Genomic DNA, 72089 nt, shown 5'->3' with positions numbered 1-72089 from the left:
TTTTTTTATTTGCAGTACTGCTCTTCATTTACTTAAACAAAATTTTAGGAAATTTTCTTGACCTTTCCTCAGTCTGTTCTTAATTGTTGCCTAATAGTCTGAGCTACATGCCACCATAATCATATTTTTATAGACTTTTTAATATTGCATCCTATATTCCCAAAAGTTTTCAACATCCTCTCTTACTATAATAAAATAGACTCTTTACAGCTTGATCAAAGAAGTCCTTCAGAATTGAATCACAACTTTTTACGTCTCACTCACCATGTTTTCAGAATTTGATTATGTTGCTACCGAAAATCAGAATTTTCTGTACTACATGAACTGCCATTTCCTAATGCCCATCTTTTTAATCTTGCTATTCCTTTGCCTTCACCATCATTTCCCTCCTTGGTATTAGCTAACATCTTGCCGGATGTGAAAGTCCCTACCTCATCATCATATACTCCTAACTTTGCCTGATTTGAACATTAAAAGTAACTTATTTCCTTAAGAACATAAAACTATTTGTAGTATTTTTGTAGTGCTTACTATATAATATCTGCATTAGAATTATGTGTGTAAAAGACATTTACCAACTGAATTGTTTCCTACTGTACTTTTACATTTTCTACAGTTCCTAGCATAACTATTAATACTATTGAGTGAATATTATAGAATCATAATATATTATGTAAAAGGAAATTAAAAAGTATTTTCCTAATCTTTATGTTTGATTTTGCATTGTCATAATCATACTGAACTCTTAAAAAACATTTTGTTGAAACTCATGTTGCCAAAACCTTTGGCAACCTTTTAATTGGTATTCCTTTACCTCTATAAATGAATTGTCTTCAGCCTATAAACCTTATAGTTTTCTATGTCAAATTCAATTAAAAGGACTGAATTAACAATGAAAGAAGAAAGCTGTGATCCTCTGGAAATTCTTTCCTTAGCATGAATGGCAGTTTTAGGGAAGTAGTTAGGGAAGCTTGGTCTATCTAGATTTACCACCGCCTTTATTCTTTCTGAATTGTTAAATTTGGGAAGGCTTATTTTCTGTTCTCTGTGGTATTCTAGAATTACTTTAGTTATTATTGTGTATATGCTTTCCATGCAAATTAACCATAGATCAATACTTGTAATCATTTGTAAATTTTTTTTTCTTTTTTTTTTTTTTAATTTTTATTTTTTTATTTAAACACCTTGATTACATACATGATTGTTTTTGGGTTTCAGTCATGTAAAAGAACCACCACCCATCACCAGTGCAACATTCCCATCACCTAATGTCCAAGTCTCCCTCCTACCCACCCCAACCCCCGCCTGTACTCTAAACAGGCTCTCCATTTCCCTCATACATTCTCATTATAAGGAAAATTCAAAAATGTAGTTATTTCTCTAACTAAACTCATCACTCTTTGTGGGTGAGCTTCCTATGGTGAGCTGAACATCCAGCTCTTTTCACTTTTGTGTCTGGAAATTATTATTGCAAGAATGTCTTTCATTTCTCTTAAAACCCATAGATGAGTGAGGACCATTCTGCGTTTTTCTCTCTCTCTCTGACTTATTTCACTCAGCATAATAGATTCCGTATACATCCATGTATAGGAAAATTTCATGACTTCATCTCTCCTGACAGCTGCATAATATTCCATTGTGTATATGTACCACAGTTTCTTTAGCCATTCATCTGTTGAAGGGGCATCTTGGTTGTTTCCAGAGTCTTGCTATGGTAAATAGTGCTGCAATGAATAAAGGTGTAAGGAAGGGGTTTTTGTACTGTATTTTTGTGTTCCTAGGGTATATTCCTAGGAGTGGTATAGCTGGATCATATGGGAGCTCGATTTCCAGTTTTTGAAGGAATCTCCATATCGCTTTCCATAAAGGTTGAACTAGACGGCATTTCCCCACCAGCAGTGATAAGAGTTCCTTTCTCTCCACATCCCCGCCAACACTGTTTGTTCTCATTCTTTGTGATGTGTGCCATTCTCTGTGGGTGTGAGGTGTATCTCATCGTTGTTTTGATTTGCATCTCCCTGATGATTAGTGATGTGAGCATTTTTTCATGTGTCTCTTGGCCATTTGTATTTCTTCTTTGTCAAAGTGTCTGTTCATTTCTTCTCCCCATTTTTTGATGGATTAAGATGTTTTTTTCTTGTAAAGTTCTGTCAGTGCCTTGTATATTTTGGAGATTAGCCCCTTAATCTGATGTGTATTGGGTGAATAGTTTCTCCCACTCAGTGGTGGCTCTTGTATCCTGGGCACTATTTCCTTTGAGGTGCAGAAACTTCTCGACTTATATATTCCCATCTGTTAATCTCTGCTTTCACTTGCTTGGATAGTGCAGTTTCCTCCTTGAAGATGCCTGTAATGTCCTGGAGTGTCTTGCCTATGTGCTGTTCTATATATCTTATGGTTTTGGGGCTGATATCTGAGGTCTTTAATCCATTTGGATTTTACTTCGTGCATGATGATAGCTGGGGGTCTACGTTCAATTTTTTGCAAGGCGGCTATCCAATTGTGCCAACACCCACTTGTTGAAGAGGCTTTCCCCTGCTCATTTAGGGTTTCCTGCTCCTTTATCGAAAAATTAGGTGGTTGTATGTCTGGGGAACATTTTCTGAGTATTCAAGTCTATTCCACTGGTCTGAGGCCTGTCCTTATTCCAATACCATGCTGTTTTGATAACTATTGGCTTTGTAGTACAGTTTAAAGTTGGGGAAAGTAATTCCTCCCCATATTCTTTTTCCCAATGATTGCTTTAGCTATTCGAGGGTGTTTATTGTTCCAAATGAATTTCAAAAGTGCCTGATCCACTTCTTTGAAGAATGTCATGGGTATCTTTAGAGGGATAGCATTAAATCTGTATAATGCCTTGGGGAGTATTGCCATTTTGATGCGTTAATCCTGCCAATCCACGAACAGGGTTATGCGTTTCCATTTCCGCGTGGTCCTCTCTTATTCTTGGAGCAGGAGTATTATAGTTTTCTTGTATAGGTTCCTTCACATTTTTAGTCAAGTTGATTCCAAGATATTTGAGTTTGTGTGGCACTATTGTGAATGGGGATTGTTTTCTTAACGTCCATTTCTTCCTTATTGCTATTGGTGTATAGAAAGGGCCATTGATTTTTGTGTGTTAATTTTTGTAGCCTGCCACCTTGCTATATGAGTCTATTGTTTCTAGAAGCTTTTTGGTGGTGTCTTTTGGGGTTTTCTAAGTAGAGTATCAGTCATCTGGCAAACAGTGAGAGCTTGACTTCTTCCTTGCCTATCTGAATTCCCTTGATATCTTTTTCTTGCCTAATCGCTATAGCAAGTACTTCCAGTGCTATGTTGAATAGGGAGTGGTTGTAGAGAGGACAGCCTTGTCTTGTACCAGAATTTAGAGGGAAGGCTTTTAGTTTTTCTCCGTTGAGGATAATATTTGCCATTGGCTTGTGGTAGATGGCTTCAACTAGATTGAGAAAGGTTCCTTCGATTCCCATCTTGCTGAGAGTTTTGATCAAGAATGGGTGTTGGACCTTATCAAATGCTTTCTCTGCATCTATTGATATGATCATGTGGTTTTTATTTTTCTTGTTATTGATGTTGTGTATGATGTTTGATGGATTTACGGATGTTAAACCAGCCTTGCATTCCTGGATGAAACCTACTTGATCGTAGTGGATGATCTTCTTAATGAGGCATTGAATCCTATTTGCCAGGATTTGGTTGAAGATCTTTGCGATCGGCATTCATCAGCGATATTGGTCTGTAATTTTCTTTTTTTGTAGCATCTCTGTCTGGTTTAGGTATCAAGGTGATGTTGGCTTCATAAAAGTCTATTTGGAAGTGGTTTCCGTGTTGTTCAATTTCATGAAAGAGTCTTGCCAGGATTGGTAGTAGTTCCTCTTGGAAAGTTTGAAAGAATTCATTAGTGAATCCATCTGGGCCTGGGGCTTTTGTTTTTCGGCAGACCTTTGATTACCGTTTTGATATCATCAATGGTGATGGGGGGGGAGGGTGTTTAGATATGCTACATCCTCTTCCTTCAACCGTGGTAAGATTATAAGAGTCCAAGAATTTATCCATTCTTCCAGGTTCTCATTTTTTAGGTGGCGTAGAGTTTTCTCAAAAGTAGTTTCTGATTACCCTTTGAATCTCTGTCATATCAGTAGTGATCTCTCCTTTTTCATTCCTAATACGAGTTATCAAGTTTCTCTCTCTCTCTTTCTTTGTTAGGTTTGCCAGTGGGTCTATCAATCTTGTTTATTTTTTTCAAAGAACCAACTTCTGCTTTCGTTGATCTTTCGGATTGTTTATTTGGGTTTCCACTTCATTGATTTCTGCTCTCAGCTTTGTTATTTCCTTCTGTCTTCCTATTTTTGGGTCCTTTTGTTGAGCACTTTCTAGTTCTATTAGGCTGTGTCATTAAGCTACTCAGGTAAGCTCCTTCTTCCTTCCTGATGTGTGCTTGCAAAGCTATAAATTTTCCTCTCAGTACTGCTTTTGCTGTGTCCATAAGTTCTGATAGTTTGTGTCTTTATTGTCATTTGTTTCCAGGAACCCTTTGATTTCCTCCTTGATTTCATCTCGGACCCCACTGGTTATTGAGTATGAGGCTGTTTAACTTCCAGGTGTTAATGTTTTTCTTCTGAGTCCCTTTGGAAATTCACAAATAATTTCAGAGCCTTGTGGTCAGCAAAGGTAGTCTGCAAAATTTGTATCCTCTTGATATTATGGAGATATGTTTTATGTGCCAGCATGTAGTCTATCCTGGAGAATGTCCCATGTACATTGAGAAGAATGTGTATCCAGGTTTCTGGGGGTGGAGTGTCCTATATATACTCCTCTAGGCCTCTTTCTTCCATTTCTCTCACTCAGGTCTAGTATATTCTTGTTGGGTTTCAGTCTGGTTGACCTGTCCAGTGTTGACAAAGCCGTGTTAAGGGTCCCCACAATTATTGTGTGTTATTGATATTATTTTCAGATATTTGTCAACAGTTGTATTAAATATTTTGCTGGCCCCTCATTTGGTGCATATAGGTTTAGGAGAGTGAATTCTTCCTGCTCTATATACCCCTATGATTAATATAAAATGTCCATCTTTGTCCCTTACATCACCTTCCTGAGTATAAAGTTTGCATTATCTGATATTAGTATGGCCACTCCAGCTTTTTTATGGGTGTTGTTTGCTTGGATGATTTTTCTCCAGGCCTTTTATTTTGAGTCCAGTTTTGTTCTGACTATTCAGGTGTGTTTCTTGTAGGCAGCAGAAGGTTGGATTGAGTTTTTGATCCATTTAGCCACTCTGTGTCCTCTTGACTGGTGCAGGTTTAGACCATTGACGTTGAGAGAGAAGAATTGTCCCTGGGATTTAATGCCATCTTTATATCGAAATTTGGTGTCTTTTGGTTAGTCTTGTCTTAAATTAGGTCTTTCAGTTTTTCTCTTAAGACTGGTTTTGTGTCTGTAAAGTTTCTGAGCTGCTTTTTGTCAGTGAAACCATGTATTCTTCCGTCAAACCGGAAAAGTGAGTTTTGCGTGTGGTATAGTATTCTGGGTGAAGCATTCATTTCATTCAGTTCCTTGTCACAATATCCCACCACTGCTTTCTGGCATTGAGTGTTTCATGGTGACAGGTCTGCTGTAAATCTCAAGGATGCTTGCTTGAATGTAATTTCCTCCCCCTTTTGATCTTGCTGTTTTCAGAATTCTGGTCTCTATCTGTGGGATTGTCATTGTGACTAGGATGGTGTCTTGGGGTGGTTTTTCTGGGGTCTCTTTTGGTTTGGTACTCTTCGAGCATGCAGGATTTGATCACCTATATTCTTTAGCTCTGGAAGTTTCTCTTTTAATGATGTTCTTGGACCATTGATTCTTCCTGGGAATTTTCTTCCTGGTCTCTGGGACGCCAATGATTCTTAAGTTGTTTCTGTTGATCTTATCATAGACTTCTATTTTCATCTGTTCCCCATTCTTTGACTAATTTTTCCATTGTCTGCTCATTTGCTTTAAGTTTTTTGTCCAATCTCTCCTGCTGATTGGAATTGTTATGTATCTCATCTTCCACACAGCACCAAGTCTATTCTCAGCTTCTGATACCCTGCTCCAGAGCTTATCCATTTTGTCATTCACTTCGTTTACCTGACTTTTTCAGTCCTGTTAGTTGACATGTTATTTCAGTTTGGAGTTTTGTCATTTCTGCCTTCATATTTTCTTGGTTCTTAATTAGTGTTCTGTTCAACTCGATCCATGGTTTTCTTGGAGTCTGTTGAGCACCTTCCATATTGCTAGTCTAAAGTCCTTATCTGAGAGGTTGATTAGTTGGTTGGTCATTATCTGGTCCTCAGAATTGTCATCTTCATTCTCTATGTCTGATGCTGGCCTGCGTTGTTTCCCCATTGTCACACTTGTATTGTGGGTTTTTCTACGTGTTGTGGTGGTATTCATTGTCTATATGATGTAGGCAGCACACTCTTCTGGCTCCTCCCTTTCTGGATGGGCTGGCTTGCCTCTAAGGGAGGGGAGTCCTCCGTGGATGAAGCCTCACACTGGGTCAAATCTTAGGCCCGAGCATGCAACAGAGAAGACAGTCCAGAGAGAAATGCTTGCTTCTCTGATATAGCACAGTTCTTATTGTGATTTTTTTCTTATTGTTGCAATGGTGTTCTTTTCTTAGAAGGAGCGCACGGCCGCGTAGCGAAGCGGAGCTGCCGTGCTCTGATGGAGCCTCTTTTGCTCCAATCCCAAGAGTTTCACACAAGAGGACAGTAGACAGATATTTACAGTTCACACTCACAGTTGGGCCCCTCTGCGCAGGCTTAGATTCGTGTCTTTTCCCCGCCTGATGTCCCAAGCAGGGAATCCAGCTTCTGCAGCAGTCTGCAGGCCGGTTTTTATGTTCTGAATCCCGCCCTGGAAATGGCCTCCGGGATTGGGAGAGCAGATTTCTGGAGCCTCTTTTGCTCCACTCCCAAGAGTTTCACACAAGAGGACAGTAGACAGATATTTACAGTTCACACTCACAGTTGGGCCCCTCTGCGCAGGCTTAGATTCGTGTCTTTTCCCCGCCTGATGTCCCAAGCAGGGAATCCAGCTTCTGCAGCAGTCTGCCGGCCGGTTTTTATGTTCTGAATCCCGCCCTGGAAATGGCCTCCGGGATTGGGAGAGCAGATTTCTGGAGCCTCTTTTGCTCCACTCCCAAGAGTTTCACACAAGAGGACAGTAGACAGATATTTACAGTTCACACTCACAGTTGGGCCCCTCTGCGCAGGCTTAGATTCGTGTCTTTTCCCCGCCTGATGTCCCAAGCAGGGAATCCAGCTTCTGCAGCAGTCTGCAGGCCGGTTTTTATGTTCTGAATCCCGCCCTGGAAATGGCCTCCGGGATTGGGAGAGCAGATTTCTGGAGCCTCTTTTGCTCCACTCCCAAGAGTTTCACACAAGAGGACAGTAGACAGATATTTACAGTTCACACTCACAGTTGGGCCCCTCTGCGCAGGCTTAGATTCGTGTCTTTTCCCCGCCTGATGTCCCAAGCAGGGAATCCAGCTTCTGCAGCAGTCTGCAGGCCGGTTTTTATGTTCTGAATCCCGCCCTGGAAATGGCCTCCGGGATTGGGAGAGCAGATTTCTGGAGCCTCTTTTGCTCCACTCCCAAGAGTTTCACACAAGAGGACAGTAGACAGATATTTACAGTTCACACTCACAGTTGGGCCCCTCTGCGCAGGCTTAGATTCGTGTCTTTTCCCCGCCTGATGTCCCAAGCAGGGAATCCAGCTTCTGCAGCAGTCTGCAGGCCGGTTTTTATGTTCTGAATCCCGCCCTGGAAAATCTCATTTGTAAATTTTTAGTAGCTCTTATCTATCTAAATATTTTGAAAAGGAAGCCTTGATTGAATTTGTCCATATGACTTAATAAATAGTATTAGCTTAAATAAGAGTCATATTTAACATTTAATATTGTTTTCTCTTACATTCAAACTTTATGCTGCATAGGGTTCTGACCTAGATAATACTGACTTGTAAAATTTTAATATTGATAATAAATTTTATTTTATTTTTTATTTCGAGGGACACATCAGGCACTGCTCAGGGGTTACTCCTGACTCTGGCTCAGAAATTCACTCCTGGCAGGCTTGGAGGACCATATGGGATGCCAGGGATTGAACCCAGGTTGACCATGTGCAAGGCTAATGTCCTACCTACTGACATCACTCCAGTCCTTGTAAAATGTGTTTTAAATCTAAAGAAATTATTGTTGTATATAGAAAGTAATATAACATTTTCTTTGTGAATCATTAAATATAGGTAATATGGATACTTTTATGTATTTTAAAATATAAAGTGTAATAGATAGTAATAGGAGGAGGAAGAGGAATAGGAGGAGGAGGAGTAGAGGCAAAACATTTACATATACAAAAACTATGCAGAAATAAAAACTAATATTCAAAAGTTAGAAGTGAATGGTAAGATACAATATAGAGAAAAGCAAGAAGACAAAGTCTAGAGTTGGGAAATAAAAATATAATACTTTAAGATTTAAAATAAATAATATATTTAGTAATAATGTATTTCCTTTGTTATAGCTTTCCATTGAAATAGGCCATGAAGTTAAAAGTCAAAATAAATTACTAGCTGATATGGTAAGTGTAATAATTTACTTTTACCTTTCTGAAGTCTATCTAGAGATCATTAGTCTGAGATTTCCAACCAACTATATATAGCTAGTTTGAAATAACTTTGAAGCATATTTTTGCTATTTTAACATTTTTAGCTAGCCTTAATACTTCACCTATTCCTAATAAAAAAGAGGAGATAAAAGCTATGTGTCTTTAATGTTCGATATTTAGGACAAGTAATTATTTTGAATATTAGAAGACAGTGAATAAGACTAAAAATAATCAAGGAAACATCTTATATCCAATCAGCTAAGTGCTTTTCACTATTACTATATTTCTTTTGCAGTCTCTCATAGATATCATTTCTGAGGTTTGCACATAATAACATCTAAGAACCTATCTTTATACAAAGCTTAATAACATATCTTTCCTGCTAGCCTTCCTTTTATTCTCTTCAGTTCTCTAAACTTCTCCTACTTGCTTCACTTAATTGAAAAAATGTACAACTTGAAAATGACAGTGGCATTGAAAATACCCTTTGTTTTAAATGTTTTTCTTAGGATTACCTGGTGACTTTCTGAGAGAATACCTGGTTCTGACTCCAAAAATAATAATTTTTAATTTTTGAAAAGAAAACTAGGCACATGAATTTTAATAACACACCTCATGTGATCCTAGTAAATAAACTCTGTTAACTTGGAAATATAGTGATTTTATGGGAGTACAACATCTTTAATCCATACTAGGACATTCCTAGTCCTTTTAATTGAAAGACCTTTTAGCTGTATTTTAATATTGTTTTACATATCCATATTTTTTCTTACCATATTTACTATTTAAACATGATGTTCTCTTAACTTTATTTATTTATTTATTTGATTTTTGGGCCACACCAGATGATGCTCAGGGGTTACTCAAGGCTATTTGCTCATAAATCACTACTGGCTTGGGAGACCACATGGGATACAAGGGGATTGAACCATGGTCCATCCTAGGCTAGCGTGTGCAAGGCAGACGTCTTACCGCTTGCACCACCACTCCGGCCCCTCTTTTAACTTTTAATAGGCTCTGCTTCCAAACCTTTAAAAGTCTTTAATAACTGAGAGATAGCACAGCGGCGTTTGCCTTGCAAGCAGCCGACTCAGGACCAAAGGTGGTTGGTTCGAATCCCGGTGACCCATATGGTCCCCTGTGCCTGCCAGGAGCTATTTCTGAGCAGATAGCCAGGAGTAACCCCTGAGCACTGCCGGGTGTGGCCCAAAAACCAAAAAAAAAAAAAAAAAAAGTCTTTAATAAACTAATATCAGTCTTTTTTTCTAAAAAAAAAAAAAAAGACCTTAGACATACAGATATATTTAACTGTACCATATATTAAATTTTAGCTGAACTGTTTTATTGTGGTACAATCTTTCAGTTTTGTTAAGCAATGCCTCAGCAAAACGTACAGAAAAACTCTTAGTGATAGGCAAGCCATTTACTTTTTTTGTTAATTTTTAATCTGCTTAACATAAATAATACTTACAATGGTTTGAGTTCTTGAATTATACTAGGACTAAAATAAATGCTTTTATGATAATGAAGTTTGTATTCACTGAAAGAATATTCTGTTTTGCATTGAAGAGCTTTATTACTTCAGTTAAGAATGGACTCCAGAATTGACTAAACATCACATGTCAATGAAAAAAATAAATGTTCATATATAGAAGATTAGAATAAGATTATATATATTTTTTTCTTTTCTTTATGAAGGATTCACAATTTGATTCTACAACTGGATTTCTAGGGAAAACTATGGGAAAACTGAAGATTTTATCCAGAGGAAGCCAAACAAAGCTGCTGTGTTATATGATGCTGTTTTCATTATTTGTCTTTTTTGTCATTTATTGGATTATTAAACTAAGGTGATAGAAGTAAGTGAGAGTTTGGAATTTGTTCCATCTTCCAGGTTTTGAGTACTACTTTGGTTAAAAAGAAATTACCATAAAACATTCCTAATTTTCAAATACTGTGACATTTTTCCATTAAAGATCATTGAATTTTATCTGTTTTACATACTGTATTAGATAACACAAGGTTCTTCCAATGCATTGTCAACAAAAAAAAATTTTTTTGAGGGGGCCTCCATTTTCAGGGGTTTTGAGATGGCCTGAGGTTAGTCTGGCTCTCATAATTTTCTATTGTTTGTTAATTGCCCGATAAATGAATAAATATTTTGTTCTTAAATACCATAAATGTTTAACACAGTCTATGTAAAGATAATGGAAAAGTAGCATCCTGCCTGAAGACTCTTAATACTGAACTTCGTAAACGTATTTTCTCAAAGTGTCATCAACTGTAACAATGAACTCCATCCTTCTTTATTTGATTAAAATCATAGACCAATTTCATCTTACCTAAGATTTTCTACCATTTTTGAACGATATAATTCCTCCCTCTACCCAATGCTATGATTCTTCAATAAAGCTTGCTTTTTATTTATTTCTAGTACAGATCAATATAAATGTGTACTGGGATTTCTGTTATTTCATATCAACTTTATATTTGCTACTTACCTGACTTAAAATTTTTTATATTATTCTAAGTATAATGACAAGTGACCATTTGGTTATCATCTATGACAGCATAATCTGAAGTTAGAGTGATTGCTGACCTTTGGGTGGAAAATAAATTGTTTAAGAAAGTTAATTACTTCGACTTTACAATATATTTTAAGTTGGACAGATAAGTAGAAATATTAAAATGTGATTAATTACTATATGTTGTTCCTTTTGAGGAATGTACCCATTATAGGTGCCAAAAATAAATTTTTGTAAAAAAATACCTTTATTGCTTTATTGACATTTTTGTGTTCAAGCTTCTTTTTTCCCCACATAGTTCCTAAAACATATTCATAAAAAACGTTGATTTTGGAATAAATCAGAAAAACATAATTTGTATTATTTCAGAACTAGGAAGTCATCTTAAAATCCTTTTTTCTTCTGAATGATAAATTCATTGTCTCTTGTTTGCTGTTTTTGCAGTTCTTTTTTGTTTAACCAAGGTTATCTGACCATTTAGGCACTATTTTTTCTGGCAGCATTTGTTGTCATTTGGGCTTCTACTTTTTAATCCAAGGTGACAGTGCCAAAAGTGAGGAATTCAGAAAGTTAAACTTCTTGAAAGAGGTAGGCCTTGGATTGAAAAGGAGGGACAGTGATTTGAGTCAGGTAGCCTGGGTTTTTGTGTCCCTTCCTGCTCAGTATTTGAAGCATTAATTTCACTTATTCCATAGTATTGTTATGTAAAGTAAATAATGTGTTGGAAATTGTCCAATCTGTGATGGTGACTCACTGCTTTCTATGATGCACAGAAGTGACAGAAATGTTACTCATTTTTAAGGGCTTTGCACTTTGAGGTGATGCTGTGACTTCTAAGTAAGAAGTTTTTATCAATAATTAGAGGATGACTTGTTTATTTCTGGTTTAACTGTGTACTCATTGCTAGTAATGTGGCATCTGAGCTCAAGAATAACTCATAAATATTAAGTACTGTTAAGAAAAAGGGGAAAACTGGAAGGTCAAAGAAAAAGACTTTAAAGATGTCAACAAAAGTGAATGGCAAATGAAAGTAGATGAGGTAAAAGTTTTAGGAGAACCAGAGAAGGCTAGATTTCAAGACTTTTGGCTGCTTTAGGAAAGATAAAAACTCATTTAAAGTATTAAATATTATATTTTTCTCATTATAAAGGTAAAGAACTCCCCCTCCCCCCAAAAAAGAGGTTTGGACAACTGAGCAGAACATTTCCTGGCACCATAAAAAGATCTCGATGTTCGATAATGAACAGGCTGGAGCTTGTAATTGATCCCATAACAATGCTTCAAGGGTGGGGAAATCCTGTAACTCTTGGGCCAAGGGAATTTCCTTTCTAATTTCCCAATACTTACTGTTCCTATGCAAAAAAAAAAAAAAAAATCTTGCTGCACCAGTCCCCCCTCCCTTTTTTATTTTGTTTTGTTTCTTTCTCTTTCTTCTTTTGAACTTATATTCATAGTTCTTAGACAGGGGCTCCTCCCCGCTTATTTATTTTCAGCAGAACAATAGAAATGAACCAACTTGTTCTGGCTCATAAAATGAAAAAATAAAAAGTGAATGGTACTAGGGACAAGCAGTCTCACGAACATTGAATGGAAATAAAAAATGATCAGACCTCTCATCCATTTCTGGTGGGAATGCAGCCTAGTCCAGCCCTTATGGAAAGCAATATGGAGATTCCTCAAAAAACTGGAAGTTGTGCTCCCATATGATTCAGCTATACCACTCCTAGGGATATGCCCTAGGAACACAAAAACAAAATACAAAAATCTCTTCCTCACAACTATATTCATTGCAGCACTATTGACAATAGCCAGACTCTGGAAATACACCAAGATGCCCTTCAACAGATGAATGGCTAATGAAACTGTGGTACATATACACAATGGAATATTATGCAACCGCCAGGAGAGATGAAGTCATGAAATTCTCCGATACATGGATGGGCATGGAAACTATTATGTTGAGTGAAATAAGTCAGAGGGATAGAGACACACACAGAATAGTATCACTTATCTATGGGTTTTTAGAAAAATAAAAGACATTATTTTAATAATGCCCAGAGATGAGGGCCAGAAGAATTGGCTCACGATATGAATCTCACCTCAAGGAGGGGTGAGTGCAGTTAGAACACTAACAACTACCATGACAATGTTAATGAGTGAGAGAAGTAGAATGCCTGTGTTGAATACAGGCTGGGTGTGTGTGTGGAGGGATATGGGGCAAATTGGTAATGGGAATGTTGCATTGGTCAAGGGTGGGGGGAGTGTTCTTTTTGTGACCAAAACCCAACTACAGTCATATTAGTAATAATGGTGTTTAGATAAAAAAAAAATGATCAGACCTAAATACCTAACCCAAAGTCAACAACAATAGTATCAACAGACTTAAACTACAGCCAGTAATACCTGTTACACTAGCAGTCTAGGGGACTAAGGCTAGAGATATATATGGGAGACATGCTGGGACCTATAAAGGAGGGAGGTCTCTACTGGTGGTGGGAATGGCCCTCACTGTCACTGTCCCCTAAATATTATTGTGAAAGACTTAATTTAAAAAAAAATTGTGTCCTCTAAGAAAAAATAAAAAAAAATAACATAGCTAATAAGAAAAAAAGAGAATTGGGTAATGATTTTTATTACTGAGGATTTCTTATGCTACAATTCATATCATCCCCTTGATGACTGCCTTTGTAGTAACTTGGTAAGGATAATCTGGGAGGGATTTTCCCTGCTCTAACAGGAAAACATCCTTGAGCATCTTTTATTTATATTTGGGAAACCTTAGGGAAAAGTATTATGTAGGACAAAATGTGAGCATAGCATTAATATAATGCAAAAATTTACACCACTATAAGCTCTTATTAAATAAGGAAAGGACTTTGCTCTTATAGTTTTCTGGGAGTCTCTTGACTGTTATTTATATGAACATCCTTTTAAGTGCAGATTTGAGTTTGGTAAATGAAACAATATCCAATATTTTAAGTGGTAAAGTATATTCAGAATTCATAAAAATTGTACAAATTTTTTTTAGAGTCACTGCATCACTTGAAGTTGGTTCTTGGAAGTATGCTAATACATTTACATAATAGAAAATGACTTCTCTCTATCATCCTTTAGGATATCTGGCATAGTTCTCCACACTAAAGAAAGGGAGAATTATCTCCACTATTGATAGAATTTAAATTAGCTTGCAGATTAGTTCTTAGATGTTATTTGAGTCGAGAATAGAGGACAACTCTAAAACAAATACATGATGTTGCAGTATGAAAATTTTGGAGCACAAAACCCTAACACCTGCACACATAAAAAGCTTCTGGTTCTGTAAAATCAACTACTTATCCTAATTTTTCAATACTCTTAAATTTCAAATTAATATGTATTGAATTTGTTTCTTTGTAGAGGAGGTAGAAAAAGTATTTGATGATTTGGTTTCATTCAACCAGTAAATAACTTAATCAGTCCATACTGATGAATAATCTTTAACCAAATATTTACTAGGAAGCAAAGAGAAGCATAGCTATTACTGAAAGCTATGAAATTACATTACCAAATAAATCATAACTGTGCCATACAAACATAACTTTGAACTTATAACCTCTCCATGTCACAGGAATAAAAATCATATGTAGATCACAGTAACACAATCTCTAGATTATTTTGTTAAATAAAACACTACTTATAAAAATAATATTAGTACTAGTATTCAGTGGTGGTGGTTTCCTTTATGGTTCTGTGGTCAGGTTCCTGGGCTGTCACTCTAAGCCACTTGCTACTGTGTACATTTGTTCTGTTTTCCTCCTATTACCTTGCAGGAGTGAAAAAACGATGTTCCTCATTTTTAGGATGGTTAAAATGTTCAGGAATTCAGTATTTTGCTTCTTGTTTGTATGTTTTTGTTTTCATCCTCAGCTATCTGATAGGTTTTAAGGAAAAACACTATCTTTGGAGGAAGCACCTGATTTGTTTAAATTAGAGTGAAAGCAATAGAATTTCTAAAATTTGGAAGCAAAAATTTGAAGGGAGAGAAAATTTAGAAAGTTTTCTACCTGCAGAAATTTGATAAAAACTGTATTGCTCTTCTATATCCTCGAGATCTCTAAAATTAATGTTTAGCATTATTTCCCTTTGAAATTTCTAATGGTCATGAAGGGTCACAATGATTTTAATTTACAAATTTCCAACTGTGTTATTCTCCAATACATATTGAATAACACCTTCCCTTTCCCTCTATCATTCTTTTATGATATTTTTTGAATAGTGCTATAATGAAAAAGGTGCATTTCTTTCATAAGCATTTTGTACCTCCTTAGTCCACCCCCTCAATTCTAGACATTGAACACATATACACAAGATAACTGCTCTCCTACTGAGTGAAAACCCCAACTTCATCCAATATTTTACCCTTCCAGAAGTGCCACATTATTTCAATTATTTAATAGATAATACTTTCTCTTTTTAAAACTTCATACAGACACTCATACTTTAATGATGCGCAGAGTGGAATTTGATAAGAACACAATCATTTTATCTTTGAGAAAAAACATACACCCAAACCTTGAATTGTTAAGTTTTAAGGCATGTTTTTTTCTTGGCAGAAGGATGAGCAACAATCAGTGGTACTCAGGCTTGTTCACCTCTCATTTTGGCAGGGCTCAGGGATAGGATACCCTATCAGCAGTCTTACTGCTCTCTACTCTGCTGTTTAAAACTTGTCCTATTACACTTGATTGCAGATCAGCAGCAACAGCTTTGGAAGCACAGTCATAAATATATATGGTGTGTGTGTGTGTGTGTGTGTGTGTGTGTGTGTGTGTGTGTGTGTATGTAAGAGAGAAAAGAGAAAAAGAGATCGTGTGCAGGGGTTAAGGTAGTTTTGTTGCATTATAGTCATTCCCAATTTAATCCCATATGATCTTCAACCACCACTAGAGTGTTCTCAAACCAGAAGTAACCTCTAAGCATGACTGGAAGGGGCTAAATCCTACCCCACACCCCCAAAATATACATGTATGGTCAAAAGCCTTGTAAGCTGGAAAAAGTTGTAGAAGTTATTTGCTTCCTAAACGTTCACATAATTTTAAAAAGGGGCATATTAATTTATTAAATTTTCAGTAGAAATAGACACAAATGGGCATTTGACACAAAATGTCAAAATTTTCTATATTATTTCATCCTTTTGATAATTCAAACATTATGCGACTATCCTAAAATATGATATTGCTTTTTTCCTTGCTTTTCCTTCCCATTAAATGTCCAGAGTGCCGGAATTCTGTATATTTTATGTGAAGCTTCTTTGCTCCTTATAGACATTCTAGCTTTTAAAGTTTATCTTAGCCTAAGAATTTAGTTGGCTAGGTTTCATCTGTCTGCCCTTTAAGGAATGTTTTACTTTTTTCACAAGCAATAAATTACTCTTGACTAAACTGAGATTTGCAAAGTGCAACATTCAATTCTTAAAATAGTCTTTCTAATCTTCAATATGAACAGAAATATTGAAATATACATAGTCTTCTAAATCCACTTTGCTAACTTCAACAAGAGTTTGCGTAGATTGTATACAAAGTTGTACAAAATATTGCTCCTTTTCTTCTTATTCAAGATTCACAGACATGGTATGACTCACATTAAATTTTACTTAATCAGTCTATATGATTTCTTTTTTCCTATAACTTTGGAAAAGATTTAAATCATAGAATACTGAAAAGTCCAAATAAAAGAAATATTAATATAAAGAGGTAGCAGAAAACGTGCAGTTGTGAAGGTTATATATTGTAAGTCAGTAATTCAATTATGAACAACTTCATATGTGGGGGGAAAACTGTATTATGAACAAATTTGTAACCATGGTGTTTAAATAAAAAATTATAAAAAATATAATAACCATTTTGTTAGGTCATCATTATGTACTTTAAAATAATATGTATAATTATTCCTTTCTCAACTTTTTTATTCTGAATTTGTGGTTCTACATATTGATGTTAATTATTTAATAATACACTTATGTTAAGATAAAAAATATATGAAATGTAAATTATGTGTTAGAACCTGTATTTCAGAGAGGTCATCAAAGTACGACCTTTTTACAAATGTTTTGCTTAGTGGCTTTAGAAAGTTGAAAAATTATTCATCACACTGTAATATGTCTAACTTGAGAATTGTTTAAGAAATTTAAATATGCACACAGCAGTTTCATAAACAGAATGTATTGTGAGTTTTAGAACTATTCATGCCATTTAATTAAATTAATTATCTTCTAGGTTACTGCTTGAAAGCACATTTCTGAGTGGTATTTGTTAATCTGCCACCTTGAATTACCATTTTGTATTTACTTCCTTGGTTACATAGCTTCAATTTAATTTTAAGCTTTTCTTAAATAGAATTTAGAATTAATACAGAATTTTAAAGTGAGGCCAGTGGAGATATACAACATTTTTATGGGGGCCAGAGTGGTGACGCAAGAGGTAGGACATTTGCCTTGCACACACTAACCGAGGACAGACAGCGATTTGATCCCCCGGTGTCCCAGATGATCTCCCAAGCCAGGAGCAATTTCTGAGAGTGCATAGCAAAAGGTAACCTCTGAACATCACCAGTGTGGCCAAAAAAAAAAAAAACATACCTTTTTTATAGATTATGCACCATTTTATCTTCAAAATTGCCACAAAACGATCTGTTTTTCTGAAACTGATCAACAACAAGGAAAATACATACTTACAACTCTAATAGAAGACTAAACAAATATAGACACTGCACACACAACCAGGATCACATAAGGCATATGACAGTATCAGGATTCTTACTATTAAATAGCTTATAGGTTAAATCAAAGTTTTATTTAACACATAAAAAATATCTTTATCTACCTATAACACCTAACTAGCAACATAAAAGTTTTATGACTTTTCACATTTTCATTATTTTTAAAGTGTAAACTATAAGACTATTTGCAAAGCAATTATATTCTTAGCATTCAAATTTATAGATCATCAAAATTTTAATATTCTTTGCTATGTTCTTCATCTTTATATGTTCCCACAATAAAGCACTTAAGATTTAGTTCTCATGAATCTCGGTGCCTCAATTAAAAAAAAAAATCCAGGACCAGAGCGATAGCACAGCAGTAAGGTGTTTGCTTTGCATGTGGTAAACACAGGACAGACCCCAGTTTGAATCCCAGCATCCCATATGGTCCCTCGAGCCTGCTAGGAGCAGCTCCTGAGTGCCGCCGAATGTGACCCAAAACAAAAAACAAAAACAAAAACAAAAACAAAAAACAACAACAACAACAACAAAACAACAAACCTCCAAAATAAAAATAAAAACCAACCAAAATAATAAAAGCAACAAATTGAAAAAAGTTCTCATAGATAAGGTTTAATATAAGTTATATGTAATAATATATGTTTCTCACAAGTATTTGTGAGAAAAAGTAAAAAGAAGTTGCATAATAAATGTATCTTACCTATTCTATAGAAATATATATTACATATATCTCAGGAGGAAATGAACATAAAACAAGAAAGAAGCTGTATATCCATATATTTTTAAAAAACATTTTTATAACTAGGTATTTGGGCATTTAGATTTTGAGTCACTAATTTTAGTTGGGATGGCAGAAAAGAGCTTTCTAAGTAGCTGACACTGGAAAATGAGATGAGCCAGGGTGCAAGACCCCTGGGCAGAGAAAATTGCAATTGAAATAGTTGGAGACTGATTTCATGAGATGGCACATAAAAGCATTTAAAGAGCAGCCTTGACATCATACCCCCATCTACTCACACTCAGGTTAAGCTTTTCAGACAAACATTTCATTGCATATAACAGTTTTGGTGTGTTTTAATGTCACAAAAATCTAGGTAGTAAAATGGTAATCAATAGAGCCTTTGGAGAATTCATTAAGTTTCATTCATTCATAGCAGTTTAAGTCTAATTGTTTGAAATCATTTCAAAGAAAAAGAAAAACCTTGATTAGAATAGTTAGCTAAGAGTGTGGTTTTTAGTTTTTTTCTTCTCTGGCTCTGGCTCTCTGGCTCTGTTGCTTTGGTTCTGTCTGTCTATCTGTCTGTCTTTCTCTTTCTTAGCTTATGAGCCACATCTGCTGTATTCAGGGCTTTCTTTTGACTCTGCTCAGGACTCCACTCTTGTTGGGAAACAGGGTTCAGGGGCCCAGGGAATGAACCTAAGTCAGTCATATACAAAGCAAATTCCCTGCCCATTTTATTATTTTTCAAGCCCCCAAATATATACTTTTATAATAAATCATAAATAATAAAATATTTAGATAAAAATTAGTTTAATATGTGCTCTTCAAAAATAGTTCCATTGTTTATATTAATATTTCACTAAAATAGTTTTTTTTCTGTTTTTTGTCCACACCCGGTGATGCTCAGTAGTTACTCCTGGATATGTGCTCAGAATCACTCCTGGCTTGTGAGACTGTATGGAACGCCGGGAGAATCAAACCGCAGTCAATCTTAGGTCAGCGCAAGGCAAATGCCCTACTGCTTGCGCCACCGCTCTGGCCTCTAATATAGAATTTTTATAAAAGATTTCTTTTAGTCTAAACAATACCACTCTTCCTTTCAAATTTTTATTTTATCCAGGTATATATGAACAAGTACTGTTAATAAAAAGTTTTTAATTGATGCTCTTGAGATGTTTCTGCATTTTACATGTCTTATTAATGTTGCGTGCAAATTGTTTCGTGGAAAACAAGTGATTATAGATTATTCAAACAAGATCACATTTAAATGATGCAAAAGCGAAGCTCAATTTCTAAATTCCATGTAGGTTATTTTTTTTAATCAATTACTTCAGTCAAATAAAGTAGTCTCCTCAATATGTATAAAATTCAAACGTAGGAAGACAAATATGTATCAAAGCAAGAAACATTACACTTGTAAACTTAGTTAACTGGCCAAAGTATATACTAAGTTTTAAGAATTCCACCACCCCCTTTGATGCTGAAAACGGAACTGTGGACCAAACCCCTCCCATGCTGATTCCTTCACAAAGGAGATCTACAGAAGAAGTAGTCCAGAAGTCAATCACTGAAAAATGACTCTATACACACCTCAAATTATTGAAATGAGGTTAATAAAAACAAGAAAAAAGACAGAGTTATGTTACCTAATTTTCTATTTTATTTTATTTTGGTTTTTTTGGTCAGACCCCGCAGCGCTCAGGAGTTACTCCTGGCTCTATGCTCAGAAATCGCTCCTGGCAGGCTCAGGGGGACCATATGGGATGCCGGGATTCGAACCACTCTCCTTCTGCATGAAAGGCAAACTCCTTACCTCCATGCTATCTCTCTGGCCCTTAATTTTCTATTTTTAATAAACATTGAATTTTTTATTTCATAGTTACCCATAAAATTATATTTCAGTGATCCTGCTTACTTTAAACTTAATTAGTAGGTAAAATTCATACCGTTAAATCATTCTTGTGTTGATATTGTCATGAAATGGCTTACGTTGACTATTGTATCTTTATATATCTTTCTATATAATATATGAATACATATACACAGATATTAGAATAAAAGGAAACATTTTGTTTTTATATAGATATACGACATGTATGCATATATAAGATATATGCAAAGGTACATTCTTTCAAACATATTCTGTTTTCTAAAGTTCTCAGATCTGGTCACAGCTACTTTGTTGCACTTTGGGGGATTTTTTTTGTTGTTGTTTTCTCAAATATTGTTACAAAGTACCCATGCCTGCACTTGTGAGGGCTTGAAGATAAACTGGTCTTGAGTCATCTAGTGTTGGGGATTACCTGGGTCACTAGCAGTTCATGATGGTGGAGTGAGTGATCTTTAGAGCTACACTAATTTGATGTTCAAGGAACTCTGTGTTGCCAAATATCAAACTGGGTTGACCACATGCAAAGCATGTCTTTTAATACCTTTCCTATCTCTTGAACCCTTTTTTTAAAAAAATTTTAAGTCAGTAATTAATATCTTCCCCTTCACAACTGGATAAAGATATAAAAGGCACGGGTACAAAAAAGATAAACTATTTTATTTTATATAATTAATTCATACCATTTATGCATTAATTTCATACTCAGATTTACTTCTACTCTCCCCCAGTTATATGTATTTGGACTTAAGGCACACTTTTTAAAATTAAAATCTAAGAGATAGATTTTATCATAATGAATCTTGTCGATTCCAAGAAAAGCTCCCAATGGAAGCCTGCTTCTGCTAATTTCAGCTATTTCTTGACATTCATCCAGACCCTGAGAGAAAACAGGCTTCCTTTCGTTCCATCTATCACAACCACAGAATTATATAATAACATGTCAAAATAATGGCTCAGAGGCACTGTGAAATCCTACAGTGCCTTCCAAATCTTCCAAGAAAGATATTTGTTGTTAGGAAGTGGATTTTGTAGACTTTAATACTTTAAAATTTTTAAATCAAAATATGGCATTATGGTTAAGAATAATGTTAAGGGGCCGGGCGGTGGCGCTAAAGGTAAGGTGCCTGCCTTGCCTGCGCTAGCCTTGGACGGACCGACCGCAGTTCGATCCCCCGGTGTCCCATATGGTCCCCCGTGCCTGCCAGGAGCAACTTCTGAGCACATAGCCAGGAGTAACCCCTGAGCGTTACCGGGTGTGGCCCAAAAACCAAAAAAAAAAAAAAAAAAGAATAATGTTAAAAGACATCCTTCAAGGACTTGAGAAGGCAACATATCCCACATATTTCAGTTTTTAAAAATGATAAAACATCTATCTCTAATTAGCACATAGAACATAGCTTGAGGATAATTTACATAAATCTATATAGAAATACCATTAACAGACAAGAAATTTTTCTTCTAAAAGGCCAAATATTATTTTTTGTTTAAAGACCCCATACAATTTTTGGGGGGAGGGACACACCCGGTGACACTCATGGGTTACCCTGGCTATACACTAAGAAATCGCCCTGGCTTGGTGGACCATGAGATGTCAGGAGATCGAACCGCTGTCTGTCCTAGGCTTGTGCAAGGCAGACACCTTACGCCCTGTGCCACCACTCCAGCCCCCAAAGTCCCCATACTTTTTAACATGATATGAGAACATTGCTAATTTGGGAGCCACAGAAATAATACTGTGGGCAAGACACTTCCTTTGCATATGACTGACCTGGGTTTGGTCCCTGGTATCGAATATGATCATGAAATTCCATGTGTGATTCCCTTAGTGCAGAAACAGAAGTAAACCTTGAGCAATGCCAGATATGGTCCAAAAAATAAAAAAAAATATTTTTTCCATAAAACAACACACATATAGGAAAGTTTCTGAACAACTGCAAGGAAGTAATAGCAAGGTTTTTTTTTCTCCTAACTATACAAAACAGTAAATTATGAAAGATAAAATGAAAGCTTTTTCCAAAGGAAATGCTCCTAACAAATTGGTAGTGTTTATTCAAGCTTTAGAAAACATTTTATCTATAAATGACTTTTTGGTTCTAAAAAAGTAAAAATAGAATAGAGTGTTGCCTTGCATCTCTCACACCGTCTCTCAATGTTAATAGCCCTTCATAATCATCATGCAATTATACAGACTATAAAATCAACAGAACTTAATATAGTACAATTAATTCAACTACAGATTTTATTCCCATTTCTCTGACTTTTGTTAATATTTTTTCTGTTCCAGGGTCTTTAAGGTGTCATAATACATTTGTTATTGTGTGTCTTGTCCTCTCTAATCTGCAATCTGGCACTTAGGAAGAGTAAGTTATATTTAGAATATCATTTTGATGTATATAAAATTTCATTTTTTTGTAAGTAATACTAAAAATGGATCCTCTTAGCTTATCTCTTCAGGGAGTACCCGATGTCAGTATGTCTTATATTAACTTTGATTATTTTAAAAATATAGTGCCTGTAAGGTATCTCCAACTAATATTACTTTTTCCCCCTTTGTTATTACTATGTCTTTTGTAAGAGATATATTCACAAACAAATATTCTATTTCTGCTCATGCTTTAACCATTAATTTCAACAATCATCAGTGGATAATGCCTACAATAATTTAATATTAGTATAATATTATTAGAATATATACAATGAAAATTTCCTATTTCTCTTATTCTTATTTACTATTTGGGATTCTTTTCCGGGGAACAGCTGACTCTTCATTTTTCTCATATATTCATATCAATGGACATTATAGGTATTTATTTTCTAGGCTATATCCTAATTCTGTTTTTTCCTTTTACAAATTGTCCTAGCTTTTTCATTGAGGCCTTTTTCAATTTTGCTCTTAAACACCATTTTGACTTGTCCCTGCAAATTGTAGAACATTGCATTACCTCTGCCAGTGCAATAGGAAAAGCATTTTATCTTGTTTATTTTTGTCCTTGTCCTGAAATCAAACATATTCTCAAAGTCTGCGTGGCAATTCTGAACATTGTAGTGGAAGCCTCATGCCCAGTCCTGGGGGTATTGGGCAACGCAGGTCTGGATGCAACTCTGACACATAAAATAACCCACACAAGGGTAGGAAGATAAAACAGGTTCAAGAACTTCCATCACAATCTATCTGCTAGCAGACAAAGATACCAGAAGGCAGATATGCCAGCTCTGAAACCAAAACCGGAAGACGTCTCTCTGACCCGAGGTCTTTTTTAGGAAGAGTAGGACCACCCACATGGGTGGAGAACAGGGAAGGGTAGGGGGCCAATCTAGAGTTTCTTTCTGTCCAGGAGGGACAAACACAAGCAAAGAATTATCCTGAATAATGTAAGAACCAGTTACTCCAACAGTTAATTTCTCTTGGGGTGTTACTTCTAGTTCTTCTCAATGGACAGACCTTAGAATATCCGTATGACAATGAATGACTATGCAGCTTTAAAATGAAATCTTGCTGCAGAATGGATGGAACCAGAGGATAGCATATTAATCAAATTAAATTAGAGGGAGAAGTACAAATAAGATTATTTCACTCATCTACCGTATACACAGAGACAAGGGAATCACAACTATTGAATGATGACATTTCCTTAACTTTTGATTACAAAACTGATATTAGGAAAGGGATGAGAGAAATAAAAATGTGGGTTAAAAAAATACAAGTGGTGAGGTTCTTGGGCACTTTGGTGATGATGAGATGTGATAACATTTTACAATTGTAAATATGTAAACATTAACATTTATGTAACTACTATATCTCTATAATATATATTTATGATATAATAATATAGGTAGTATATAGGAATATCTATTATTAATAATCCGTACATGAAACACATCTGAAATTAACCTCCATATCTATTTGTATTTATAATAAAAGCATTAAGCACATTCAGATTATTACAATTCCAATCCATTCCTATAGAATTCATTATAACCTTTTCTTTATATTTAACTTATTTTTCCTATATATTGTGAAAAAATAATTACCATTGTCCAGAGTACATGAATATATTTGTCCAAACTCAGTTTATACAGAAAATTATTTTCAAATAATGTATTTAAAGTAATTCACTAAGAACTATGAAGCTTCAAGTGGGCAGTTAAGCAGACTGGTAAATGGGTTTGAGGAGTTAGGGTCCTAGAAACTCAGGAAGAGATTGTAATGCTTGTCAAACAACAAGCAGGTTCTTTAACTTTTCCTTACTCCAGAAATCCTTCTAATTTATAGGGTTAAAAAGAAGAGACAAATTTAAGGAAAAAGCATTGACAATATATCATTTATGTACACTTATATTCATTGTTAGCCATTTGCCATTCACTCAAAATACTGTTTTTCATGTAACTTTCATTCCTTTTTCTTCCACTTCCTGTAGTTTTGTAACTCATTCATATTTCAAGTAGTTTCATTTGCTAACTTCTGTTCCTTGGAACTTTTCCAATTGGTTAATTAAAACATCACTTTAATGTCTAATTTATTCTTAGGGACTTGAAAAATATTGTCTCATATACACAGTCATGGTATATAGAACATACATGAACTATCATATCCCAGACTCCAGAAAATGTTGAGATTGGGACATTCCAGAGTCCTTCTGCTTAAAACATTTTTTTCAGCCTCCTTATGACAGGTCTTGAAGACAAGTATTGAGGTTTGTCTAGGAGGAAGTCTATAGCATGTTTATCCTCTCCCTACCCTAGCTATTGAATTCCCCGTGATCAATTCACCACCTCTTTAAAAAAAAAAAAAAAAAAGGAGGGTTTAGATGCATATGAAACTATGATTCCCTCTCCCCATTCCATCATAGGAATTCTGACAATTAACACAGAAAATGCATTTTGTTAAATGCATAAAACAGGGGCCAACCGATAGCACAGTGGTAAGGCATCTTTCTTGGATTTGGCCAACACAGGACAGACCCAGTTTGAATATCAGCATCCCATATGTCCTCGGAGCCTACCAGGAGCAACTTCTGAGTGCAAAGTCAGGAGTACAGGGTGTGACCCAAAAGCCAACAAAACAAACAACAAAAAAGCATAAAATAGAATTTGCTTCCCAGGAGTGGCTGGTATAATAGAAATGACTTGCTCCTTTGCTAATCAAACAGGAAACTAATACTTCTCTAAAACTCCCAGAGGCAACCATTTGTAGATATCATCTAAAACATGAGTGCTCTAGCTTTTTGACCTTCTGAAATGGCAAACATAGAGAGTTACATAATTTAACTTACAGCCTTTGTTAGTTTGTTTATTTATTGTTTTGGGGCTATGCCTTGCAGAGCTCAGGGTTTACTCCTGGCTCTGCATGAGGAATCACTCCAGATGAGATGCTAGAAATAGAATCTGAATCTAGGTCATTTGTGAGCAAAGTGACCTCCCTATCCACTTTACTATCTGTACTTTACTCTGGCCCCAAATTGAAGACTTTTAAGACTATAAAGTCATTAAAGGGCCGGGACTCTCCAGTTCCACAGTAAGAACAAACTTTCATCATATAAAGTAGTTGTCAGCTATGACTACAAGTAGCTGTAGGTGTTTTTGATATCTAAACTTCAAATATCTCTATAACCAAATTATTGACTTATTGATACTGAAGAGATTCTGATTTCCGTACTCTTTGGATTCCGGATATTCTAATTTTGAAACAAAACTTTAGTTTGGAAATTTAAAATTACTAAAGAACATTAGCAAGTTTAGTGTCAAAAATGAAAACAACAGTTTCAGGAGAGGTAGTATAATGATGAGAGAACTTATCTTGCATGGTTTCAGGTCTGATATCGAGGTATTTAATTAATTTGGATTTTACCTTCGTACATGATGTTAACTGGAGGTCTAAGTTCAACTTTTTGTAAGTGGCTAGCCAGTGGTGCCAACACCACTTGTTGAAGAGGCTTTCTTTGCTCCATTTAGGATTTTGAATGTGCATGGAAAATATACAAGTTGGTCAGAAAGAAAAAGACTCAAAATAATTTCATTATCTGAAGTTTAGTAGAAGTCATTAAAATTTCTAGATTTATTTGTAATGTTAAAACCAGTGAATCAGTAAATACTGTTTTACTTCAGTATATGTTTTTCAAACACACATTAAAATAATATTGTGAAAAAATTTTTAAAAATTATTGAAATCTTTGTTTTCCCGAAACACACATTTCTCTTGCTTCTATCTTTTCATGCTCTTTCCACTCTGGAGATAAACATGTTCTCTTTTTGAACATTTACATCCTTTATCTCTCCCATTACAACTTTCTAAGGCAGTTTAGTAAAAAATAAAAAACAAAAAAACAAAAAAAAAAAACAAAAAAAACTATCTTGCTTCATTAAAAAATAATCTTATACAGTGAATGAAATATTTTCCTTACAAATAACATAGCATATGCTTGCTGAATGTGGTGCCAAATCTACTTCCACCAGTGAATTCCTCTTTCCAGTAATTAGTAGTTATTATTCTCATTTATTTATTTGGTTTGTTGGTTGGTTGACATTTGGGTCACAACTAGTGAAGCTCAAGAGCTACTCCTAGCTTTGATGCTCAGGAGACCATATATAATACCAAGGATTGTTCACATTCAAGGCAAGTGCCTTATCCACTGTACTGTCTCTCCACCCCTTCAGTTATTTTTCTTAAATGGGAAATCCCATTACCATTATTTTATTACCTTGACAGAAATATTTTTCTAATATTGCTAATTACAATGGAATAATTTCAACCTGGCTTTGTATACTGTGGCTTATAGCCAGATGCTATCGTCCTTGTAAGTACATCTCATATCTGTGTTTCTCAGGACATTTGCCCTTTGCTCTTTTTGAATTCAGACCAATTCATAATAAAATTCAACAGTCTAGTTTATACAACTTGAATTGGTAGACAAAAATATGACTTATAAAATAAACTTAAAATCTGGAGTTATCTCTTTCTCCAACTTCAAACTATATTATAATGTTGTAGTAATGGTATTATAATAAATGATAAAGAATAAATGTGGTACTAAAACAAGGATAGAATCAAACAGTGGGATAGAATTGAAAGTCCAGAAACAGATTCCGAGGTATATATGAATGATTAATCTTTGATAAAAGGGATAAAAGTATGAAATGAAGCAAGAAAATCTTCAACATAGGATGTTAGTAAAACTTGTTAGTCACATGAAAAATATAAAATAAGACTCCTTCTACATTATGTACAAAAGTCAAATGAAATAGATCAATACTTAAATATCAGATGTAAGTTCATAAATTATACTGAAGAAAATGTAAGTAGATCATTCCATAACAGTGAAGGGAGAGGTATTTTCAATGATTCAATGTCATTGGCAAACCATATAGAAATAAACATAAACTAACTGGACTTCATAAAACTAACATGCTTTTACACTGAAAACAAAAAAAGGACCAGAATAAAAAACCCAGGAGATGATATTTGTCCACCAGTCATATAATCAGTTAAGATCCAAGATATATAGAGAACTGATAGAACAACTTTAAAAATATAAGACTTTATAAAAAATAACTATATAAAAATGGGACTGTGAGTGGTGGGAAATGAACAGAAATAGTTTCAAAGAAGACATACAGAAAAATTGCATTGCTTATTATCAGGAAAATAAAATCAAAACAATGAGATATTATTTCAGATTTGTGTGACTGTTACACATTAGGAAAGAATAACAACTAGGTTTGTCATGGAAATTGGGGAAAGGATCCTCAATCAAGACTTATGGGAATGTTGACTGATCAAATGTTTTGGGGAAAAATATGGACTGTTCCCCAAAATCTAGGAGTTGAGCACCATATGACCCAGAAATTTCACTTTGGGCTTCTACTCCAATGGCCAAAAAATTCTTCAGCAAAAGCATTTGCACTATTATGTTCATTGAAACTCTATTCATAGTTGCCAAAATATGGAATAACTAAAGTGTCCAAGAACAGAATCCTAGAGATATATGCACACAATGGAATGCCACTCCATTTTAAGAAGAGATAAAGTTATAAGATTTGCTGCTACATAGCTGTATTTGGAGAGTATCATGGTAAGTAAAGTTAGTCAGAAGGAGAGAGTCAGACAGAATCAGAATTGCCTCTCTAATATGAGGGATATACATAAACAAAACGGTATAGCAAATACGGCAAATTCCAAAAGCAACAGAAACATAAGTTGTCTTCAGAAGGAAGCTCATGCGTCAGTAGGGGAACCCTGCAGAATTAAGATCGGGAAACTGGAATGATGGGAGAGGTGCTGGATAGTATTAGACATAAAACTGGCTAATTCATGAGTGGGTCCTTGAGTTAGTGTATGTAAAATTAATATGATAAACTCTAAATATTTATGAAGTTATTTATTTAACAGCTTTAGTAGTTGTTTGTTTTTTGTGCCTAGATATCCTATATTCATGCCTCAAGTTGTTTTCTCACTGACACTAGTGGAATGTAAAAACATGGAGACTCCTAAATATGTGAATTTAAAAACACTTAAGATTCAAGTCCAAGAAAACAGCCAGTTACTTTTCATGTTGTATCTGAGATGGTCTATATGACTATTAAAATTTAACAGATGTGATATCATGTTATTTTCAAGATGAAAGAATAAACTATTAGCTCATGAAAGGGACTCTACAGTCACACAATTCAAGCTGAGAAAAACAACCATTTACTTTTCACATTGTATCAAAGATGATCTTTGTGATTATTAAAAATTTAACAGGATATGCCATGTTATTTCCAAAATTAGGTTATAAAAGATACATGATTTTTTTTATCTCTTTCTCTTCAACACTGCCTCAGTCTTTCTTCCCACCACACCATTCTGATCATTTTACTCATCAGTTACAAGAGAATCTAATATCCATCTCTTAGAACAGTACACCCTATGGGAAAAAAGTATATTTGGTGAGAAATAGTTTCTTGTCAATCTCAGTAAGGAAGAGATCTGGAATTTTTCTAGGGAAATGTGAAATCTAACTCTGCTTATAAAATACATAATTTATGTTGTAATATACATTAGAAAAAATAGGAAAAATATATTAAATAACCAAAATGGTATTAGGATAAATTAGAATTTATTCCTAATTGCTTTAGAAAACTTGGAGGAGTTAATTGGGCACCAAGTAAAGTTTCAGAATCAGTGTCTAAATTTTTAATGACTCATATCCACTCCTTCACTTAGAGGGTAATTTGGCAACTGGATTGGTATTGAAGAATTTAATGTCTTAGGTGGTTTTGACTATACAATTAGACCAATTGGATTAGACCAAATGGATTGTTTCTTCAATGTGGCAAAATTAGTGAAGATTCTCCCCTCCCACTATTTCTTTAATCTCTCTGTGTCTCTCTATGTCTCTGTTTTTCTCTCTCATATGTATGTACTTGTACACACACACACACACACACACACACACACACACACACCACATATACACATTTTTCTTTGGAAATTGCTGTTCATTGTGAATCATTGTGGAAAATGTCAGAGAATATTGAAAGATGAATAGAAACAAGTGGAAACAGCAAAAAAGAGAAAACTATGGATGAGACTAGAGAATATGTTAGTTCTTGGTCCTTATCTAACAGTGGGTATATTTAATAATTTTTATTATGAAAAAGCTATTTGAAGTTGCTTTCTCTCATTTAGTAATTAAGTGTTCACTAGTAGAATCTATTAAATATGCTCTTGATATTAAGAAAGTATGGGCTAATAGCTAGTATTTTGCTTTTATTCTGAGACTGTTAAGACTGTAGTTTTCCTAAACAACCAGAGGTTCTATCTTTGTGAGTAAATGAGCTAAATGTGGATTGTTGCTCTTTTTCTAGCCCTCCTTCAATTTTCTTTTTGCTGTTGCCACAGGACTAGATACTTAGGGAATGCTCTGTTTTGCTGTCAGTTCAGACTTTGGCTCATTTGTCAAAGGTCTCTGTTTTTATGTCATGGTCAAAGTTGTTTTAAGTACTCTAGCTAGTGGAAGGTGGAGAAAAATTGATAGAAAGAAAATCATAAGAAGTTTAAAAGTGGAGAATGAAAAATGTAAGAAAAAGCACATGTTAAAAGTGACATTCAGAACAGAGTGATATGAAAGCAGGTAAGGTTCTTGCTGTGCTTTTGACCTATCGAAGTTTGATCTCCCAGCACCAGATATGGTTCCCTGAACACTATCAGGAGTGATACCTGAGCTTAGAGCCAGGAGTAATACCTGTGCATTATAAGTATGTTCCAAAAAAACAAACAAATAAGGTACAAGCCCTACCTTGTTTAATGTTCTATAATAGAAAAATATATGTTTTCCAAGGTGTAATATACAATATCTAGAATTTTAAATATATAAGTAATTAATTATAAAGGACTATTTTAGTAGGGTTGCATGCAAATTCTATTTTCTATATAAGGAAAGCTCTGAAGGAAGAGATATTTTAAAAGTGCATGAGATAGTAAAGTACCAGAGATACCAGTGATAGGAAGTAGATGAAAAAGGATGTGAAACAAGATTGGATGAGGGATGAAGGGGATCATGCAAAAGACTCTATGTTGAATAAATATTAAATTACATTTTAGAGCCAGAAAGATAGTATAGAGGTTAAATACTTTCCTTGCAACTAGCTGACCTTGCTTCCGTTTCCCACAATACAAATGATCCCCCAAGCAGCACCTGAGCACAGTGTCTGCAATGGCACTGAGCATTTCTAGGTGTACAACCTCACACAGCTCCATCCCTTTGCTCCCCTCAAAAAATATATATTCTTTGCTCTTCCAATTCCACTTTTTCCTGATTTTTTAGTCAAATGATGTTATTGTCTCTCTAATCTCATCAGATGCTTATAATACCACTAGCTTTTTTTCTCCAGCCCATTGTTGGACAGTGAAATCACTTGGAATACATTTTCAAATATTTATACTGGAATCTACATTAAAATACACATGAGTAACAATCTAAGTGTAATCCCGATGAATATTATAAAAGTTGTACATTTTATTTGAAACAGATAAATTTCTATTTCTTATAATCAGATCACTTGATGAAATTATCCCAGTATTATTATAAGAACTCAACTTTCTTCATCTCTTGTCTCTTATATTTACTTTTTCTTTTGATTTATAATAAAATGCTCCAGTTTGTACTCCTAATTCTACTACCTACTTCTCATTGGGTTAACTTGCTTTGCTGCCACTTCTCTTTTCATAGCAATTTCTTCTTTTTCAAAACCCAAAAAATTCCCCAAAAGCTTCTTCCCCAAACTTCCTTATCCAAATTTGTCTGTTAGTCTCACTTCTGTATTAACTATACCGTCATATTTCTAATATTTTTCTACACCAATGTTCCTCTAATTTGTTTAATGATTTTTGTCCCTTTTAAACTTTGTTTCATTACTATTTTTGAAGTTCTACTTGTTCCCCCACCCACAGTCCAAGCTGTGGTCTCCCACTTATGCAATTTTCACCAGTTTACCACCTGCCTCCCTTAGGGTACCCTAAAGGCCTACAGGAGATCAGATGTTCTCAGGTTAAAAAAAATGCTTCCCTAGATGTCCATTTATATCTCGTTTCTTTGATAAACATGTTCCAGCTCTCATCCGCTTTTAAAACATCTCTTCATTCAGAGCTTTCCTTACACAGAAAATAGAATTTGCTTTCAACACTACTAAAACAGTCCTTTATAATGAATTACTTTGATACTTAAAATTCTAGATATTGTATAGTATACCTTGATAAAATATATTTTTCTATTGTAGAACATAAAACAGTTTTTTATAAAGACCAGTAAGTTTGTGGTGCATCTTCGGATGTAAGATGTCAGTCAAGTTGGTTCCTAGGTGCCTACCTTGAACAACTGTCCTTGACAAGGAATGTATTAAAGATATGAGAGAAAAAGGTATTTAATTTTAGAACATACTTCATGTAAGATATCTGTAGAAATCAGAATGAACTCATAAGTGAGACAAACCATTTTATGATGGGGCTAAATAAATATTGGGTTCTCTCTTGAAAACATTAAAAGTGAGAGAACAATAGAGACTGCAGACTTCAATATTTGAGAATCAGACCAAGAAACAGATTTCAGCTTTCTATTTAGAGAAAACACATCCAAAGGACAAAATGAGACACTTTGAAATAGCTAATGATACCATGTTGATAGATATTGTATTCATTGTATTTATCTTGTGTATATAACAGGGAATTGTATCATAAAAGGCAATTTAATCAATCTAGCAGGAGATTCATTTCTTTGCAGTCTAGATTTTAATCTCATCTAGCCCTTTCTTGTGGCTCTGTCAAAGAGACTTGAAAACTTTTATGTCTTCAAATAGATTCTGGTACTCAAAATATTTGGTTCTTTCTTTTTGAATAATTCCAGACTCATGGGAACCTCAAATGGTATTGCATAGTACTGGTAATCCTTGTTAAAAGGATGATTACATTTTTGCTAGAGAATTTTTGCAAACAAATACCACTGCCATTACTACCACTTTCTTCTTCCTGTTCCATTCCCCAATAATTATAAAAAAGATTTGGGGAATAAAATAACTTAAGAATAATTTTATAGTCTAAGTTTTTTTGAAGCCTTCTCTGCTATTTAATAATCATTATTTTCTTTTTTTTTACAGGTAATAAAATTCACTTATTTTAAGCAACTAAATCAGTCATTTATAAAAATTGTAGACATGTAACATATTATAGTCAGGTTATCAAACAATTATATTTATTTCAAAGTTTTCATGTACATTACTTGTTGGCCAAGGCAATGACTAATTTACTTTCTATCACCATAGCTTTGACCTTTTTTTTTTAAGATCCAGGACAAACCTTTATGAAGACAGGCAAAACTTCAGAGAAGTCTCAAATAACTAGTTAAGTTCATCGTGGAAAGAGGAAAGATACAAAAAGGCATCTACAAACTCAAACACAAATGATTACGGAGATACATGTATCAATATAAACAAACAAAAGGTAGGATACTGGGGACTGAAGATAATAGTTTATTAGTACAGAGGGCATGGTACTTTATTTTCTTAATATTGTTTTTGAAACACATTGTGTGTCAGGCTTTGTGCTAAGTGCTTTACTCTTGTTTCATATGAATTTCAGAAGTGTTTGATATTTTACCTCCTTATTCTGCAAGCAACACTAGCAGTTCACTAAAAGCTCTTGACACTGGAAATAACTGATATTTACCATTTTCTCAATATCATGAGCTAATTAGCATCAGAGACATACTGCACAATAGTTAGTACTGCCCTGTGTTTCCACTCCCATCAGCTAAAGCTATAGACATACTCAGTAAATTTGTATTTGTTTTTAAACCTGTAAATGGCATTTTTGCACAAATTCCATATTAATAATGGATATAATTAAATAACATGTAAATCAATGGTAGAATGTTTTATGAAAACAATATTGAATAATTGTAAATGTAATATCCTTATTGTCATTGACTTAGAACTTGTCAAGATATTAATACAAGTTCCAAAATTATATTTACATTCAAATTTACTTTCAAGTTGCTTTAATCTTGCTTCACCTTTTTTAATCTTAGGATAGGACAGTAGGATTTACATTATGGTTGTTTTTGAGAAAAATGTGGACATTCTAACAAGCATGTGTATACTCAAACAGTACTCAAATGAATGTCTATACATTTTAAATGTCTGTATACAATACATTAAATACATTTAAATATTTGTAGTATGTATGTAACTTTTGTACATATATACATGTATCCAAGTTATAATAATAAAATAATATGTATGCTATTATTACTCACAACTCTACAATTTTCTTATACATACAAATGGTCCCACATAGATCTAATAGGAGTTTCTGAACATCTTAAAATGCATTTTTACTGTTATTAATACATTTATATAACTTGTGACCATCTTTATTACAGCATCACTTAGCTTCAATTTATTATACTGAACTTTGAATCATAACTTAAAACTAATTATTTTAATTAAAATATATCTTAAAATCTAGTAGCCTTCTAAAGGCCAAAACTATAAAATCAATTATTTAAGTATTGATCTCAGGAAAACTTAAAACCCAATGCTACATTCTGTATCACCATTCCAAGGACACTCGTGTTGTATCTAAAATAGCTGCTTTCTACTTTTTAGATAACATTTATCATATATCTTCAAAAATTAAATGTTTTCATCTAAAACACCCCAATTAATCATTTTTCTTAGATATCTAAGGAAGGAATCTTATTTTTTGTTATATAACACAGTAGAAGTGGGTGAAGGGGTTAAGTTTTTGTATTACATTAAATTGTAATAGTATCACTCATGGTAATTGGCTGTTACTGCATTAATCTTGTAGATGAGGAAAATTCTAAAGAGGGAAATAGCTGTACAGCATTACACAGGAAATAATTTAAATACAAGTTTATCTAACTTGAGATTCCACAAATGTTCTTGTGCAACATGCAAAAATAACTTCTTTTATTTACACAGGACTTAAACTATTTATAGTGGCATTTTCTATTCCAGAAAAGCCTGTTCTCTCTCTAGAACATTTATCACTCCCTCTTTCTCCCCCTTTTAATGAACTATTTTAAAAAATAACATAAAAAATAAAAATAAGTTCTTTTCTTTAGTAGTCCATTATTTAACATCATCTTCGTTTTATTTTTGCTGTTGTTGTGTTGTTATTTTGGAGGGCATATACAGCAATGCTCAGGGTTTACTCCTAGCTTTATGCTCAGGGATAACTCCTGGCAGAGTTCATAAAACTGTAAGGGATAGCAGGTATTGAAACTATTGACCACATGCAATCATGCACCCTTCTATCTCTTAAACTCCATAATCTTTTTGATTCTCTTTATGTGATTCTGATTGGTCATTATGCATGCAACAAACAGTAGATTTCTGGTTCCATGTTTGAATGCATGTAGAAGGTAGAGAATATTCAGGCATAGAATATTTTGTCCCTTTCATCTTTTTAGAAGTAACAATAGGCATGATTCACCAAACTTTATTTCTTAAACAATGAGGGTGCAGAACAGGATATTTCTTCCTTCTCATTATAAAAGTTCTAATTAGAGAAGGACTCCATTGAGGATACAGTGAAATATTAGCAGCCCTATTTTTGACTTCTCTAATATACATATTTTAATAGTAACTGAAAACAAAAATATGTTTTAGAATGGTAAAGTTACAAACCTTTGGAGAAGAAATGACTTACAGAACGAAAATGCTACCAGGCACTTAACTTCAGCAGATCTAGCTGAGTCAATTATAATATAATTTGTCATCAAAGAGCACACTAAGTTTCAGAATACATAATCAAAGATGATTTTCAGTAACCTGAAAGCAGTGGCAAGATGAATTTAAAATGAAAATTATATATATATATGTATAGAACTTTCAAGAAAATGATCTAGTGTCATGTAATCAGTTAAATTGCTAAAACTTTTTCAAGCATATACTTAATTTTTGGACTGATAATTGTAGCTTTATAAAAGCTTAAAATGTATTGCCAGATATATAATAAAATGACTTTGAAGATTTATATATATCCACATGTATACTTTAATTTCACACTTTATTTTCTTTAAAGAATAATATATTTATGTATGATAACAGAAAATGAAATTGTTTCCATTTGTTGGAAGACTGAAATAATGTGTCCAGCACTAAGCTCACAATGTTTAGGTTTTATTCTGAAAAATTTCTGATGCTATTTGATTGATTTAAGTTTTACTATTTTTATTTTGATTTATTTGTTTCCTTCGTGTGAATCAAGGTAGTTTTTATTGAATGGAACTTACTTAAAAAGACATGAGAAGCATGAAAGAGGGATATATTCGTGAGAGAACAAGGACCTCTCCAGAGTTGACAAAGTAAGTGAAAGAATAAGCAAGCAAGATATGTGTTCAAGCTGAACAGAGCTTGAAGAACAAGTCTTTATATCATTTTTAAATTGATTTTAGGCACTGTTGTTTACAAAACTATTCAATGATAGAGTTTCCTGCATAAAATATTCAGCTGCACAACTCCCACCAGGGTGTCTGCTTATCTCCAGTATCTGCCTTATCCTGTTTTTCTCCCAACACCATCCTAACACCCCACATCTCAGTAAGATCTTTAGGGATGGAAAATTTATTTCAGTCACAGTCCTGTCAGAGGGTACTCTGGTCTGAATGCTATTTTGTCTGAAAACTAGGATGTGAACTAAATATAAAGAGTCCAGAGAGATAGTAAGGGGTTAAGGTTCATGCATTTTTGCATATGTCTGAACCTGAACCTGGTCAGAGCCCCATGCCACATAGTACCCTGAGCATAAAGAGAGAGATTGGGGAGAGGATGCCAGACTGGCCCTAGAATCCTGGTACTCAGCAGTGCCATAGTGGCCAAAGAACAGCATTACATCCTCAGAACCTCATATTGAACTGCCAATGCCATGCCAAAAGAACCCCTAGCCTTTCTGAATATCACTTTGGAGTACCACCCCTGGTCCCCACAATTTAGAAAAACAAACAAACAAAACCATTTTGCCTTAGTGAGAAATCTTGTATACTTGAAAGGCCACTTTTCCTCAATATCATCCTTCATCTTTCTAGATAATTTTCAATTTCTCCCCTATGAGATACCTAAGAGAAACATTAGTAAATTAGTAAAAAACTTTATTTATCTGAGAGTAATGAATTTTGCATTGCACTGGTGTCAGTTTTATGTGTAACCCTCTAAAGGTATTTCTCCCCTGGTTAAGTTTCTGAGTTCTAGGGTGGAACTATGATTCAGTAGATTTGCTTCTGGGGCCTTTGACATCAGTAGCTTTGTCTAGAGCGACACACACTCCCAAGAGCACTGCCAAGTGGTTTCTTCTTCCCAAATAAATTTCTTAATATTATTCATGACAAAAGCTTTCTTTCTCCTCTCCTTGTCTTTCTGTAAAAGCCATATTCTTATAAAATGAGTGTAGTTTCTCAATACTTCAGTATGTCACATAAAAATAATCGTAGGCATTTCTCCATTTGCTTTGGCCTGTTCCCATGAAGAAAGGTAGACACATTTATTTCCAAGTAAATCAACAGTCAGTGAAAACCACAGTCAGTGAAAAGTCTCATGAAGAATATGATGGGGCCAGAGCAATCGCAAAGCAGCTAGGGCATTTGCTTTGCATGTGGTTGAACCAGGTTCGATCCCAGCATCACATATGGTCCTTTGAGCCTATCAGGAGTAATTTCTGAGCACAGATCCAGGAGTAATTCCTGAGAGACATGTACCTCAATACTGGGGTGTTAATCCCAGAACTGAATAGCAGAACCATACAACTTTTATATAATATGGGTTTTACACCAAGCACTAGGCTGTAATAGTTTACCTCTTCTTTTAGAAAGGGAGGTAAGGAAGTTAAGAGCTATCTATATTGTGCAGGTAAACTAAATTCCAATTGAGTATGAAAAAGAATGAGCATTAACAAAATTTTACTTTTGTTTTGGGGCTATACCCAGCTAGACTTAAGGTTTATTCTTGGCACTGTGCCCAGGGATAACTACTGGTGGTGATCAGAGGCTATATGAGATGCCAGGGATTGAACCTGAGTCAGCTGCATGCAAGGTAAGTGCCCTCCCTCCCACTGTACAACCATTCCAGCCCCACAAACCATGCTTGAGTATTCCTTAGACTCAGTGTAATGACCAGCCTTCTGGAAAAAACATTAATATTATACCTGAAAAAGGCAGAAAAAATTTCATTAGGAGTAAATTGTGAAGAAATGAAAATCAAGTATGGAACAAATGAGGAAATGATCAGACATTAAGGGAGTTACATTTTAAATTAAAGCAGAAGCAGAGTATCTAAAACTTTCTGTCTATTCAAGCAAGCAATGTGGGCTGGAAATTTGTCTTTTTGCTTTGAGAGCTGTTTGGCAGCTGGTTTGGGTGAGGAAATGTTCCAGTTCCTGAGGAATTATGAACTGAGGCAAAAAAGGATTAGTTAGGGAGAAATAACAAATTGGAGGTGAAAGAGTGAAGGGTTAGAAAAGGATTTGCAAAGTGGTAAGGGGGTGGGTGAGAGCTATATATAACAGGGGAAGTACAATTTACAACATTAAGAACACTGAGATTTATCATAGAAATGCAAGTTATATTAATAATAGAAAATCAAACAAGCAATATATAATATTAAAATATCTTATTATTTATTATGTAAATATAGAACAAAACATTCTAAGGAGTTTTTAATATTCAGTCTGCCTTTAGAGTCCAGGTGATATAGTATAGGTAATAAAGCATTTGCTTCTACAAAATTGATCCCAGTTCTATACCCAGCATTGCATATGTTCCATAGAGTTCTTTCAGGAGTAAGTTCTGAGTACCACTGGTTATTCCCTTCTCTCCCAAAAATTTCCCATCAACAAAAAACCAATGAGATTTCATGTCACACCAGTAATAATGGCTTATTTTAGAGATTCTCAATTTTTTTTTTGCTCATTTCCCTTTTCACAGAAAGAAAATGACTCAATGCTCTCACTATAAACCTTTCTTAAGTAAACAGTGCTCCGGTTTAATTTAAGGCTATTATTGCTATTTACTTCACTCATCCTTTGTCCCCAATTTGATCCAGTATGTTTGCATGGCAGTATCATCCACTTTGGGAAACACTAGCCTATATCAAAAAGACTTGGAACAACTAAAGTTGGTGGAAGTGCTAAAAAAGGGAAACTTTCTTCAATACTCATGGGAATTATGTTTTCTTCATACTTTAAGTTAAACAATAAGGAAATTCTCAAAAGAATTAAAATCAGAATTTCCATATGATTCAAGTATTCCATCCCTTGCCATCAGTCCAAAGAACAAATGCTTTGATTCAAAAAGGCATATGAACATCTATATTTATTATAGCACCGTGTATAGTTACTAAGATATGGAAACAACCTTAATGTTCTGGTGATAAAAATAAATTGTATAATAATGTAGAGGAGTTATTTTTTATTTGTTTTAGTTGTTGTTGAGCCATGCTGGCAATGCTCAAGATATTCCTGGTCATGCTTTCAGGAACACTCCTGACAGGCTCAGGGAATCTGTGTCCCCAAAATGCAAGGAAACACCCTACCCACTGTAATAATGGGTTTGTCCTCCCGTATAAACAAATGGTTTCAATTTATACATAACTGAATACTACTCATCTACAAGAAAAAAATGAAACCTTGCCTTTTGTCAAAAGTGGAGCTAAATGGTGTCATGTAATGTGAAATGAGCTAGATGGAAGTCACATACTTGATAATCTCACTCATGGATGGTTTATAAAGAAAAAAAACACTGGAATAGACCATATGTAATGATTTCAGAAACCGTTGGAATTTGACTACAAAGCTACCAAACTTACAGAGAAGTGAACTAGGGCAGTAGGAAGGGGAAAGTAAAACAAGAAAAGGCACTGGGATAGTGATGGAAGCCTATGCCAATTGGGTGATGATGACGGTGTGGGAACTTTTGTACATAAAAAGCATAAGCATGCACCATTATTGTAACAATGTACCTTAACTATTAAAAAAACTCCCACCAAAATAAAAGTGGATAAGAAATCCCATTTAAACAAGTGTACTATATCTCTATTTCTATTTTGTTTCTGAATAATCTTTTGCTATAAGTTTATAAACTATTTCTAGCTTCTGATTTCAAACTTTAAGAATATTACTTATCCTTTTTTTCAGAAAGGAATAAAACTATTTATCCCATGCTAGTTCATTTAATACTCAATTCAGTTTATGATATAATACTAAAATTAGCACCATTTTATATAAGAGGAGGAAACTAAATCAATGTCAGATGAGGCCATTTAAAGTGTTGTAGCTACAGACAAGTGATCATGTAGATATGGTACATATATACAATGTAATACTACATATCTGTAAGAAATGGAGCAACCATGTCATTTAAGGCAATATAGATGGATCTGGAAGGTATTATGTTAAATGAAGTAAGCCAAGAAAAAGGGTAAATACAGAATAATATCACATATGTGGTATATAGATTAACTGCATGAAGAAACACAATAGACTAAATGGTAGTTGTCTCGAACACCCTAGACCCAGAATATAGTGAGGAGATGGAAAGAAACTGGAGTGGAGGAGGTCAAACACAAATATAAAAGGATGGGATGCATTGGCCAAGCAGTCTCAGGAGGTGGATGTAAAAAAAAAAAAAAAAAAAAAGACAGAGCTAAATATCCAAGCCAAAGTCAACAACAATGAAATCAAGGATCCAAGATCTAACAATCTAAACTTTAAATGGGCCTGTTATACTGGCACGCTTGGTGTTAAAAGGGGGTGATATGGGATGCACTAGGGGAATACTGGTGGATAGTTGGTGGATACTGGTAATTGTATTGTCCCTGATTTACTGTATGTTTAAAACACAACTATGAAGGACTTTTTTGATCACAATGGTTTTAATAAAATTAAGTTAAATTAAAAAATGTAAATGTTGTAGCTCATATAAGTGGCAAAGCTAAGTACTGAATCTGGGTAAATTGAAACCAGAGCTCCAGTAGTTAAACACTGAATAAAATGTATACCACTCAAATTTAAATCTTCCGCTGAATATTTTCATTAAACTTATATTTCACAAAATCTGAGAATCATTCACCTTATTCACAAGACATCTCAGAAAAACGTACTATATTAATGAACTTAGTTTGGAAACTAGTCATAAACTTGATAAAAATGAGGACACTAAGATAAACAAAACAAAGCAAAACAATTCACTGAAATCAAATAAATCAAAATGCTAATATATCAAAGGTTTGAACCTGAACCACAGTGACTTCCATTTATTCTTACCCATCCTTTTTATAACACAGTGCACTAACATTTTTATCAGACATTTAGAAACCTAATTGGGGGTTGAAAGGCAGGACTGTAAAGGTGGACTGTAAGTAATACATGGAAATTGGTGGAGGAGCAGTAACTGTGTACGTTAGTACATACATGTTAAAAATGTATGGCCCAAACGATAATAATTAGATTTTACAAATTAAGACTAAATAAGGAAACACAGAAACTCCTCCAAGAACTTTATGGAGAGTATTTAAGCACTAAAAAAAGTCTTTTGAAGAACTGGATTTTAAATAACTTCAAAAGCCCTAAAAATGAAGTCCTCAACATCACCTACTGTTTTATTTTCCTGGTAATGATGATAATAATCAGAACTAACCTTATTGCCAGGAATAAAAGGCAATTAAAGTTCTGCTCATAAGACATAATATTGTTCAGTTTATATGCATCGAGTATGTAAATTTTGATGTGTTCTGTAATAAAGATCTATTATTTTATATTTAGGAACTGATTTCCAGCCTTCAGTAATAGAGTTTCAGTGGTACAATATTCAGGTCAACATCTAAGCAAGTAAAAATTTTTGCTCAATGCATCATAAAACATTTGGTATTGGTTTGCTGCTACCAATAAAACATCAATTCACAATTTAGTTCACAGCCATTTATTTGAGTGTTTAGTACTTTTTACTTTATAACTATTTGACAGAGTTTGAAATACTTGTAAACCAAGAGTAAAATTAATTTAGATTGAGGAAGGTTGGGCTAAAACACATCAGTAAAATCATAATAAAATGACAGGTAAGTAAATGAGATTTACTTGTATTCTTCACATATTTAGAGCTAAGTAGGAGAAAAATTTTATCTTAGTAGATATCTAATTATAGAGCTAAATGGAGCACCTTTCATGTCACCAGCAACAAAGTCAGAAAGTTATTATCTTAAAGATTATGGTCAGTGCTATTTCCTCCTGCTAAATCCAATTGTTCTTCTTAAAGAAGAAAACTGAAAAAGAATTGGAAAAACAGTCATTCACTATCACTTACAAGAATTGCCACAGGGTCTAGCCACTAAATAATGGTGTGTTGCTGTCCAGACATACTGGTGACTCATTCCCAGGATGCCCATCTGGACAGAATTGTAATTATTTGAAAATTTCACAACTTTCAACCTCATGTGAAAAGTTAGAAGCAGGGACAATAATAAGAATAAATGTAAACTTAATGAACAAAGAAAACATTTGCTTTCTTTTTTGAGTAACCTAATCTAATGATTCAATCTTTTGATCAATAAAATGTCCTCTATCAACTCTTAGAGGAACAAGAAAGGAAATGGATTCAGTAAGATATGTTAACAACAACTTGTGAGCAAAGGCAAAAAATATAGTATGCCATCCTGACATTTATCCCATTTTTCTTTCCTTCTCTTATTTATTTAAAAAATATTTTGATGACGTTGGTTTTGCAAAATACCAGCCTTGGCTAAACCTGCCTATTTATTCTTCCTTTGTTTGTATTTCCTGGCATGACATGATTTTTTTTAAATATTGCTATGCAGTGATTCAGAACTTAGCAATGGACTACTTTACACCTTTGATATTCTCCTGAAACTCCCATTATGCTGCTTTCAATTTCTTCCTCAATGTTAGCACTAGGCATAATCTTTTCTAGAAGAAAAATAGATGCCATCAGTTGGATATTTTCTGTTTCTATATCATCAAACATGCATTCCATCTCTTCTAATCAACTCCATTCTCATTTTGCAAGAAAACTGACTTCTTTATAACACATTCAAATCAACTGTGCTTTGATCCTCTATTTTTTTAACCTTCTTAGAAATCTGATATAATTACACTTCACTCTTACTCTCTTTCTCCCTCACCACCCTCTGTGTATGTGTCTCTATCTCTCTCAAATTTATGCTTTCTAAGTCTCTTGGGGAGAGATGGAAACTCTGACCTAACGCTCTGGTCCTCTTCATCTGTAATAACCTTGGCAAAATCATTGTGCATATTGTTGTATCCAATTTCTTGTTCTCTGATCATTACTGAACATTTAACCAAGGCTTGAAACATGACTATTCCATTCAAACAACTTCAGAAAATTTCCTAGTGACCTCACTAATAATTAAGAACAATTAAGTTTTTAAAGTTTTCCTATTTTTCTGTAGCACTTTAGAATGTAGAACGTGTTCTCATTCTTGATACACTTTCTTCTTTTGACTTGTGTGATGTTAGAGTTTCTTTGACTTCTATTTTAAGCCATAACTTCATTTTTTTTAGAGTCATTTACTATTCTTGCTCTTCTTCTTCCCAGGAAGGTACAGTTGCTTTCTTTTTGGGGGCAAGGGGACATATCTGGCCATGCTCAGGGGTCACTCTTGGCTCTGCTTTCAGAAATCACTCATGGCAGGCTGGGATGCCGGAGATGGAACCTGGGTCTGCTGTGTGCAAGCAAATGCCCTACCCACTGTGCTATCACTCTGTCCCAAAAGTTGTTTTCTAGAATTTTACAAAATACAATATTAAAATTAAGAATTATTTCAAATACCGAAGTGCAAGACAATGGTAGAAATTCACAAAAATTAAAAATATTAAGGTGAATTTTTTAAATTAGGAAATTACTGGACATAAACACAATTTTCAAATATAGGATGAGAGGTTGAATAGTTGGAACAGCAGTTAAGGCACTTTCTTTACATGCTGCTGATTCAGGTTCAATCTTTAGCACTAAAAATAATCCCCCAAGTACTACCAGGAATGATCCAAAGCACAAAGCCAGGAGTAAGTCCTGAGCATCTTTGGGTATGGCCCAAACCCACCCTTCCCTTATAAAAATGTGTTTGGTCCAAGAAGGCATTTGGTTGTCAGCAGGGCCCAGTGTCACTCAACATGTAAAAGTAATCTTCTGATGGTTTTCCATAATGGCCCTTTAATAGAAAAATAGGGGTTTAAAATGAAAAACCTCAGGGGAAAATACAAGTTTGTTTCATGGATCGAGATTATAACAGCTAGAACACAAAGTTGGAATATAGCTATTTTACCTGTTTGGGATGATATAGTCAAGAAAAGTTGACAATCAAGATGATAAAAAAAATCAAGATGATATAAACAGGAAAAATTAATGGACCCAGAAAAAACATGTTATAAAGATAGAAACTAAACTTGATATTAAGGATGTTCAGTAGAAAAAATATTAGGCTAAAATTAAGATGAAAAGTAAATGGAAAAGGGTCAGTAATGTTCTGAATATGTGAAACTGTGTATTTGCATCCAAGTAAGTACTGTGTTCATATTGATTTCAAAGTTTATGTTCTAGTGCTGTAGCACAGTGGGTAAAGCACTTGCCTTGCATGCTGCATCTTGATTATATCTGCATCCCATATACTCCCTTGGGCACTGCACATAGTGATTCTTGAAATAACCTTGTGTACAACCAGGTGTGGCCCCAAACAAAACAAAACAAAATTAAAAGTTTACCCAAGCAACTTATAGCTGAAGTTTTCAAAGTTGAATTTCTCAAAGGTGTTGAAAAAGGGTAAAGAAGATCAAGGAAGAGCCTTTAGAAGGTTTGTAATATGTTAAGAAAGGAATTAGAAACAATATAGAATGCTTCATGAATTTGCATGTAATCCTTGCTGCAGGGGCCATGATAATTTTCTCTGTATTTTAGTATATGTGCTGCTGAAGCTAGCACAGAAACAATGTAAATATAAAAGAAATTTAATTCGGGTAGGATTTGGAAGTTGTGGAAAGTTGTGAAAGAGTGTCTGAGAGGCCAAGGGAAATGGAAAACATTCGGCAAATTATGCGGATTTATAAATCTTTGCAAGGGGTTCAGAAGAGATAGATGAAATGTTTCAGTCTGAACAAATGCTGAAGATAAGGTAGAAAATAGTTAGTTCACAGAATAAGTATAATTGCTGAAGTCTTTGCTTTTCCTTATATGCACAAGGTGAAGTAAAACCTGAAAGTATATTTATATGATGTGGAGGGGCCATTATTGGAGAGATGAAACAGCATACTAAGTGACAAAATTTTGAAGAATATAAAATTACTAAAGGATATTAAGGATCAGGGAAAAACTTAGACAAAAAAGGGAAGGAATTCTATCCTTTTAAGCTTTTCTGAAAATATATCATTTGCAAGAATGTGAGAATGATATACTTCGAAGTCTATTCAAAGTGGATAAGATAAAGTTTTAGGGCAATGTTGGAAAAGAGAGATAAGGGAGGAATCAGATCACCTGCAGTTATTCATCTCCCCAAATGGTTATGTACAAGATAGAATAGAGGGGTTGCTAAGTTTTTCAGTGTTCTTTTGAAAAATGATTAATGGTAAGTTTTGTCCAAATGATTATCTTATCTGTTATATTTAGAAACCACTAAACTCGAAAAAGGAAAACAGGTTTAATCTGTCATGTCAACTCCACTTGATTATGAAAAAGGATTGTGAAACCTGTTCTAGCTCAGCAAGAGAGCAACCTATGATTAATTAGCCATGTCTACTTTGGACCCAGCACAAGGTGTTGATATATCTACTAACTCTGGAACCATAACTAAAAGTGATTTGGTTCAATTTTCTTATATACAGATCAGAAATAGGACAGCATTCATCACAGGTTTATGTGAGAGAAGAAATGTCAACAAAGTCATCCTACTTAATTAAGAATGCCTAGTTAAAGCTTTGGAACTTGGAGGCTGGATTTTAAAATCTGCAGAGTTCAAACAGAGCTCTCAAATATCAATCATTTCTGTAGACTCTTCAGATATTATGTCCTCTTCTTCCTTCAAAGTTTATTTGATAGTCTTGAACAACATTTAAACTTTGCATTTAAAAAGTATAATCAAGGCTCATATAACTATATAATATTGCTTTTATGTTATTCTTTTCAGCATTTAGTAAAAATGTTGAAACATTTTACTAAATTCATTTCAACATTTTCCAAATGTTGAAAAGGAACATTTTATTCTAAGCCTAAGCCAAGCAGATGTGCCCTTTTCAGTAGAATGAAGCAGACGATGGTAGGTAGGTAGAAAAGCAATAGTATCTTTACCTGTAGGAAAGTCTCTTCAAGAGGAGGGCTAGAAGTTCCAGCTCAGGACATGAAGCTCACCACAAAGAGTTGTGAGTGCAGGTAGAGAAATAACTACACTGAGAACTATCCTAACAATGTGAATGAATGAGGAAAGTAGAAAGCCTGGCTAGAGTACAGATGGGGGTGGGGTGGGGAGGAGGGAGATTTGGGACATTGTTGATAGGAACGTTGCACTGGTGAAGGGGGATGTTCTTTTTTTTCTTTCTTTTTTTAATTTTTATTGTGACTAAAATGCATTACAAATCTTTCACTGCATCATTTATGGTACATAGTGACAATGAATGAGGGGCATTCCCACCACCAGTGCTGTCCTCCCTCTGCCCCTGTTCCCAGTATGCATCCCATATCTCCCTCCTCTACCCCCCAGCATGCTAGTGCAACTGGTCTCCACTTTACAGCTTGTTGTAGATTGAGCATCTATTCCACCGTCATTGGAGATAAAAAGGATAAGTAAAAAGGGAGAAAAATTTGGTGACAACTACCAAAAAAAGAAAGAAGAGAGAGAAAAAAAAGAAAAGAAAAATGGAAGAAAAAAGAAAAAAAAGTGGACCTGGCAAATAAAAATAAATCTCTAAATAATAACCACAGAGTTAAAAAGAAAGAGAAAAGTGGAAGAAAAAAGAGAAGTAAAATAAAGTAAAAAACTAACAAATCAAAACAAAACAAGAAAAAGTATGGGTGCTGGAGTGGTAGCGTTTGGTGTTCCCCCCATTTTTTTTTTGCATAGGCACAGTAAGCATTGGGGAAGAAAGGGAATTCCCATGGCATAAGAGATTCAGGGTTTCTCCATCCTTGAAGCATACCATCATGGGATCAATCCCTGGATCCATACATACTCATTACCCCATCCCAAAGGCTTTTTTGTGATGCCAGGAAAGTTTCCTCTCAGTTGTGTGTGAGAAAATCAAGCCACTGTAGGGGGGTGATCTTTACATGACTGAAACCCAACTACAATCATATTTGTAATCAAGGTGTTTAAATAAAGATATTAATTAAAAAGCAATCATAGAATAAAAGTCAAAGGTTGGAGGGCAATAAAAAAAAAAGAAAAAGAAAAGACATTTTTGCAATAATTCTCAGAGACAAAGAATTAAAAAAGAAAAGTCGTCTCAGATGAAGCAGGATAGCTAGTTGGTTGGATTACCAGAGAAAAATACCTCTAGCAAAGTGGATGACACATGCTGGGAGGCTATAGAGAGTGGTGGGTGTAGAGAAAGATGGAGAGTGAGGCAATAGTAATATCAGGAGCAACTAAAGAGAACCTACTGTTTGTTCATTTAAAGTGGGAAATTTTTAGGGTTTACATCGAATATATTTTTTCCTGAAAAGGGAGTGGTTGGAAAAATAAATATGAGAACGTTTGTAAATATCATGTCTAGTCAGTGATGGTTAAGAGTGGTCAGTAAGTCAGGGAAGTGGGCAGACAGTGGTTAGTGGTGTCATTCATTTCAAAATCTCTATTAATGAACCAATGTTAGTTCAAATATTGGAGAATGGAACAAAAGATATGGAGAAAGGGTGAAGAGGAGCGAGGGGAAAAAGTAAACCATAGATAGAAATTTAAAAAAAAATTAAGGATAAATTCAAAAGGTCCATAATTTCACTATGAATATTCTGCTACAAATATAAATACTGACATTTATCTCAAGTATGATGAACTTTTGACTAATTGCTGAAATTGATTTCTCTATTAAAAAGCTGCATTTCTAGCTTCCATACTCATGTTATAAAAATCCTCTTATTATGTAGTGCATTGTTCATGCGAAGCTGTTTTTAAAGGAAACAGTTTTGTCTTGATAAATATCAGGAAACTACCAGATGTTTCCTACTGTCAGAGCCAAGCTAGTCAATAGTATGATCATGCTTCCACTGACATCATCAGTGAAAATATATACCATCTACAGCTTCCCCTACAACTCAGAATGACACACAGTAAAGTGCATTATTTTAATAGGTTGAAACAAAGCAAAAATAAATAACATTTTTGTTTCATCTTACCTTTCTGAGCTAAAAAATATAGTAATCAGAATAAGATTCTTAGGTCAAAAAAGGATCTTTTTCAATTTTATCCCACACTTCTATAAATAGAATTTAAATTTTTCTTCTAAAAATGGAGAACTATTTAAGAGATTAGAGAGAGAAAATTTTATTGGTGTTGTTTATGAATGCACATTGAGGAAGTATAGTTGCTAAGCATATTTCTTAGATGAAATACTCAAAAGTATTTTGTGGTGTGTGGTGCGCTTGTATAGCTGGCATTCTCATCTCAGAATCACTAATAAAAGGAGTAAAGACTGAGTTTTGTGGTAATTGGAATACAGAATAGTTGAGCAGAATTGATCAAGGTTTACTTGATCAACAGTCCTTAGGTAGATATATGTAGAAGAGTGGGAGAAAAAAGATGACACAGTAAATTCTAGAGTGAAATCTTAAAGAGAAACAGTAATTTGCTCTTACATCTGTAATGGGGCAAAAATAGAACATTGTGTGTTTCTGAAGTAAAGTTTATTATTCATCCACAATGAGATTCTACCTGGAGAGGGGTAAAAAGAAAAGTTTGAAAAGAATGTATCCTTGATTATCTTTGTAAAGAGTCTGGGAAGATTTAACGCTTCATTTTTAGAAAAGCCCTGCAAATTTTGATGGGGAAAGATTTTGAGGTCTATGGAGAATTAAAGGATATTGAGCGGAAAAACAACTTTCACTGGAAGACATAGAAGACTGAAATGTCCTGGAAACAGATACAATTTGAGAATATATCACAAGAGAAATGATCAATTTATGTTGGAGAAACTGATATAGAATATCAATATTTTATACTCTCAAATTATACATGATTAATAGTATTCAAAATGCACCCCTCTTTTTTACCTGTAGACTGACATTTTTCTGGATCAGGCTTACTTTATTTATTTATTTATATTTTTGGAGGGTCACACCTGGCAGTGCTCAGTGGTTAACTCCTGGCTCTGTGCTCAAAAAGTCGCTCCTGGCAAGCTTGGGGGACCATATGGGATGCCGGGATTCAAAAAACTGTCTGTCCTGGGTTGGCCTCCTGCAAGGCAAATGCCCTACCACTGTGCTATCTCTTGGGCCCCAAGGCTTACTTTATTTTGGGAATGCATCCATCTGACTAATCTCAATTTTATGACACTAGGTTTCACTGTGTCTACCTATAAAAGTACAATTGATAATACTTGGTACAAAAGTGATTATAGGAGAAGCAATAAACCAATTTATACAAGTAGTTTTGTGGGAAGAAAGGGATTTTTGTTCCCCCAATCTGAATGAAGAAGAATCTTTTGGGATATAAACCATGTTAACAAAGTTGTGTTGCAAAGAAGAGACCAAAACTTCAAAGGTATGTTTTCAGGGTTGCAGAGATAATATAGCTGGTAAGGCATTTGTCTTCCATGTGGCTGACATGGATTGGATCCCTAGATCCTATATGGTACCTTGAGCCTACTAGAAATTGATCCCTGAGTACAGAGACAAAAATAAGCTCTAGTTATATCAGGCTGGACCACCCAAAAAAATTAAAAGAGAGAGAAAATATGAAAGTTAGGGGCTTAAAAGCACTAAAGCATAGTGGACTTTGTTAACAGTTAAGTGGAATTTGGAGTTGAACTGAGCTGAAAATTTAGGATAGGACAAGGAAGTGTGGAAGGAGAACTAGATGGTGTGGATTGAAGAGAAGGATGACAGAAAGTCTGCCATGGACTGAATTGTTCTACTTGAGGATGTTTCCTCTTTCAGGACATAACTGACTCTTTACATAAGGCAGTAATATTATTTGTTATATATATATATGTATATATATATATGCCTTGGGTATAATATAGTTTTAGAGAAATGAGATCTAGAAGTGAGAAGAGTTTCAGGAAATGAAATGGAAGTGAGGAGGAGGGATGAGTTGGGTAAAAATTCTCAACATGACCCTGAGAAAGATAAGTTTTTAGGAAAGCATCAACATGTGTTTGACATCCCACAGGCCATTCAAAAGTAAAGCTATGCAGTGAGTTTTTTTCAGACTCATAAAGAAAATTATAAAAATTAACTGACTTTGAAGTGATAGTAATACAATGTTAAAATGACTAACTGATCCAGGCTAGGTTGCAACAAATAAAAAAAACAGAACATGAGAGACATTACAAAAATATAAAAAAGAGTATAAAAAATGATGTGGAAAAGCGTAGTATCTACATAGGAGAAAGGAAGAAACTAAGGCATAAATAATACATTTACATAAGAAGAAAGTATTTTAAGATATGTCAGTAATTGCAGAGGTAAAGAGGATAAGGAAATTAGGTAGAAATTGCAATGATGAAGCCAAAAATTCTCATATTCACATATATATGCAATTACATAATTTATCATAAAGCAGGAGGCAGTTATCAACTTTCTATGTTCTGCTTGAGATGCTGCTCCCCCACTTAAAGAGGGTCCAAGTCCAGTCCTGAGAGCCTTTGACCTTTTGGCTCAAATGTTTGAGGGGAAAAGCCATGGTTTAATTAAATCATCTACGCACACTAAGATTGGATACTTGACAATTTACTGGGCTTAGAATAAGAAGAGAAGGAAAATAAAGTGCATTAGTAATCAGCCTGTGAGAGGATGTGGGAATTAAACAAGGAAATGACCTCCAACTCTTTATACTTTTTTCTACTCAGAGGATCCTCTAACAAAAACTCTCCTATTCATTTTTAATTCCCCTCACTCTGCAGTTTTTAAGATAATTTTTATGATGTAGGATTTAGGACATGTGGGACAAACTGAATTTGGAAGAAATACATGAAAATACCTCATTAGTTAAGTGGGAAATTAAAATTAAAAGAAGAATATTATATTTTAGATAGCTTCAAAAGGAATGAAGGAAGCCCAAATACTTGGTAAATGTTTTCATTGGTGGTATAGTGTTGAGCATAGCTGCCTTCCAAATTTTGTGATAGTAAAAACATGTATATATCATAAAACTACATAAATACCCCCAAGTTTAGAAAGTAAACAAACTTTGTAACTAGGAACCTAATCCAACACTAAATATTATTGGTACTCCAATAATTTTCTGTTCCCTTTCTAATTGTTCCCTTTCTAATTGTATATATGTCTGAGAATGATTACTATTTTCATTCTAGAACCATAGATTAATCTTGCCCTTAAAGTTTACCTTAATTTTGCTTATCTTTTAACACTTTCTGGGCATAATTTAAGATAAAAAATTATTGGCATAATGAATCTAATAAAATACTAACAAAAATACTGGTACTTGACTATTTTAAAGTGCATAGTACTGTAATGATATAATGGTACATACAAGACTAATATTCTAATCACTTCAACTAAGGAAATTGAATCATTCTAAGTGGTAAGAATTAAAAGGTTACTACCCCAAAATTGTCAGGAGATTGTGGTATGGATTGAATGAGCTTCTAAACTTAGTCTGTTATTATTTTGAGGCTTTCAGAAAAGAAGAAGCTTAGCAGTTGACTGAATTCAAGGAGAAAAGATGAAAAAAATCAAGTAGCATAAACTTCAAATCTTGACAAGTGAAGGCAGTAAAGTGGTAGTCAGGATATGGAAGTAAGAGTGGAACACTCCTCAGTTCAAGAAGAAAAATTGGAGGAAGTAACCTCTGACTTAGTAGCAATCCAAGAATATCTTGTGATTGCTGATTGTGATAACAGGGAGAGTTAATGGAAGGAAAAATTTAGGAAAAAATGTCAGTTTAGAAGGTAGAAAGAGTAAAGTGATGATATCCTATGCCCTAAGTTCTCAATACAGTGAAACAGGAACATGGTCGAAATTAAAGACCCATAGTAATACTTTTCATATAGATAAGCTCCTTCTTAATGTCAAGAATTTCAAATATCTTTGCTTCATTAAAACTTTGACATGAAAATGGTAGATATTTTAATAATGAAGCCAGGTTAGATAGGAACACTTAGCATTTTAAGTTAATTTCAGGTTACTTATCTGAAACTTACTTAGATACCCACATGTATCTTTTTGTTTGTTTGGGGCCTGATAATGTTCAGATGTTACTCCTTGTTCTACACTCAGAAATTATCTTGGAGAAACTTGGGATACAGGATAATAGGAATTGAACCAGGATTGACTGTGTGCAAGGCAAGTGCCCTAATCTATGTACTATCTCTCCAGCTCTTAAGTAAGAGTGACTTAAGTAAGAAGTATATTTTGAATAATTAATATGCCAATTGAGTAAACAGAGTAAAAGACAATTTGTAGTAGGGGAAAGCATTGGACTTGGACTTAAAATAATTAATCCTGACTAGTATATGTTCTTGGAAAATCCCATTACCCCTGTTATTTAACATTTTTAAATAAAACCCAAAATAAATCAAATAAAAACCCAAAGATAATAAATAAAAATAGAAATCAAGGGGTGTGGCACAGAGATTGAATAGCAGGTAAGGCACTTACCTTACCAATGAGTTCAATACCCAGCCCTGCATATGGTTCCCTGAGTACAGAGACAATAGTTAGCCTAAGTGTAGCTGAATGTATCCCAAGCACTGGGGTATGAATTATATTGACTACTTCTCAAGATCAAATAAAATAATGTGTTATGCACAGAAAACATCAAAATTCCATTCAAATACAAATCATTAATAATTATGTGCTAATGTAGTTCTTGCTGATTTAAAAATCATCACCAAGAATCCATCTTTTTCAAGAATATTAAAAATGAGAAAACTAGGGAAACATTTTTCTTTTTCTTAAACATATAAATAGATCTCTTTATATCTGTAATCAAGAAGGGAAAAACAAAATATATTAAATAAACTTTAAGGAGATAAAATGAATTTTTAAAAGATTTACATTAGAAGCTTTTAATACTGTAATTATACCATCAGAACACTCTCTTATTTGGGGAATTTTCCAAAAAAAATGCTCAAGAAACATGGTGGCCACTCCCAAGGATGTTTTTCTTGATATTGAAGACCAAGGACTTGGTGATGCTTGCCCTTGCAATGCAGGGGACTACCAGGCCTATACCTGGTATAGGTATATGTTTGTGCTCCAGAGCTACACCTAAAGGAATTTGATGCCATGAAGTGACAAAGACCTACACAATCAAAGCATGTGCACCTGACAAAAGTCTCATTTTCAGCCTAGAACAGTCCCCTGAGTTGAGATTTAAGCACATTACTAACAGAAATTATATAGTGCTCTGTTTGCTTTACTTTCTAATCTCATCTAATTAATTTCATATTCTATGTTTCTCTACTCTAAATGTCAGAGGTATCCAACATCACCAGTGGAATTAATAATTCTTTAAATTTCTTTTATCTAAAAGATAAAAAGAAAATACTAGGTTTTGTTGGGAACTAAGGGGATGAGGAAGCTGGCTGAGTGGATAGGGAAAACATTATTTACATAGGCTCTTTCTAGGGGTCTATTCTCTAATACCTGGGAGGTCAGGCTGAGATGGAGATGTTACAGGACCATTTTTCTCAGTGGTGGTTCACATAATTTGGAGATAACATTCTGATCATCAGGTGAATGTTTTCTGTCCACTCAGTAAAAGAATAGAAAGGGACAGTGAGAGTGAGAGAGACAGGGGGTGAAAAAAGGAAATAAAAAGATGCATAAAAAGAAAACCAACATGTCAACAACAATGGAGAAAACCAAAAAGATACAGAGTATTCTAACCCATTTCACTATATATTTTATCCTCATCCATTATTTCAACACTTACTTGAGGATTCAGATATATTCCATGTACTAAAGGGAATAATAAACATATGCACAATGCAGTTTTTTTTATTTATGCAATATATCAATTAACTTGGTAGTATCAACTGACATTAAAATCAGCTTCTCTGAGCGCTGGTGCAACAGTAGGGAGTTTGACTTTCATGCAGCTGACCTAGGACGGTCCATGGTCCCCCAAGGCAGGAGCGATTTCTGAGCGTATAGCCAGGAGTAATCCCTGAGCATCACTGGATGTGGCCCCAAAACAATAAATAAATAAATAAATAAATAAATAAATAAATAAATAAATAAATCAGTTCCTCTGTAAAGAATGGAATATATATATGAGGAAATAATATTAATAAATTAGAAAAGAAAAATGGAACTAGGCTTTTTGACTTTGGCTTCATCATTAAAAATCTGGATTATGAAGGAAGTTTCTATAAAAATAATATAACAGTAATACATTTCTTAAAGTGTTCTTGTGAGGATAAAAGTTGATGTTCAGAAATATAACACAAAATATAACAAAATATAGAAATATAGCACAAAGTCTGGTAAGTTAAATGAATATTAGCAAGCAGTAGGAATGGGCACATAAATATAAATAATATCTTCAACAAGAGAACTCCAACAAGAATACTACTCTATATGAGTAGTATATTTAACACTAATATAGCACTTTATGAATTCTACTGGACCCTGGTTTCTTTATGTTGCATTGGGAGTTAAGTCCACAAAACCTCAAACACATCTGATAACAATTACAAGCTCAGAAGTATTCAACAATATCAGTGGAATTAATAATTCCTTAAAAGAACAATTAAAATTTATTTCAGTTAAAAGGTACAGATTAAAAACAGACAAAGGAAGAGACATATACCAAGGTTAGAGTTACCTTCTTCCAATAGAGTTGAGAACACTAATCTCTTAGACATTATAGTGGTCCATATATATATATATATACATACATACATACATATATATTTTTTATTTGAACACCTTGATTACATACATGATTGTGTTTGGGTTTCAGTATGTAAAGAACACCTCCCATCACCAGTACAACATTCCCATCACCAATGTCCCACATCTCCCTCCTCCCTACCCGACCCCCGCCTGTACTCTAAACAGGCTCTCCATTTCCCTCATACATTCTCAATATTAGGACAGTTCAAAATGTAGTTATTTCTCTAACTAAACTCATCACTCTTTGTGGTGAGCTTCCTGAGGTGAGCTGGAACTTCCAGCTCTTTTCTCTTTTGTGTCTGAAAATTATTATTGCAAGAATGCCTTTCATTTTTCTTAAAACCCATAGATGAGTGAGACCATTCTGCGTTTTTCTCTCTCTCTCTCTCTCTCTCTGACTTATTTCACTCAGCATAATAGATTCCGTGTACATCCATATATAGGAAAATTTCATGACTTCATCTCTCCTGACAGCTGCATAATATGTTTATATGTCTGCATAGGATATTGCAAATGTGGGAGCTCACCAAAGCTTTTATTTTCACTATTTTATTGTTGTTCTATAGTCAGCTGTCCACATGACTGACTACAAGTCTATAAAACAATCATATGACAGACTCCAGGAATGATCCTGATCCCTGATCACAGAGCCACTATAAACTCTGAGCATAACCAAGTATGGCTCAAACACACTTATACACATACACATATATATACACACAACACACACAATAAAATACACAAAAAGAGTTTATAGCACAGAGCACAGAATGCAAAAAATCCCCAATAAAAAAGAAACAATTATCAAGTAGGACATTCAAAAAACTAAGGAGTTAAGATATACAAAAAAAAAAAAAACCACCTTTCTTTGAACAAACTTAAATTCTTTACTTTTTTTTTTCATTTTTGGGCCACACCCAGTAAATCTCAGGGTTTACTCCAGGCTATGCAATCAGAAATCGCTCCTGGCTTGGGGAACCATATGGGACGCCGGGTCCTGGGTCAGCCGCCTGTAAGGCAAACACCCTACTGCTGAGCCATCGCTCCAGCCCCATACATTCTTTACTATTGATACAATATTAAATTCTAGATTTCTCACTCCAATATACTAGAGTATCAACCCTCATAAAAAATTTTTATGTTCAGAATCTGCCAAAAGAAATAAATTTTATGCCAAATTAAGCACTCATTTAACAATGCAAATACTTATCATTTACTAATTTTCAGATAAATACAAGAGTGTTTAGCTGATGCTAATGATAAATTTAGGCCAAGTAAGAGTAAGAGTTACTGTAAGGACTGAAATGTAATTAAGACTAGTCTAGTGTTAGAGTCAGGGTGTTGATTAGTTAAGGAACAGGTCTAGTTAGTTTTAAAGTTTGAAAAGAAAGGTAAATATAGGGTGTTTTTTAACAAGTATGTTTTGACTGAGGCTTGGAAAAGGGTTACTTCCTATAAGGATGTGGATTTAGGTACAGATATGGTTAAGTTTAAAGTTAAAATTGAAAGGTATATTCAAGTGAAGCTAACCTGTAAGTTTTGGCCTAGTCTGAGTGTATGGGTTACTATAAGGTTTGGAATAAATAAGAATTCTGCTAGGGATAGATTAAAAGTGTTGGTAGAGATAGGATAGAGGTTTGGTTAGGTTTAAAGTTTAAAACTAAAGTTAAATATAGAGTAATTATTCAATTGAGACTGACTTAGAAATTTAGGTCTAGAGTTGGGTACAGTTAGTAAAAGAATGTGAATTGAGTTTGGGCTTTAGGATTTTGGGTTTTCTTACATTTAGAGAACAGTAGTGTTCAGGTTTAAAGCTGAAAAATGGAAGTTAAAAATAGGGTAATTTTTGGAGCCAGAGTGATGGTGCAGCGGTAGGGCATCTTGCACACAGTTGTCCCAGGATGGACCACGGTTTGATTCTCCGGTGTCCCATATGGTCCCTCAAGCCAGGGTCAATTTCTGAGCACATATCCAGGAGTAACACCTGAGCATCACTGGGTGTGACCCAAAAATTCAAAAAAAAAATTGGGTGATTTTTAGATTTTGCTCATCTGTAAATTTAGTCTCATGCTAGGTAAATGTCAATTTAGGTATATCAATTAGATTAGGGATTGGAATAGCATTAGGGTGTTATTTGAGTTAGGTAATAGGATTGTTCACATTTTAAGCTCAAAATAAAAGTTAAATATAGGACTATGTTTTTAATTGAGGCTGTCAGATAATTTAATATAGGATGTGGTAAACATTGTTAAAAGTTGAATTCGATTAGTTTTGGGATAGAGTTAGGGTTAGGTGCTGGTAGAATTAGGATATAAATTTAGTTAGGTTTAAAGTTTAAATGCAAAGTTAAATATAGAAAGATTATTCAATTGAGGCTAACAGGTACATTTATGCAAAGTCTGGTGTAAGGTTTACTATGAGGATTGGATTAGAGTACGGTTGGACAAGATTTATAGTTAGGATCTTGTTAGAATGAGGGAACAGTCTTGTTTAAGTTTTAAACTTGCCTTTGCCTTGCATGCGGAAGCGTTTGCCTTGCATGTGGAAGTTCGCTGGTTCGAATCCAGACATCCTATGGCATGGAGATAAGGTGTTTGCCTTACATGCAGAAGGGTGGTGGTTCGAATCCCAGCATCCCATATGGTCCCTCGAGCTTGCCGGGGGCGATTTCTGAGTGTAGAGCCAGGAGTGGCCCCTGAGTGCTGCCGGGTGTGACCCAAAAACAAACAAACAAGCAAACAAAAAAAAACAAAATATTGGTTTCAAAGACTTTTTTTTAATCAGAGACAACATAAATGTTTTCAATTATTTATAGCTTCCTTCTACTTTTATTATAGAACTTTTATAAAGGCCATGTTGGTCTGTCAAGTGTTTACTCGATAAATAAGAGTTCTCTAAATTTAATACTTTATAAACTCATTTCTATCACTTAAACTACTGTTCTTTTACCAAGAAATGTTTTGAGAAATAAAGGTAGAAAATGTTCTCTTCTCATGCTCAAAATTACTTGTTATCTCTTATTTTCTCAAACACTTAATCTACTTACACACCTTACATAAAATTGGTTTAATTAAATGGACTTGATAAATGTCAGTACCATTTATTTTGACTGCTACTTCCTTAAATAGAGGAAATTGTTTATTGAGTGTCATGTTTATTCTGCCTTTAGTCCATTTGTCAAAATAGAAAAAAATTAAATAAAATTTAATCACATTTCTATACCAAATTCAAAAGCATCAATAATATTAGTAAGTAATTGTAACTTTATTGCCTTATATATTTTTCTTACGTCTTTTTTTCATTCTTTTTTTTTTTTGTTTTGTTTCGGTTTTTGGTTTTTGGGCCACACCCGGCGTTGCTCAGGGGTTACTCCTGGCTGTCTGCTCAGAAATAGCTCCTGGCAGGCTCGGGGGACCATATGGGACACCGGGATTCGAACCAACCACCTTTGGTCCTGGATCAGCTGCTTGCAAGGCAAACGCTGCTGTGCTATCTCTCCGGGCCCTTTTTTTTCATTCTTAAATAGCATTTATTATCATTGCAAAGAAGTCTTTTTTCATGAGAAGTTTTCAAGTTCATTTAAAGATATACTGTTTATAGTTTTGAAACAAATTTCACCTAATTGTTATATATGTCTGACTACAACTTTTAATTCAGCAGTTAACAATATTAACAATGGTTGCCACTTACCTTTATTTCAACTTGTACCTACAGAGGGTGAAAAAGAAAATGGCAAGGGCTCACTAAAAAGAAGCCTAGAAAAAATAAAATTCCTGCTGCAGTTCTGGTCAACTGTAGTCTGTGAATGTAGTAAAAATGTTCACATGGGGACTAGTAACACAGTTGGTTTTTTGTTTTAATGATGTGAAAGTCTTTAAGGTTTTCTGTGACTATGTAAATAAAATCACCTGATAGGCCAATTTTATTTGATTTTTCAAAGATGTATCAAAAAGTGATAAAAAGGCAAGTGTTGATATTTGAAACTGAAGCACATGTATGTCAATGTTTTAATGCTCCTCATTAACTTTAGTCTGAAAAACATTGGAAGTGGGGTTGTATGGGCAACACCAGGCCCTGCTCAGAAATCAGTCTTGGTGGTGCTTCGTGGACCATTTGCAGCAAAGGATATCAAACTGGTTGGCTGTTAGGTATGAAGAAATACTTAACTTTCACCTGGAACTATTCTTAAAAATATAGTGAACTACCCAATTTTATCAAAACCTTTAGATTGTATTTTCAAATTATTGTAGGGACCAGAGAGATAATACAGGAAGTAGGTGTTTGCTTACTGTGGCCAATTCTAGTTTATTCCTTAGTACTATATATGGTCCTATATTCCAGCCCTATGGAATAAAGTGATGAATTCGACAAGTCTTTATCATATTAAAATCAAGGAAATTAAAAATAGGAATCAGTAAAATATATGTATAATTACATAAGTCAACATTTAAATAATTAAATTTAAATGTTAATAAACATAAATATAAGTGAACGTAAATATGATTAATAAATATTATATTAGGAAAATCAGAACGTACATTAAAATATTTTAATTCAATGTTAATGATAATCTGATGATGATAGTGATGATGATAACTTACACATATGAAATGCTTAATCTTACTTGCTCAATACTTGAGTAAGTTTTTTTGCATAGTTTATCTTATTTATACAATTAACTTATATGTTGAATAAATAATTTTCAGTTAGTGAAACTTTCAAAATAGGACTTGGTTAAACATTTTGAAATAATCTCTATAGAAACCAATTCACAGTGTAAAGAGAATATCAATTCAACATTGTTCTAAAGTGATTTGTTATAGTCATATACTATAACCTCAAAAAATCTGTGATTTTTATATTGTTTGTTTTAGTTGTTTATATTTGTTGGCACTTAGATGATTTTCCATAATCATAATCTAATGCAATTTATTTTATCTACTTATTCTCAGAACTAAAAAAACTCCCATTAATGTCACAATGGCATTTATCGGTATTTGAACTAATTATTGGAGGTAGAATTGTAAAGTACTTTCAAAAAATGTTTTTGGTCTTTGGGCCACATCTTGCAGGGGTTATTCCTGGCACTGCACTCAGAAATCACTCCTGATAGGCTTGGGGGACTATATTGAATGCCAGGGATCAAACCTGGGTCTATCCCAACTTGGCAGCTTGCAAGGCAAATACCCTCCCACTGTGCTATAACTTTAAAATTTAAAAAATTTATTTTAAGGACTGCGATTTACAAAATCATTGACAGTTGAGTTCTTCCCTTCTTCCCTCCTTCCTTCCTTTCTTCATCCTTCTTATTTCCTTCATTCCTTTCCTTCTTCCTTCCTTCCTCCCTCCCTTTCTTCCTTTCTTCCTTCCTTTCTTCCTGCTTTCCTTCCTTCCTGCCTGCCTGCCTTCCTGCCTGCTTTTCTTTCTTCCTTCTTGCCTTCCTTCCACAACTAGCTGTGCTCATGACTTCCTCCTAACTCTGTGCTTAATGATCATTGCTGGCTGTGCTATGGGACTTTATGCTGTTCAAGGATCAAGCCACAGTGGTCAAGTCAAGTATCTGCTGTATTGTCTCTCCAGACCCAAATTTTACTCTTTAAAAGAAAATGTATCACGAGTTTAAAATGTTAAAATAGTGATAAACTATCATGTATAATAAAGAAAACCTGACATTTTTTTTAAGTTTATTTTATTAAAACAATTGTGAGCTACACAGTCCTTCATAGTTTAATTTCAGATATACAGTGAGTCAGGGCCATTCCCACCACCAGTGTCAAACTTCATCCACCAATTAACCTAGAGTGCATCCTATACCACTACCCATTGCCCCCAGTCTGCCAGAATAATAGGCCTCTTTAAGTTTAGAGTGTTAAAGTTTAGGTCCCTTAATTCTATTATCATTGACTTTGGTTTGGATATTTAGTTAAGTCCTTATTTATTTCCCCTCTAATACATTCGCGACCACTTGGCCCCCACCCCCAGCCTTTCTTTATTCCTTTCTTCTGAGTTTTATAGAAAAATGCAGGAATATGTGGTAAAATAAAGTAATTAGTGTCCCAAATTTCTATGAAAAAAGGCAGAATCCCCAATTTAAAAAATAAGAGATTAAAAAATACAATAAATAAAAAAGGTGTGTGTAGCTAAGAAAACTTAATATTTTTACCTAATATAATTGATTGAGTATACTTTATTGTTGGATAGAAATAGATTTCAGTTTACATCGAACATATAACAACTTTTTTTTTTTTTTTTGGTTTTTGGTTCACACCCGGCTGTACTCAGGGGTTACTCCTGGCTCTACACTCAGAAATTGCTCCTGGCAGACTGGGGAGACCATATGGGATGCCGAGATTCAAGCCAATGACTTTCTGCATGAAAGGCAAAAGCCTTACCTCCATGCTATCTCTCCGGCCCCATAACAACTCTTAAAATACTAAGAATGGGGGGCCGGAGAGATAGCATGGAGGTAAGGCGTTTGCCTTTCATGCAGAAGGTCATCAGTTCGAATCCCGGCGTCCCATATGGTCCCCCGTGCCTGCCAGGAGCAATTTCTGAGCATGGAGCCAGGAATAACCCCTGAGCACTGCCGGGTGTGACCCAAAAACCACAAAAAAAAAATACTAAGAATGGGGTGTGTAGGTACATCCTATCTCTAACAAGGTTAATTTTTTAAATTAAAACCTGCTTCCAAACATATAGCTTAATCACAAAATAATTGCACAACTAAATACCTGGATTATATTGGATATCTGTTTTAAAATCTATTTAACTAAGGCTACTTTATATGTATATTAACACTTAATATGCATTATGTATTATGTTATATATTAAATTATACACTAACTTTTAATACATAGTTACCATAGTTTTAATTTTCTTCCTTTCCTAATACAAGCTAATATGATTTTAGCTATTGAACACATGAAAAGCAAAGGGGCTTAATACAGTTCTATGTGTTGTTGTTCAACAGTGAAAAATGACAATAATTTGATTTAGTAGCTTAACTCTTCACAAGATTGAATGATTATTATGGAAAAGGAAAAGTGGGATAATTATTTATAATGTTGAGAAACATAAAAAGTATGAGCTAGGACTTGGAAGTGAACAAGAATGGATAGCTTCACACATCTAACTGAAATCTGAGGCATGGTTTTGTAATACATAACTCTCAGTATGTTAGAGGATACATGTATCAGTTTGACTGGCTCCCCAGGAAGAAATCAGATGATTTGGTTTTTCATGCCTATAAGCAGAGTGGTATTTGCTTTCTTAACCATCAGAATAAACTTTTATGACTTAAAAGAGATAAAACATTTCTCTTATATAAAAGTTTACAAGCATAAAGATGCTAAAATGCATGCCAAGCTAAATGTTAAATGACTAATTGTAGCAAAACATCCCAAATACTAATTGCTATATGAAAAATAGTTAAGGGTTCTGATGATTATAATCTTTTTTTGTTTTGTTTTATTTTTTTCGGCCACACCCGTTTGGTGCTCAGGGGTTACTTCTGGCTAAGCACTCAGAAATTGCCCCTGGCTTGGGGGGACCATATGGGACACCGGGGATCAAACCACCGTCCTTCCTTGACTAGCGCTTACAAGGCAGACCTCTAGCGCTACCTCGCCGGCCCCCTGATGATTATATTCTTGATTCTTACCTTTCAAAAGATGTAGATAATGCTCTGGCTAAAATTACCCCCCATGAGAGTTGATAATCCTAACTGATGTTTGTCAACACTTGGAAAAAGATAGGAAACTTAATCAAATAGTTAACTGCTCTTGGTTTGTTGTAACCTCTTTCAAAAGCCTGTGCTGCCTGTTTCTTTGCAGAGATAAAAAAAAAAAAGCGGGGGGGGGGTGTTGGACTGGGAATGCTAATAGACTGTACTAAGGCCATTGCCATATCTCCTAGGTACCTTTCTGGCTTAATAAGAAACACAAGTTCAAATGTGGGTCTTAGCATATTACAGTTTAAATTTAGGGTAAATTAATGACTAAGCTCATTTGAGCTGGGGTCAACATTAAAGAGTGTGCTTATCTTTCTTTAGGCTTAAATTTGAATTAATTTGTATACAAAAGACCAAAGGGGAGAAAAAATAAACATCAAAGAAAGCTCTTTTGGAGGCTAGAGCAATAGGACAGCCACAGGGCATTTGCCTTGCATGAAACCAACCCAGATTCTACCCCAATCCCACATGGTACCCTAAGCCTGCCAAGAGTGACTTGTGAGCACAGAACCAGGAGTAATCCTTGAACACTGCTGGCCAGGTGTGACCTTCCCACCCCACTCCCCAAAGAGATCTTTATTAAAAAAAAAGAGATCAGGGCTGCAGGTGCCTTCACAAAGAATGTGTATGTGTCATATACTAAGGAATATTTTTGAGATAAAAACTTTCATATAAAATCACTAGAGCAACTGTTTCTATTGTGAAGAGTAATTACGGCTGACCTGTGTTTGATCCCTGGTATCCCATATGGTCCCCAAGCCTACCAGAAGTAACTTCAGAGTTAGGAGTAATCCCTGAGCATGTTGCAAACACTTATCACTCATTGACAAGAGATATATAGGCCAAACTTAAAAAGGTTTCCTAGGTATCAGTAAGAAAAAAGAAATGAAACTAATTTTAAATATGGGCAAATGATGATCTGGTCCCTTTGGAGGGAAATAAAAGGAAACAAGAGTGTGGCTGCAGGAATGCTAACAGTTAGAATAGGTGCTGATTATAGTGTCTATGATAATGTCTTGGACCAGAAACCCAAAAGCTTTGTTTATTATTTTTTTGTTTTTCGGGCCACACCCATTTGATGCTCAGGGGTTACTCCTGGCTACGTGCTCAGAAATTGCCCCTGGCTTGGGGGGACCATATGGGAGTCTGGGGGAATTGAACCGTGGTCCTTTCCTTGGCTAGCACTTACAAGGCAGACACCTTACCTCTAGCGCCACCTCGCCGGTCCTGGAACCCAAAAGCTTTGTGTTAGCATTCCAGATCTCATCTCCTGGAATGCTCTTCATATCTGATCCCTATCCTGATACTGCCATATTTATATCATGCTATATTTTTGCTTGTTTTGTTTTGATATAATACATAGGAGTAAAGTCACAAAGTGTGTCAATTGTCCACTATGTCTTTCTCCTTTTGATTTGTTTTAGTTAGCAAGAAGAAACCCTCCAGCTGCATGTGTTTCAGAAAAAACAAACTTTCATCTTAAAGCTGAGTACCACTCCATTGTGTAAATTTGCATACATATTAGTAATCTTATATACTTATCATAACATTCTCCATTGTGTACATTTACCTATTTCTACTTCTACCCCCTCCTTCTATATAGTTTTATATGTCACATCTATTAATCTGTTATTAGGCACTTAGTGGCTTCCAGATTTTGGCTATGGTAAACAGTGCTGCAATGAACATATGTCCAGTATGTACATATTTCTTCAGATTAGTAAGGGTTTTGAGTACTTTAGGTATCCAGGAGTGGAAATACTGAAAGAGATGATAGTTTTTTATAGTTTGATAAATTTTCATACTTCTTTCTATAGAAGTGAACATGTTTATTTTCCTTGCTTTTTAGGTTTTAGTTATATCTCATTGTTTTATGAAATACTTATTTTAGTACATGTTTTCACTACTTGAAAAATCTGAATATGTTGCTTTATATGATAAAGGCAAAGACTAAAATTAGCTTACAATGTGATTCTGCAGAAACCATCAGTTGCTTTGTGACCAAGCAGTATGATCAGTGATATTAGGCTCCTTCTTTGGAACTACTTTTTATTTTTAATAGGTATGTATTTAATTATTCCTGTTATCACTATGTGCTATTTTGGTTTGTTGCTAATTTCTATAAATTGATAGCTTATTTGGGGTGTCTAGGAATACTTGTAATTTTTTCTACATAATTTGTGATTACTTATTCATTTTAAGCCATTTTGGTTTAAGGCTTCATATCAAAGCTATACTTTGGTTGAGAAAATAGTGTTTGTAATAAGAATCAAATAAAATTTATCTCTGAATTATGAAATCCATAATTGAACCAGTTCTATATTAGACTTTCCTGGTTTGTCACTATACTATTCTTGTTTAAATAATTGCAACAAGATTGACACTAAGGAACAGAGTGGAAAGAAAAGTTCCTATACATATATGTGTGGATTGAGAAAGTGGCACTTTCCTGGCAAACATGGTATAATAATTTTGTATTTTAAAAATGTATTTATATGTTTATACTCTTGTAAAGCTGTGTCACATCAAAAAAGTGAGGAATTCTTTCAGTTAGTTATTCAACTTTAATTTAAAGGAGTGTTAAGTCAGAATCTTGGGGGGGCACACCCAGTGGAACTCAGGGTTTACTCCTAGCTCTGTGCTCAGAAATAGCTTCTGGCAGGCTCAGGGACCATATGGGATGCCAGGGATCAAACCCGGGTCTGTCTCTGGTTGCTGTATGCAAGGCAAATGCCCTACTGTTGTGCTATCACTCTTGCACCTTAAGTCAGATTCTTAAATCAGAGCTCAGCATTAGAAATCTCCTGAGATGAAAAACACAGGGACCCGGATTGAAGACATGATCAGACAACCCAAAGTTTGGATATATGACCCACTGCAAAAGGTTATGAAAAGAAATAGAAAAATGAGTCCAAATGCCTACCCCTGCCAAAAATAAGAAGCTTGGTAATATTCATTCTCAGAGATAAAATTTTATTTGTTGCATAAAGCAGTATACCAGAAGAGGTGAGTCATTCAAAAGTAATGTCCTTTTTCCATAATTGTACTTTGGAAACATTCTCTCTTAAAATAGGTATGTAACTAACAAAGATGAGAAGCACACAGTTTTTAAACAGAACACTATGTTAGTGCTTAAGAAAGTATCTTTTACGTTTGCATTTCTCTTTAAAAGGCATGTCCATTTTACTTGGGAAATGAAAACAAACTAGTTCTTCCACTGAAGATGAGGTTTCTCTCCAGAGTTGTTTATGAAATAATGCAGCTGCCTTTTTCTTTAAAAGGATTCTTGTCTTCAGGAATTCCTTTAACCAATGGATCTTCCCCAGAACGCTCTTCAATGTAGTTCTTTATTTCTTCAGAACATTTAGACACCTTAAATATAGATAAAGATTATTTAAATTTTGTCACTACACTGTTGTAAAAATATAATTAGGAACAACTAGCATTTTATAAATGAAACAGTCTCAAATAAAATGAAATACTGCACAGAGCACAAAAACAGTACATAGGAAGGAGTGTTACAATTCTTGTAAAACAAATATCTATGGTTAGCATCTAGAAAGTTTGAAAGTCATTGTATTAAATAGATGACCTCCAACAATTTCTATCATTGTGTTTCGTATAACCCTTGTCTGCTAACCTACAATTTCTACTTGTCAACAACATTTTAGTGACTAAAACATTCCCTGACTTCATTTTCCAAGCTAAAGAACAGTTGCAGTAGTAGATAATTCCTGATTATCTTAGGATGTGTCTTACTGAGTCTTATATCCAGGTGTCATATTCTGTAAGTTCACCAAACTATAAGAGCAATGAGGAAAGTCTGATTTTGAAAAGTTAAATTTCTCAAAATGTCTCACTCTCCCTGCTCAAGTGTTCTTTTCAGCTGCATGAGAATGATGACAACTAAAAACAAAACAAAACAACAATAAAACCAAGAATAGCAGTATGTTTTATGAAGTGTATTAGACTTATCTGAGGTTTTTTGTGCTTATGCGATCAGTTTGCACATTTTTTGCAATGGAGAAAGCATTCAAAAATTCTCTCCTGAATATAAGTTGCATGTGTTTTTTTAAATAGGTAGAACACAAGGAGAAAGAAAGGATTAGTACCTTATTAAGGCCATGCTATTAGTAAGATATTTGAAATGAAAATTAGAGAAGTATAAGCATACTGGAGTGGAGAGCTTTTAAAATCAAGGAATGTTTTCACCTGGAACTAGAGAGAGAGAGTACAGAAGATGGGTCACTTGCCTTGGAAACAGACCTGCATTCAATCCCCAGCACCACATATAGTTCCTGGATACCTGCCAGGAGTGATCTTGGGATTGCAATTACCCTCTTAGCACCACTGGGGTGTGGACAAAAAAACACTCCCCCCTGCCCACAAAGCAGCATTTTTCCATGCACTCCCCCTGCCCACAAAGCAGAATTTTCAAATTTGCTTTATGATGATGACTAAAAGTGACTCACATATTCACTTATATATATACAGATATGTATGTATAAAACCCTAAATGTAGACAATTATTTGCAGGCAAGTGAAATTACTGTTGTGTTAATACAACATGAACAATTGTAAAACATAAATGAGAATTTCCATGGGTGACTTTGGTTTTAAACTAATTTTAAATAGAAATATAATGCTTTACATACTGGACCAAAAGATACTTTGACATTAGCATGAAAGCCACTTAAAATTTAAACCTAAGTGCCCCAACTGTAGATTAAACTGGCAAAGAAATAAACCAGATACTCAGGTAGCATATGCACTTCATTTTGTTCTTGTTAGTGTGTATATTTTAAGTGATTCTCAGAAGTTATAATGTAAGTACCTGGTAACTGTGGCCCCATAGAGATTTGTGTTCTCAGTTGTAACTATTCCTATAGATGGCACAAGAAATGTATAAACTATAAAAGTGAATAATTACTCCTCTTATGCAATTTCCTTTCAAGAAGAGGTCATTTGAGAAGCAATTAACTGGAACCAGAATTCAGCCTGTTTTTGTCTTAGATTTGGGTAGAAGCACAGCAGACCAGGCATTTTATCTACAAAACAGTAGATGAGGCATCAGGAAGAGTACCTGCCATCATTTGAGTACCTGCCCTACCATTATCTCTGTGGTCTTAAGTGAGGTTCTAGTTAATCTCCCTGGGATTCAGGTTTTTAATCCACAACAGCATGAGAGTTGAATAGTTTCTGTAAACCAGACTGGTCTAGAACTAATATTAGGACTTATATAACTCTCTCCTTTTCCCCTGTGGCTATCCTGGAAGTTTCCTCTTCTTCTGTCATGTATTTGGTGAGAGTTGGAAAACAAATGCAGTAGGGTGTGTCCTCAGAAGTGGATATGAGGATTAGGCACAGAGAAACTAAGAATAAATGATAATCTTAACAGTTTAGATTGTCATCTGAATTCAATCCCCTTTCCAATAATCTGTTTTGAAGTTTTAAGTAACTAGAAGACACTTGTTTTGGTGTTACTCTTCAATTTCAGCAGTGCCTCTTAAGACTAAGACATGCCAACTTTACATAGATAATGCTTGGCTTCAGTTTATGCTTATTATATAATCTCTAAGATAAATTTTGTAAAAACAAAAATCCAGGAGGTCAATACATGGTGGTCTTACCATCCACCAACAGGCTCCTTGAGGTATCAAGAAATAAGTGTATTCGTATGGATGTTAACTTTGTTTTTTTTTTTTGAATATGTATTTTTTAAGTTTGGGTAAGAAGAACTTTATATTCCAATATTTAGAAAAAGTAAGAACTTGAAGCAATAACTTAAATTTTAGAAACAATGTGTAAAGTACATATTTTGCTAATTACTCAAATAACTATATTTTGCATAAAATATACATATTTCGACTAATAACAGTTTTTATTAACAGATTAACCAGAACTACTGCAGGAAAGTAAGCGATTATATTTACCATATCTAATTTATTTCTATTATTTCTTTCTACAATTAAAAAGAGAAATATAATCAGTTTAAATTTTCTTGATAGGAATAAATAACTATTTCCCTTTTAAAAACATCTGTTCAGAAATATATCCCTTGCTTATAGATAAGTTCGTTTCCTAGTTGAGAAAATAAGGAAGGAAGCTCAGTGTTCTATTGTCAGAAATTCAAGTTAAAATGATAAAAACCTCCAACAAATTTCACTGGAGATTCTTGAAAATGGTCGTTTATGTTCTCACAGGATTTATAAACAACATCAACAGCCTCTAAAATTTTTAATCCTATTGACTAAAACATAATTTTACATCCAGTATAGTTATAGATAAACAAATACAGATTCTACGGTATTTGTTAACCTACATACTTATAAATTATACAATGGGAATTATAAAGAAATCTGATATATAAGCATATATTTAAAAAGAAATTGTGTTGCTCCCAAGTACCAATGAACTAACTGTTCAATTAATTCTTCTAGAGAAGCCTGGTAAAGTTCAAAATTGGGCAATTCTAAAGTCTAAAGACCTTAACGTATAAAGAATTTAAAAGTATGTAAAAATAAAAAAAAATCAGTAGTTTCTAAAAAAAGATCTTAATGTTTTGTTTGAAAAAGTAATCCTTGCGAATACCAGTTGGTTGCATTGTTTTCCATCCTGTAAAAGGTCAAGGGACCAAAGAAGCGTCTGACTTTGGGGTGGAATTTCTTGGCTGGTAGACCCCTCTCTCCTCCAACGACCCTCTAAACTCCTCAGAGTCAGGCTTTGAGGTTTAAATTATGCATTGGAACCTAGTTTTCTATTTTACCAGCTATGGTTTATAAGCACCCTAACTGGCAGTTCCAGGCCATCTCCAAATGCCTCCTAGCAGAGACGCTTCAAAAATACCCCACTAGTTTTACACCAGCAAGCCAGGAAAAGGCGTCCCTGCTTCATTTCAGTGAACACCACGTTCCGGGACAGCCATCCTACCTGCTGCCTCTGCAACTTCACTTCTTTGCGAAGTTGCTCAACTTCCATCTTCAGCTTTTCCTTCTCTGGCAAGTCTTCGATGTGAAGAGCAGGCATTCTTCAGAGTCCAGGGGGCAGCGCGCAGGACCTGGAGCAGCTGGAAGTGGAGCCAAGGACCGCGGCCCCAAAGAGCTGTGTCGCCTGCACTCCCCCCCGTTCCCGCAGGCTGGCGCGGGCTCAGCTGCGTCTGGAACTGTCTTCACACCAGCCCTCCCAGTACCCCAAGATCTCAAAACCGCGGATCCGTTTTTTAGGACCTCCCAATAGCCAGAAGGCCAGCCCAAAAGGCCTGAGTAAGGTTAAGATTTAGAGGCAGCCCCAGGACCCCGGATGCCTGGCTCTGCGGAGCTCCAGGAGGAAATGAATGCATACTGGGCCAGACTGGAGTTCTCTGACCCTGCCACGCCCGCGGAAAACCGACCTGGGCAGGGGTCCAAAATTGGGATTGCGCTAACCCACTTTCCTGGAGAATAGAATTAAAAAAAAAAGTTTTACTCTTTGTTCCTTTTTTTTTCCCCCATTCCCAAGTCACATCCGGGTTTTGTTTGTGAAACCAAAAAAAAAGGGGGGGGGCACATTACCCTGCAGGAAATAACGGTCCTGCACAGCTCCATGAATTCAAAAAAACTGACTTTATACAACTTTCCTCCCAGTTGCAGGCGTGTATCTTGTGCTAAATGTGAACCCTTGAGAGAAAGCCCCAAGAAGGAAATAGAAACTCAGTTGTGAAGTCAGGGCCCAGCACATCTGTTGATGTGTATATATATACCCACCCAGTACATCAAATGACCCCAACCTGAAACTACACTTTTGGGGATAAAGGGAGAATCAGAATGTGAATATTATTTACAACTTGCAAGGTCACTTTGTTAGTAATAATCTGCATCCTTAACTTTCTGTTCTGAGACAACATTTTACAGCCCTTGCAGAGGACTACCTAGAAGACAAGGAGGGACCTTAAAACTTAAGCAGAAAGCATTTCGTAGCTCCCATCTTCCAAGATTTGAGTGACATTCGACACTCTGAGTTTTATTCCTGGTTTAACCACTTTCCTGTTTGGAGGCAGTTGATTTGCCTTGCACTGAGCAGAAAGAAAAATGCATCTATCTACCACTTGGCACAGCCAGGAAATGAGTCTAATGTAAAACGCATTAACGTGCAAATATTTTTTTCTTCTAATTATTATCTAAAACCATCTTAATGGTGCTCTAGTGACTACATGAGAAATGAAGCATTGTAACATACTTAGCCTGAACTCTCTCATAACCCTTCTTTCTCTGTTTTGTATGCAGAGGGGTGTTTTTTGGGGGGTGTTTTTGTTTTGTTTTGTTTTTGTTTTGATCATAGTTTCTTGCTAGATTTCAACCATTTAACTTCAGTGAGATTATTGGAATGAAAAGAACAATTAGCTACTTTCTTGAGGAATAATTGCTGGTTCTAGTCCTAGTTCTGCCATTTGCACTGGAAAGGCACTTATGTTTGACTTTCTAACTCGTAAAATATGCGGTGGGCAGAGGCATAGTGAATTACGTTTGTATGAATGTTTATATGTTTGAAAAATTACATTCAGAATGTAATACCTATTAAGGCCTTTTTCTACAATTGAAATACTGCATATTTCATAGTTTTCCAAATTCTATTAAGTTAAATCTTCTGCAAAACCAGACAGGACTGGTAAGCAAGCAATAAACTAAGGTAAAAATACAGAAGCTATTCTTTTTATATATTTTCCATTGCTTATTAATTTGGTTAAAAAAATCTAAGATAACTTAGTGAAAATAATTAATTTGGCCTGTTTTAATCATTTAAATATCAAGTTTAAATAAAGTAGACAAATTAATGTGTGCCTGCTCCAATCATAAAAATAGAATTATTTTGACCTGAAAATTTAGTCTCCTTGAAATCATCTGGTTAAATGGAGAGATAAGTATGTATCTCTCCAAAAAACAGTTCTTTGACTTTATCCACAAAATTAGAGAAATAAAATACATATTAGCTTATTTTTTGTTTTATTATAATTTAATAATTAAAACTTCATAATACCAAAATTAATTGAGAAATGAAACATTCAGAATCATAACATTCTGAAAAAGATTTTGATTTGGTAAAATATGGGGACCTTTTTCTTCTTAAAAATGAGTGTGTAGTCTCTTTAAGAACGGATTTTATCTCCCAAGAAATAACTATTGTAAATAATTTCTCCTGATTTCTTGCAGAAAAATTCTATTAGAAAAACATTTTGAATAAAGAAATATAAATCAGCTAGATGTATCCAACTG

At 34.6% G+C, this 72089-nt stretch overlaps 2 protein-coding genes and 1 pseudogene across 2 annotated transcripts in view; 1 reads left to right on the top strand and 2 right to left on the bottom strand.

Moving 5' to 3' along the window:
• BET1 (Bet1 golgi vesicular membrane trafficking protein) overlaps positions 1-11267 on the top strand; it is an 18136-nt gene extending 6869 nt beyond the window's left edge. The window contains exons 3-4 of the mRNA XM_049785050.1: positions 8550-8606; positions 10332-11267. Of these exons, the coding sequence (XP_049641007.1) occupies positions 8550-8606; positions 10332-10487 (213 nt within the window). The 3' untranslated portion in view covers positions 10488-11267. The remainder of the gene's footprint in view (positions 1-8549; positions 8607-10331) is intronic.
• Positions 11268-44927: 33660 nt separating this feature from the next.
• Positions 44928-45026, bottom strand: LOC126029680 (uncharacterized; annotated as a pseudogene).
• A 20767-nt stretch (positions 45027-65793) lies between these two features.
• Positions 65794-69964, bottom strand: GNG11 (G protein subunit gamma 11). Its single transcript, XM_049785128.1, has 2 exons — positions 69772-69964; positions 65794-66213 (listed from the first exon to the last, which is right to left on the bottom strand). The coding sequence occupies exons 1-2, from the start codon at positions 69865-69867 to the stop codon at positions 66088-66090; spliced, it is 222 nt and encodes a 73-aa protein (XP_049641085.1). The 5' UTR covers positions 69868-69964; the 3' UTR covers positions 65794-66087.
• Between the last annotated feature and the right edge of the window lie 2125 nt (positions 69965-72089).

The sequence above is a fragment of the Suncus etruscus genome, chromosome 1, assembly GCF_024139225.1.
Source record: "Suncus etruscus isolate mSunEtr1 chromosome 1, mSunEtr1.pri.cur, whole genome shotgun sequence".
NCBI lineage: Eukaryota > Metazoa > Chordata > Mammalia > Eulipotyphla > Soricidae > Suncus > Suncus etruscus.
Note: the sequence above shows the minus strand (reverse complement) of the source record. Positions and strands in the feature narration are given on the sequence as shown.

Excerpts from the sequence above, each read along its gene's own strand:
- GNG11 (XM_049785128.1), bottom strand. The coding sequence starts at position 69,867 with ATGCCTGCTCTTCACATCGAAGACTTGCCAGAGAAGGAAAAGCTGAAG. Across the intron at positions 66,214-69,771 it reads TGAAGTTGCAGAGGCAGCAG|GTGTCTAAATGTTCTGAAGA; the intron begins GTAGGATGGCTG and ends TCTATATTTAAG.